General features: G+C 37.6%; 5 protein-coding genes, 1 long non-coding RNA gene and 2 pseudogenes across 8 annotated transcripts in view; 5 read left to right on the forward strand and 3 right to left on the reverse strand.

Moving 5' to 3' along the window:
* Positions 1-7,314: 7,314 nt before the first annotated feature.
* LOC113325529 lies at positions 7,315-7,414 on the forward strand (annotated as a pseudogene).
* Positions 7,415-23,382: 15,968 nt separating this feature from the next.
* LOC113325488 lies at positions 23,383-23,482 on the reverse strand (annotated as a pseudogene).
* A 5,651-nt stretch (positions 23,483-29,133) lies between these two features.
* On the forward strand, positions 29,134-30,086 carry LOC113321988 (transcription factor bHLH162-like). Its single transcript, XM_026569983.1, has 3 exons — positions 29,134-29,361; positions 29,446-29,862; positions 29,950-30,086. The coding sequence occupies exons 1-3, from the start codon at positions 29,185-29,187 to the stop codon at positions 30,007-30,009; spliced, it is 654 nt and encodes a 217-aa protein (XP_026425768.1). The 5' UTR covers positions 29,134-29,184; the 3' UTR covers positions 30,010-30,086.
* A 16-nt stretch (positions 30,087-30,102) lies between these two features.
* LOC113321987 (MLO-like protein 6) lies at positions 30,103-33,888 on the reverse strand. Of its 2 annotated transcripts, XM_026569980.1 has the most exons (14): positions 33,516-33,882; positions 33,370-33,427; positions 33,106-33,269; positions 32,802-32,918; positions 32,645-32,705; positions 32,407-32,495; positions 32,209-32,283; positions 32,020-32,114; positions 31,727-31,776; positions 31,587-31,627; positions 31,284-31,493; positions 31,118-31,185; positions 30,923-30,983; positions 30,103-30,802 (listed from the first exon to the last, which is right to left on the reverse strand). In XM_026569980.1, exons 1-14 carry the CDS (start codon positions 33,639-33,641, stop codon positions 30,305-30,307), a joined length of 1,713 nt encoding a protein of 570 aa, XP_026425765.1. In that variant the 5' UTR covers positions 33,642-33,882; the 3' UTR covers positions 30,103-30,304. The 2 variants fall into 2 exon arrangements, with proteins under 2 accessions (XP_026425765.1, XP_026425766.1); XM_026569981.1 differs by lacking the exons at positions 30,103-30,802; positions 30,923-30,983 and having other exon boundaries at positions 31,114-31,185; positions 33,516-33,888.
* Positions 33,889-42,649: 8,761 nt separating this feature from the next.
* Positions 42,650-44,244, forward strand: LOC113324611 (neurofilament medium polypeptide-like). Its single transcript, XM_026572915.1, has 4 exons — positions 42,650-42,771; positions 43,263-43,324; positions 43,668-43,894; positions 44,143-44,244. Exons 1-4 carry the CDS (start codon positions 42,650-42,652, stop codon positions 44,242-44,244), a joined length of 513 nt encoding a protein of 170 aa, XP_026428700.1.
* Positions 44,245-44,385: 141 nt separating this feature from the next.
* On the forward strand, positions 44,386-45,111 carry LOC113324613 (protein MAINTENANCE OF MERISTEMS-like). Its single transcript, XM_026572916.1, has one exon. The coding sequence runs from the start codon at positions 44,386-44,388 to the stop codon at positions 45,109-45,111; it is 726 nt and encodes a 241-aa protein (XP_026428701.1).
* Positions 45,112-54,752: 9,641 nt separating this feature from the next.
* Positions 54,753-56,575, reverse strand: LOC113324843 (tetraspanin-6-like). Its single transcript, XM_026573128.1, has 3 exons — positions 55,869-56,575; positions 55,297-55,613; positions 54,753-55,216 (listed from the first exon to the last, which is right to left on the reverse strand). The coding sequence occupies exons 1-3, from the start codon at positions 56,358-56,360 to the stop codon at positions 55,177-55,179; spliced, it is 849 nt and encodes a 282-aa protein (XP_026428913.1). The 5' UTR covers positions 56,361-56,575; the 3' UTR covers positions 54,753-55,176.
* Positions 56,576-68,736: 12,161 nt separating this feature from the next.
* LOC113321077 overlaps positions 68,737-71,735 on the forward strand; it is a 3,190-nt gene continuing 191 nt past the window's right edge. Inside the window, exons 1-7 of one of the 2 annotated variants that reach the window (XR_003346464.1) lie at positions 68,737-69,273; positions 69,417-69,455; positions 69,990-70,143; positions 70,395-70,533; positions 70,625-70,760; positions 71,054-71,102; positions 71,531-71,735. The exon at positions 71,531-71,735 is cut by the window's right edge and continues 191 nt beyond it. This is a non-coding gene — a long non-coding RNA (uncharacterized LOC113321077). The remainder of the gene's footprint in view (positions 69,274-69,416; positions 69,456-69,989; positions 70,144-70,394; positions 70,534-70,624; positions 70,761-71,053; positions 71,103-71,530) is intronic. The other variant, XR_003346463.1, reaches the window with a different exon arrangement.

A 71,735-nucleotide genomic window follows, 5' to 3' on the forward strand; every position in this document is an offset into this window, starting at 1 on the left:
TCATGATCTAAAAATATGTGTTTGTAGCTCAAAAGATGATTAAAAGAGTGAAAAGTAATAACACAGACTGTTTGCAACAGTGTATTTGTGTTGCAAAACAACTGTTACAATGGAACTGTTACAGAAAAACTGTTGCTTTGTCGCTGATTTAAGACTGCCCTGAAATAAGACTGCCCTGAACAGCTTAATGTCTTCAGATGTTAAACAGCGACACTTTTTTGCGACTGTCTATCGAGGGTCAATTTTCTTCAGCTGTTCTTCTTCTTCAACAGCAGCAGCAACAGAAACAGAGTTTGGTAAAGCTCTGATTTCTTCTTCTCTGGCTCTCCTTAGGTTCCCAAACTCTCGACAGACCCTTTTGGAACTCCAAGCAACATATATATGCTACAGCACGATCAAGTCTCCAAGAAATCTCTGATTTTCTTCATTTACTTTTCCCAAAAGTTACAGATATAATTTCCATATTTTTTTCACACGTCTCCCTGTTTAGTCCAAACTCTCCTTTGTTGATAGATTCGAATCCATAAGGAGATATTCAATATCCCATTCCCCACGTACTACCAAATTTAGCCGAACATAAAATCCGTGAACAACTACTCCCCTGTTTCACCGTGTTTATAAATGACAATCTTTTTCTTTACGTAAATAAGTTCATTGTTGATCCTGTGAAACAGGGTAATGCAAATCAAAATCCGAGAAGAAATCCGACTAAATCTCGCCCAAACTCAATCCACAAAGACCCGAGTATTACTCCTCATGTGTTTCATCAAATCTCGATTATCAAGCCCAATACAACTGAATTGAACACCCATACAGGCCCTGTTTCGCCTGTTTTAGGAAATCTTCCCATATCTCCCTTTATTTTTGATTTTAATCCACGTACCTTGCATGTATGATCAAACCAATCCCAAACCAACTTTGTCTGCTGAAAATCCACGAGAATATCACGTCCAAATCCAATTCAGGGAGTTCGTTGTTGATAATAATTTTCCATCCAAAATTCAGTGTGTTTAAACCATAAAGATGGTGTCCCCCTAACAATGGCTGGGGTAGGAATAGCTGGTTGGGTTCCCCTTAGTAATTTGGGTACCCCTTATCCATTGCTAGGGTTCCCTTTAGCGATTTTGTGGGGTATTTTTAATACTTTTTCTGGGTGCGTCTAACACTTCGTCCGGGTGCCAACAACATTTCTTCGGGGTGTATTTAGTGATTCCTCCGGAGAGTGCAAACATCACTTTTCGAGCCAATTTCGCCGCAAAAGTTTATTTTTCCGAAAATACCTACAAATAAATAAAACACCATAATAAGTACAAAAATGAGCCCTAACAACATATAGAATCGAGACAAATTGGACACAAAAATGTGTCTATCAAATACCCCCAAACCTATTATTTGCTAGTCCTCGAGCAAAAATAAAATAGAAATAAAATCCTAACTCACTGTCGCAGGCATCGTCGATTGCATTTAGCGTATGCAATAAGCCTTTAAACCCCTAGGTGTCCCTAGTGGCGGAGTGTTGTCTCCGGAGAGCTTACCAGAGGTATACCCACAAAAACTTTTTACTCCAGACCCTAGCTATCTACACAGAACCTTGGAAGGCACTAAAGAATCTCCTTGGTTGGCATACTTATTGACTACAGGAGGAAGTACCCTGATGCGAAATTCCAATTGTTGTACACGAGTTTGCACTCAAGCATACTAAAATTCATATGAAGTGACAGAGCTCTACTCAGATAGTCGCACTATGGACATCAATATCCGGAGTCAAAACTAATCACATGGATAGATCAAGAAGATGGATATAGAAAAACATAGATGGTTTTGATGTTTACTAGGTGAACGGTGTTTCTCATATATGTCTGAAGGCCTCCGCCAAAATGAACCTATCCTAATGGACTGAGATACTAGTCTGACTAATATCAACATATTGGCATATACAAGGGAACCAGTGATTGATAATCCTAACTCTAGGTCAACATAACTGGCATATACAAGGGTTCCAGTGGTCGACTTTATTGAATTTATTCCAGTTGGTCAGATGGTCTGGTCTTTTTTTTTTGTACATTTTTTTTTTTGCATCTCAATCACTCTAATTCACCCTAGCATTGGTAACAACTTGAATCGTGAGCCCCACCTAATCACCTAGAGAAACATAGTTTAAAAACAAAACAAAATAAAAACAGAAGTGAAAAGGACTCAACGAGATATGGTGAAACTATCATGTTATTTCTAACACCTGAGCTCTGTGCTTTTATGAATAGACTCTTTAGATGTTGCCATCTAGTCAGATTGGTTCCTCAACTCCTACAACCAAAATGCTTCCATCCACTTAGATTGGTTAGTGCAATCCTTAATAGGGATAAATTTCTAGGCTCTGGAGTTTATTTCTTGCAACGAAAAGGTAACAAAAAGTTCTACCCCACCCCCAAACTAAAATCTAATATTGTCCTCAATGTTTCTAATCAAATAACAGTACCAAAAATATAAGTAACAAGAGGAAATTGTAAAGAGAGAAGTCGGAAAGATAGTACCTGGGTGAAGTGTAACCAAAAACCTAAAAAATATTATACAACATACAAAATCGCCTCGATGGTCAATCAAGGTAAACAGGGTCCTCCAGAGGGACCTCCTCAACATCACCTATAAGAAAAGGCTCTAAAAAGGGCTTCAATCGATGACCGTTAACCTTCGAAGAACTACTACCATCTGGTGTCTCAATCTCAACAGCGCCATGAGGAAAAACAGTACGGACCACAAAAGGACCGGTCCACCGAGAGCGCAACTTCCCGGGGAATAGATGCAAACGAGTGTCATACAGAAGAACTTTTTGACCTGGAGAAAATGACTTTCGTAAAATATTCCTATCATGCACAAGTTTCATTTTGTTCTTATACTCCTTAGCACTATCGTATGCATCTCTACGAATCTCGTCCAACTCATTGAGCTGGAGCTTTCTTTGAGCTCCTGCCTTGTCAAGTGAAAAGTTTAAGTTCTTAATAGCCCAATAGGCTCGATGCTCTAACTCAACAGGCAGGTGACATGCCTTCCAAACACTAAACGATAAGGTGACATTCCAATGGGTGTCTTAAACGCAGTACGGTAAGCCCATAAGGCATCAGTAAGCCTCGACGACCAGTCTTTCCTATTTGGATTAACTGTTTTCTCTAGAATACGTTTAATTTCCCTATTGGAAACCTCTACCTGACCACTAGTCTGAGGGTGATATGGGGTTGCTACTTTATGGGTAATACCGTATTGTTTCATTAAAAGAGAAAACGGTCTATTACAAAAGTGTGAACCTCCATCACTAATTATAGCTCGCGGCGTACCAAAACGTGTAAGTATATTCTCTTTCAAAAACTGGACTACGACCCTGTGGTCATTCGTTTACACGGAACCGCCTCAACCCACTTAGACACATAGTCTACAGCGACAAGTATGTAAAGATAACCAAACGAAATAGGAAATGGACCCATAAAATCAATGCCCCACACATCAAAGACCTCAATCACTAAAATAGGGTTCAAAGGCATCATATTTCTACGGGAAATGGTTCCTAACTTCTGGCAACGCTCACAAGAAACACAATGACTATGGGAATCTTTAAACAACGAAGGCCAGTAAAATCCACACTGCAAAATCTTAGCAGCAGTCTTCTTAGCACTAAAATGACCCCCACATGCATGTTCATGACAAAAGATAATACTAGACTGGTCACTCTCAGATACACATCTCCTAATAATCTGGTCGGACAATACTTAAACAGATAAGGATCGTCCCAAAAGAAATGCTTAACCTCGGCTAAAAACCTAGAACGATCTTGCTTACCCCAATGTTGAGGGGTTCGACCAGTAACAAGATAATTCACTATATTTGCATACCAAGGTGATTGGGAAACAGAGAACAATTGTTCATCAGGAAAGCTATCCCTTATAGGAAGGGAATCACTAGGGGAACTAACAACTAGCCTAGACAAGTGTCTGTACTACATTTTCTGCACCCTTTTTGTCTCTAATGTCTGGGGAAAATTCCTGTAACAATAGGATCCATCTAATCAATCTAGGTTTGGTATCCTTCTTAGATAAAAGGTATTTCAAAGCAGCATGACTGTATAGATTATGATCTTAGAACCTAATAGGTAGGACCTAAACTTATCCAAGGCAAACACGATGGCTAAAAGTTCCTTCTCGGTAGTTGTGTAGTTCATTTGGGCATCATTCAGAGTTTTGCTAGCATAATAAATCACATGAAGTAATTTGTTTTCTCGTTGTCCTAAAACGCGCTATAGCATAATCTGAAGAATCACACATAATCTCAAAGGGTAGGTTCCAGTTAGGTGCCTGGACTATCGGGGCAGTAGTGAGTAAAGTTTTAAGCTTCTCAAAAGCCTCTAAACAAGCATCATCAAAGACAAACTTAACATCTTTTGCAAGCAAATTGCAAAGAGGTCTAGAAATCAAGCTAAAATCCTTAATGAATCGACGGTAAAAACCTGCATGCCCTAGGAATGACCTAATATCTTTTACGGTTTTTGGGACCTGTAAAGTCTTAATAAGGTCAACTTTGGCTTTGTCTACCTCTATACCCTTTGAAGAGACGATGTGCCCTAATACAATTCCTGATTTAACCATGAAATGGCATTTTTCCCAATTAAGCACTAAATTTTTTCCTTACACCTAGTCAACACTAATGTCAAATGATGCAAGCACTCATCGAAAGATGAACCAAACACTGAAAAATCATCCATAAAGACCTCTAAGAACCGTTCTACCATATCAAAATATGCTCATCATACAACGCTGAAAAGTTGCAGGGGCATTACATAGCCCGAAAGGCATGCGTCTATACGCAAAGGTACCAAAGGGACAGGTAAAAGTGGTTTTCTCTTGGTCTTCTGGGGCAATAACGATCTGATTATAACCGGAGTAGCCATCTAAGAAGCAATAGTGACTATGTCCAGCTAATCGCTCTAGCATTTGGTCGATAAAAGGAAGGGGAAAGTGATCCTTCCTTGTGACCTTGTTCAATTTCCTATAGTCAATACACACACGCCATCCCGTGGTCACTCGGGTTGGGATTAATTCATTATTATCATTCTGGACTACAGTGATACCTGATTTCTTGGGGACAACCTGAACAGGGCTGACCCACTTACTGTCTGAAATTGGGTAAATAATACCCGCATCTAACAACTTAAGCACCTCTTTTCGAACTACCTCTTTCATGTTAGGATTCAGTCGATGTTGCATCTCCCTAGAAGGTTTAGAGTCTTCCTCTAAATGAATCTGATGCATACACACAGTAGGACTTATACCCTTAATGTCTGCTATAGTCCACCCTAAAGCTTCCTTATTGTCTTGAAGTACATTTACTAGCCTACTTTCCAGATCACTATCCAAATTGGAAGCTACAATCACAGGTAAAGTCTCAGATGGGCCTAAAAACACATAATTTAGAGTAGTCTCAGAAATTGGTAACGGTTCGAACCTAGCTTTCCATCTATCAGTGTCTAACACAGGGGTAGAATCTAATAGAGCATTCACCTGTTCAATAGTGCTATCGTCGTCAAAATCTAAACCAAAATGGGATAGACAACTTTCTAATGGGTCTTCAGACAAGATGTTTGGTAATGACTCCTGAACTAAGGCTTCTATCATGTTCACCTCCTCAACACATGTGTCATCTAGCTCATGAGGTTGCTTACTGACATTAAAAATGTTCATCTCCATAGTCATATTGCCAAAAGATAAACTCATAACACCATTTCGACAGTTAATGATCGCATTAGACGTAGCTAAAAATGGGCGACCTAAAATCACAGGTATCTGGTTCTCTGGGTCAGGGACAGGTTGGGTATCTAGGACCACGAAATCCAATGGATAAATAAACTTGTCGACCTCAATAAGAACATCCTCGATAACACCTCGAGGGATTTTAACAGACCTATCAGCTAACTACAGTGTCATCTGAGTAGGTTTCATTTCACCAAGTCCTAGATGTAAGTATACATGGAATGGCAGTAAGTTCACACTGGCTCCTAAGTCAAGTAAAGCGTTTTCTACCCGGAAGTTACCTATTGTGCAAGCAATGGTAGGAGAACCTGGGTCTTTGTACTTTGGAGTTGTGGTGTTCTGAATGATTGAACTTACGTGACTAGCTAAAAAGGCTTTCTTATGGACGCTAAGTTTTCGCTTTCGCGTACACATATCCTTAAGGAACTTGGCATAAGCAGGAATTTGCCTAATTGCATCTAATAAGGGAAGGTTTATGGTAACTTGCTTAAAAACCTCCACTATGTCATTAAAGTTCGATTCCTTCTTTGTTGGTACTAATAGCTGAGGAAATGGGGCTCTAGGCTAAAATCAGACCTTTCAGGAACCGAATTCACATCATAGAAACTTTATCAGTCTCTCAGCTACTGGTCTGAGAGGTGAGATCCTGAGGGGTGAACTACAGTATGTTCACTATCGGGCATGGTTACCTTATTGTCTACAACTCTACCACTCTAAGGGTTCTAACACATTCAATTGATTCGATGGTTTTGCACCTAATTCATGAACTCCTCTAGGTTGGGTTGTGTTTGACTAGGAAACTTACCTTTTTCTCTCAAAGAATCACTTATCAGACCAACCTGGGTTTTTAACTCGGAAATAGCCTGACTATTTTCTTGTCCTATCCTGTTACTAGCTTGTAGACTCTGTTCTACGGATAACTGAATTTTGCAGTTTGCTGAGTTAACAAGGCGAGATTCCTCTAAACTTAGGATTTTCTTATCTGACTGATTCTGAAACTGAGCTAGTCCTGAAGGATTCTTAGTATAGCCAAAACCTGGGGGAGCATTAGAATTACAAACTGACCTTGACTTTGGCCCTTAGACCATGAAAGGTTCGGATGGTTTCTCCAACCAGGATTATAGGTTTCTGAATATGGGTCAATCTTTTGACGGTTATCAAATCTAGTGTTATTATAAAGAGCATTGGCTGCTCTTCAATATTCTGGCCTTCCCAAAAAGGCTCCACTCTACCACTAGTCTGGCCCACTTCTAAGGCTTCTAACCTTTTTGCTATAGCACAATTTTGGCATCTGATTCATAGCCTCCTTCTACCCTATTAACGTTTCCTCTACTTAAAAGAATTGTTTTTGGGGTGCCCTACTATTTTCCCATTGCTGGGTTTTTCGGCGATTTCATTAAAAAATTCCATCGCCGCATCAACAGTTTGGTTTTCAAATCCACCAGTGCATAGAGACTCAACCATGGTCGTTGTGGAATAATCTAAACCCTCATAAAGGATCTGAACTAGCCTAACCTTTTCTAAACCATGATGAGGACACTGGGATAATAAATCATTGAACCTTTCCAAATACCTATATAAAGATTCTCCCTCTTGTTGTGAAAATGTGCATATTTGCGTCCTAATAGACGATGTTTTGTGCCTAGGGAAAAACTTATTGAAAAAGGCAGATGTAAGTTGTTCATATGTCTCAATTGACTCGGAGTCCAAACTATACAGCCACGACTTGGCCTTATCTTTCAGGGAAAATGGGAATAACCTAAGTTTCAAAGCATCATCATCTAAGCCTCTAATTCTTAGAGTACTACAAATTTCCTCAAAATCCCTAACATGGTAATAAGGGTTTTCATTTTCTTTCCCTAAAAAGATTGGGAGCATCTGTAAGGTCCCAGGTTTCAGTTCATAGGGTGCCTCCGTTTCAGCTAACTTAATACACGAAGGACGGTAGTCCTAGTTGGATTCAACAAAGCTTTCAAAGTTGCCATTTCTGGCGCTATCGGAGCAACATGGATTCTCTCCTCAGTCAAAGAACGTTCAAAAACAGACTCTTCAAATGACGGACTTTCTAGATTAAGGTAATCGAGACGCTTCGAACTACTAGGTTTCTCTTTAACAAATCTACCTAGTGCGTCTCGTTTACGTTCAGGCATACAATAGAATTTTCTAAATTGGAAGGGTAAGCAAACACAGATCAAGGCCGACTCAACCAAATCAAACCTATTGATTTCTAGCAAACAAAAAGCATGATGGCTCCACTTAGATTGTTTCTAGACCAGCTTCTAATCCTTCGAACGGGAATTCGTTAAAATTTAAGAAAACCCCTCTGGAATCAATCCGAGTTAACGTAAGTTGAATAGAGGCGAGGGAAGCTCGGTGGAGCTTTGATACCCAAGGCCTCACCGGTATTACAAGACGGCGCAGTCATGCATTCAACTTACAGAAACCGTCAAGAACTTCGAAGTATGCTTAAAAGAGTAACCAATATTTTTCGAATGACTTTCCTGTCAAGCTCGTTACCCTATCGGTCTCGTTCTAGTCAAAATTTTAGGCTTAGGTTCGCTAGGTTACGTGTTCCCAAAGCGGGCAAGAGAACGGCGATGAAATCCGAACCCTTATCTTGTATGGCCAGGCCTTGCCCTTTACTAGAAAAATAAATTTCTTTATTCAGTCCTCAACATATATGCATACGAAGGAGTCCAGTAACTCGCTGGCAGGGGATTCGCGAGTGTTTAGAATCTTACCTCCCGTTCCAGACGGGGGATGAATCGGTTGTAGTCGACTCGGGCCACTGACTCCGATGTCTAGTGTACGAACCCAAGGTGCAGATACAATATCGTAATTGTCCTCCTTCTCTGCAAACAGTTTATATTTAAAGTACCCTTCCGTAGGGTAATAAAAAAAAATCTCCCAAAGTCCAAAAGTCCAAAAAAATAATGAAAAATTACAAAAATGATAAACCCTAATACAGTTTTTTTTTTAAATTAAATAAACAAACCCTAAACTAAAATTGTCTAAAAAAAATCAAAAAATAAAATTTTCTTCTTCTCTGTTCTTTTTGCTTTAATCTTTAGCTCCAAGTCTTTATGAAATCACCAAACTCCTTGGCTCAATTTTCTTTATGATCCAGAACATGTAGACACAAGATAAATACCCAAAAACATAAAAAAGACAAAAATAATAAAAAAAAATAAAAAATAAAAATCTAAAACCCTAAAAACAAGTCCGCGTCGGCGGCGCCAAAAATTGATGTGATTTGTAGGTAGTGGTAAAAGTGGTTCGATTCTCAGACTTGTGAAGGATATTAATTAGACTTAAATCCTAATATTAAAATAAAAAACTCACTAAAAATTATAGTAAACTCAATCAAAGATGATATCAATACTAAAAGAAACACTGAGGCTAAGATTCCACTATTTTCCAAGTTCAAAGTGATTATACCAATACTTATATTTATGCAACTTTCTTGTTTAATTTGATTCTAAAATATTGCAACAAGTAGATTTTCAAAAGTAATAATTGTAAATACCAAGTATGAAGCATCAAAAGTATTAAAACTAAGCATACTCCATTAAAATAGATCACAATCACTCAAATAAAAATCATATTCAATAATAGTTCAAGGCAAATAATCATATAATTATTGCAAATAAAAAGATAAAATAGAATGTACCACTTTTTGTTGGAAAAATAGCTTCCTCTATCGCCTCAGCAATGGGGTTTAGCTCCTCATATTAATCATGATCTCAAAATATGTGTTTGTTGCTCAAAAGATGATTAAAAGAGTGAAAAGTAATAACACAGACTGTTTGCAACAGTGTATTGGTGTTGCAAAACAGCTGTTACAATGGAACTGTTACAGAAAAACTGTTGCTTTGTCGCTGATTTAAGACTGCCCTGAACAGCTTAATGTCTTCAGCTGTTAAACAACGACACTTTTCTGCGACTGTCTATCGAGGGTCAATGTTCTTCAGCTGTTCTTCTCCTTCAACAGTAGCAGCAGCAGAAACAGAGTTTGGTAAAGCTCTGATTTCTTCTTCTCTGGCTCTCCTTAGGTTCTCAAACTCTCGACAGACCCTTTTGGAACTCCAAGCAACATATATGTATGCCACAGCACGATCAAGTCTCCATGAAATCTCTGATTTTCTTCCTTTACTTTTTCCAAAAGTTACGGATATAATTTCCATATTTTCTTCACACGTCTCCCTATTAAGTCCAAACTATCCTTTGTTGATAGATTCGAATCCATAAGGAGATCTTCACTGTCCCATTCCCCACGTACTACCAAATTTAGCCGAACATAAAATCCGTGAACAACTACTCCCCTGTTTCACCGTGTTTATAAATGACAATCTTTTTCTTTACGTAAATAAGTTCATTGTTGATCCTGTGAAACAGGGTAATGCAAATCAAAATCCGAGAAGAAATCCGACTAAATCTCGCCCAAACTCAATCCACAAAGACCCGAGTATTACTCCTTCTGTGTTTCATCAAATCTCAATTATCAAGCCCAATACAACTGAATTGAACACCCATACAGGCCCTGTTTCGCCTGTTTTAGGAAATCTTCCCATATCTCCCTTTATTTTCGATTTTAATCCACGTACCTTGCATGTATGATCAGACCAAGCCCAAACCAACTTGGCCTGCTGAAAATCCACGAGAATATCACGTCCAAATCCAATTCAGGGAGTTCGTTGTTGATAATAATTTTCCAGCCAAAATTCAGTGCGTTTAAACCATAAATATGGTGTCCCCCTAACAATGGCTGGGGTGGGAATAACTGGTTGGGTTCCCCTTAGTAATTTGGGTACCCCTTATCCATTGCTAGGGGTCTCTTTAGCGATTTTCTGGGGTATTTTTAATACTTTTCCTGGGTGCGTCTAACACTTCGTCCGGGTGCCAACAACATTTCTTCGGGGTGTATTTAGTGATTCCTCCGGAGAGTGCAAACATCACTTTTCGAGCCAATTTCGCCGCAAAAGTTTATTTTTCCAAAAATACCTACAAATAAATAAAACACCATAATAAGTACAAAAATGAGCCCTAACAATATATAAAATCGAGACAAATCGGACACAAAAATGTGTCTATCACATGCCAAACGTGCCACTATGCCGCAGTAGCATGCCGAATGTGTCAACGTGCCATAAATAGCACGCCTACGTGCTAACCCACCTCCTGTTCTTGACCAACGCCATAACGAATTCCAATTAGGGAATTATAATCAGAAACACGGATTTGCTTTAGTGGCATCATTCGAAACCCTAATTTCCAGTTGTTTCCCAAATTACGCCATTTTGGACCCACAACATGCCGCGAGCCATGTGGGACCTGACAAACCCTAAAAACGACGCCATACTATAATCACCCGTGGCCATCCTTGCGCCTGTGGCTATCCCCAAATTATGCCCTTCATAATTCCTTTAATGTGGCCATGGAAACGATTGCATGAAAACGCCACCGTGCCTCGGCCATGCCACAAGCGCTAATTAGGATTTTGATACGCCAAACCCTAATTTAGCTAAAGTTTCCATGCCAACCATGTCAAGTAATTCTCCTAAGGCCTTAAGTTTGATATAGCAACAGGGTTCAACGTTGTCGGCGCCATATATGGGTCTAACACCAATATGCCAAAATAGATGCCACGGCTACGCCAGGCGCCACTATGCCACTGGCATGCCGCTATGCCATCATACCATCGGCATATGACGCCACTTTTCTATTATCGTATGCCAATAAAATGTGCCATAATCAACAGCCAGCCTTTCTCACAGGCCACAATCTCAGTCGTCCGAATTTGCCACATGATTGACAGGCCTGTGGCAAGTTTTAGGCGACCAACCAAGACAAGCCTAATAGCATCACATATTATTTTTCCAGCGGCAAGTCTCTTGACTTTGACTTGCCACACATGGATATCTACTACTTAGTTGGCATACAATTAATCAGAATAGCTAAGTCTTGCATAAAAGACTCGTTCAACAATCTGCTACACATTTTCCACAAAAAGGCTCGAGACATCAAATATGTCACAAACTGGGGGATGCTCATCAAGGTATTGGTCTAACGGTTTACAGCGTGCGGCGTGCAACACGCCCATTATAAGAAATTTTTAGAAAGCAGGGAAGTTAGTGGCGACAAGAAGTAGTGGGTGTAAACTAACCAGTTTCATTCATAGTGGGAACGTGGTCTCTGGATTTTACACATGACCCCACTTCTCCATTTACTCAATCACTCCCACTTTCTACGAGATCAGGGTGCGTTAAATATGACTTGTATAAATAGGTTTTATACAATTTCAACAAAACAAAAAGTTTTGGTTCGAAAAACAACACAGTATCCAGAAAAATACCAAAGAACTGATAGCTTACATTCTGCAAGCCAGTTCCATATTCTGATACAAGTCATAAAATAGCCACACCTTCAGAATTAACCATTCTGGTCTCAACACCTTCTTCGCTTCCCTACCTAAAACCAACCTTCTCCTTTACTTTGTGACCGAAGAAAAACTGGAACGACCATTTCTTGGTTTAGGCCAGGATTGTACAGATTGATCTCTCGAATCTAAAGTACTCACACGCGTGCAGTACATTTGTTTAAGATTTAGGCTCGTTTCTCATTAATCTCTCGGTTGCAAATCTAATTTTCAAAAGAATTTTCGGTCTTAGAACTGATTCCACAAATCCAAATTCCTCTCAGAATCTGGAGAATGGCGACATCTCTCTTCCCAATGCTATACCAATGGTGCAACCACTAAAAAATCCCATGATTGATAGAGTTGGCACGAGTTCAGGAGATCCACACAAGGAACATGGACCTGATAAAGGAAGCGATAAACAACATACTCAGTTTTTTTTTTCAGATTGACGTCAGATTGGAGCGGCTCACCTGTCCTATAAATTCCAGCACTGGGGACTGACGCCCCAGATGATCGTCCTCAGATCAACAGTTTCACCACCAACCAGAGGCCGGTGGACCAGGAAGAAGCCTCTTTGGTATAAAGTTTATGTGAACTTGTATACCTTTCAAAGGATCAGCGAGCAGAGACGTTTGATGCAATCAATCAAATAGCCCTAGATGCGCGTTTGGCTCCTTCACATCCAGAGACTACAAGAATATCATAGATGTCTGTCAACAATGTTACATTTACTGAAGACGACATGATGGCAGAGGAAGGTCATAACGTAGCCCTACATGTCACTTCTTGAATCAAGGATTCATAATTCAAAATAGCTCTCATTGATACGGGAGCATCCTCAAATGTTATCACCCTTAGAACACTTAGGACAGCCAAGGTGCAACCAAGTAAAATTGTGCGGCATCCTACCATGATGACAGATTTAGAAGGAAACCATACCGGCACATATGGGTACATCAGTATGAATATGTCAGTGAGCGAACAAAACTTGTGGACCTTCTCAAGGAATATCAAGATGTATTTGCATGGACGTACGAGGAAATGCCTGGATTGGATGAAAAACTGGTCACTCATCATCTACATATAATACCTGGATCCAAACCAGTCAATTAATCTCCAAGGCAGTTCAGATATGATGTGGAAGAAAAAATCAAGACTGAGATTCAAAAGTTGCTAGCCGCCGGTTTCATCAAAACTATTCACCATCCTACCTGGTTGGCCAATGTGGTTCCTGTAAAAAAGAAGAGCGGTCAAATTAGGTGATGTGTCGATTTTAGAAATCTGAACAAATGCTGCCCCAAGGACGATTTTTCCTTTCCCAACATTGATATGTTATTAGATGCCACCAGTGGACATGGCATGTTCTCCTTCATGGACGGGTACAACGGCTACAATCAGATAAATATGTATGAGCATGACGCAACTAAGACAGCTTTTCGAACTCCTCTCGGAAATTTTTATTATACTGTGATGCCTTTCGGTTTGAAAAATGTTGGCGCTACTTACTAACGCGCCAAGACTGCATTTTTCCATGATATGATGCACAAGAAAGTTGAAGATTACGTGGATGACATAGTGGTAGAATAAAAAACCCGATTGTCCTACATAGAGGTTCTACGGAAAGTGTTTGAAAGATGTCGCGAGTACAAACTTAAAATGAACCCTTTGAATTGTGCTTTTAGCGTCTCCTCGGGAAAATTTCTAGGATTCCAGGTAACTGCTGAGGGAATCAAAGTTGATCCATCCAAGACCCAAACCATCCTTACGATGCCGCCTCCGCGAACTGTGAAAGAACTCCAGAGCTTCATGGGCAAGGTAAACTACATTCGGCGTTTTATACCTGGTTTACCCCAGATTATTGCTTCATTCACTCCTTTGCTGAAGAAAGGAGCAAGTTTAGTTTGTACCGCACTATAGCAAGAGGAGTTTCAGAAGATCCAACAAATATTGTCATCCCCAGCCGTCATGAGATCTCATGTACAAGGAAGACCATTGTGCCTCTACACTGCTTTCAGCGATGCTACCGTTGGAGCTCTCCTCTCCCAAGAAGATGATGAAGGAATTGAACATACTATATACTACTTCAGTCGAACTTTGAGGGATGCTGAACTCAGATATCCTAAGGCAGAAAAAGCGTGCTTAGCCCTAATTCACTTCATTCAGAAGTTTAGGCATTATCTGCTATCAAACAAAGTGGTGCTGATATCTAAGGCTGACCCTGTCAAATTTTTGCTTTCAAAACCGGCCTTGATAGAAAGGCCGGCCAAATGGCTCCTCCAAATGTCAGAGCTGGATATAACATGCGCCTCCCCAAGGGCTATCAAAGGACAAGCAGTCGCGGATTTACTAGCAGCCTTCTCGGGAGAAGAAACCACCGCACTACATGAAGACCTTCTTGGATAATTTCCGTAAATCTCTTTTGTCAAACAAGAAGCGTGGATACTATATTTCGATGGCTCCGCCACGCCTAGCAATAATATTGGAGGAGCGGGTGTAGTTCTGGTGTCTCCAACTACTGAAGTCTTTTCACATTCCTTCAAGCTGTACTTTCATTGCACCAATAATTCAGCGGAATATGAAGCTTTTCTCATAGGGTTGGCGCTGGCCAAACAAGCAGGCGCCACGCACCTAGAAGTAAGAGGTGACTCTAAATTACTGGTTAACCAGATGAATGGAGTGTACGCACTAAAAGAGATAACAGTGGCTCCGTATAGATCTGAGGCTCAAAAGTTATTGAATTACTTCGCTGATGAAACCATAACTCATGTCGGTCGAAGAAACAACAAACACGCTGATTTCCTAGCCACGTTGGCCTCGAAGCTGCAATTCGAAGGCTTAGAAGAGACTTTGACAGTGAGAATACGGACCGTACGTCGACGTGGCTCTTACATTCTAAGGATACAGAAGCCAACGATTGGAGGACACCGATTATCCAAGAGCTTAACAGTTCTCTTTCCCAAGGAAAGGTTAGTCTCAAAACCCTATAAAACTTCTTCATGCTTCACGAAGTGTTATATCATCGAAACCCAGATGGCTCCCTGTCAATATGTCTCGGCGATGAAGAAGCACAACTACAGCTTAACCATGTTCATGGTGAAATTCGTAGACAAACGTTGGTGGTAACTCTTTACCGTCGTCTTCAACGCCTTGGCTACTACTGGCCATATATGGAGACTTAATCTCGATCGCTCCAAGGGTCTTGCTCCAACTGTCAAGCCCCGCCACATTAATTAGAGGTCTTTCATATTGGCCACGCTGGGGACTAGAGAGAGCCATACGTCAGTTACCTCCGCGACGGTATGCTCCCTACCAATAAGAAGGATGCATCCAAGATGAAGCAAAGAGCCAAAATATTCTTATTTCATGAAGGAACCCTATACCGTAAAAGCTTTGGAGGTGATCTTCTACCATGCCTGGCAAAGGCAGAAATCCCAATTATGCTGAAGGAGACGCCTAAAGGTGAACACCAAGGGAAGAAGAAACTATTCATCCACATATGCGAGAAATACTACTGGCCGACTATGGAAGACGATGCAGCAGCGTTTGCTCAAAGGTGCCAAGAATGCCAAATTCACGGGAGCCTCATCCACGCGCCTTATTCTCCTCTGCACTCGGTGAGTAGTCCGTGGCCATTTTACTGCTGGGGACTTGACATCATTGGGAAGATCAACCAGCCATCGTCAAAGAAGCATGAATATATCATAACTGCAACGGAGTACTTTACTAAATGGGTTGAAGCCATTCCTCTGCGAGGGACTACTAGAGAGAAAATTGCAGCATTTATTAAGGAATACATCATTTATCGTTTTGGCGTGCCTAAGCACATTATCACTGATAACGACACTCCTTTCGCCAACAAGCAAGTACAAGAGTTACTCGAAGAATACAGAATTAAGCAATTCTTCTCTACTCATTACTATCCCCAAGGGAATGGGCAAGCAGAAAGCACCAAAAAGACTTTGGATTCTCATCCAAACAGTACATGATAATCCTCGGACATCGCACGAGCAATTACCCATAGCGTTATGGGCGTATCGGCCGGCACCTAGAAGCTCTACTGGCGTTTTTCCATATTCACTCGTCTATGGCGCAGATGCAATTCTTTCAGCAGAGATTAAACTTCCGTCGATTAGGATTGCGGCCGCAAGTGGAGTTCAATGGGAAGCATTGAGTGCCAGAATAACGGAGCTAGATACTCTAGACTCCAAGAGAACTAAGGCAGAAGAACATGCTCAGGCATGCAGAAATATGGTCTCCAGAGTATATGATAAATCCATAAAACCTCGAATCTTTCAAGTAGGAGATCTGGTGTTGAAGACTGCTAAGCACATTCAGCAAGACATGTCCGCACCAAAATTTTCTCCAAAATGGGAAGTACCTTATATGGTCACAAAACCTACAACAGTGGGTACTACAAGGTTTTCAAAGAATATGGAGGCAAGTTGGAATCTGTCATCAATGGAAAATGGCTCAAGGCAAACTACGTCTGACCATTGCTCCCACCTCTCGTCGTTTAGTAACACGACCGGCCAAGCATTTTTTACTTTCCTCCCTCATGTCCGAGTTATCAAAATTTTATTTAGTCAAGACGTATTAATGAAAATTCCATTTACTCTTTTCCAAAAACCAGTACAATTCAAAAAAAAACTAGACGTTCTCATGGATGCATGTTCAAAACAATAACTCAGAAAAGATCATCCAACAAGTTGTAGTTCCTTGAAAACATCATCTTCAACCTCTCTTGATACCTTTCGGTCCTACTCTTCAAGTCCTGGATTGCATGTTCTACATTTTGAGATACAGTAGTCAGAGCCTTCTCCTCTTACAAAATGGCCATTGTAGCAGGAACAACGTTTGCAAGGATGCCGGCTCGATTAACTTTGATAATCTCAAGACGGTGCCGCAACCAACTTACGTTAAACTCCAGGGATTCGCAGGTAGATACCATGTTCTCCCACTTCTCAATGGTTGATTCTAAGACGTCGCGAATGGGTGTGCCTTCCATTTCGACAATCATAGGCAGGAGGAAATTCACCGTGGTAACCAAGGCAGATGAACAATGCCGCACCACGTTCCTAGTCGCAATGTGGCCATATCTTTTCCAGATATTTTTGTATAAAGCCACGAACTCCTTCAGCACTAGGAATTCACCTACGCTTCGATAGCTAGAGGATAAACATTTCATGCGGTTATCGAATGAAAAGCCCGCATTGAGGTATTTGTAGCAAGAAAGACCCAAATCAGCATTTTCCAGGTCTGCAGCACTTGGCGTACTTGAGTTTGAAGGAAGAGGAGTGTCCAGATCGTCATCATCGACCACGGTCACGCATGTTCCAGCTGGGTACCTCTACACAAAAGAAAATCTCTCTTTGTTATCTATTGATGGCGATAAGTAAACATCCATTTGTCGATGAAAGCATACCTGTATGATTTTCTTGACTCGAAGGTCTGCATGAGGGAGGTGTCACGAGGTCCGAGTATTCCCCACACTAAAAAAAAACAACAAAACAACAGCAGTATTATGAAGAAAAGAAGAATTATCACTTCAAGATCAGGGGGTAATTGGAGTCATACCCTAGATAAGAGCCGCCTACGTTTGGTTGAAGAGTCTGGCTGGATAGAAGATGATTCACTTCGGTTCGACATAATGGAGCAATACGAATTCCACAAGAAAAGTCTTTTTCCGAACTGAGAAAGACAATCTAGCTTCACCTTCGTATATACATATATGATGGAAACCCTAAGAAGAAACAGATGTCGAACAACCCCAACGGGATTTATCCGATATCCAAGGATTCAACCCTGACCGGGTAACGTTTCTCATCGAAACCCTAAGGAAGACCAGAAGGAAACAACCAGATAGTCAAAGGACTGATGTGTTTCTCCAGCTTGAATCCCTGGCATAAACACATTCGGAGGATATGAGGCAGCCACTTTCCTAGTAATATTTGCTTACTCTATCTTGGGCTTTTATCGCTTGTCTGTCACCATCTCATGCTTACCCCGCAAAAATGCTACTGTTACATGCTAAGCATGGGACTTAATGTTGATGGTGGTTTTTAGTCCAGGGTTAAATTGTAAAACCTCGCATTTAATATGCCGTCACTCTGCAAAGAGACAGAGCCATGTAAAAGTGATGAGTGTTCAACCTCTTCGCTGGCGCATTTATTGAGCAACTCAATATATTCACATGAAATTTGTCCAGAATGGTGCATGTAGCAACAATACCAGATATTCTATAAATTTCGGAAACTTGCCTGTATTATTCGATTAATATAAGTTTCTTTGAATGTTTTCTGTGCTATGTTCCCTGGCTGAACCCTTAATATTGATATGGCATGACAATTTTTGTTCACTCGCAGCAGAGTAGCACGAATTTACCGAAAATATCAAGGTTAAGGTCTTTGCATAAAAGTATTCAATTGGAAAACATACTGCTCTCTGGCAATAAACTTAAAGAACTTTGTGCCAACACACAAAATTCAATCAATTTTGTGATAATTCACAAAATTCAAATATTAACCTCATTTGCAAAAATTAGAGTTTTGCGCCCTGCGCAGTATATTAGACCCCGTTGGTCGAAACTAAGCTTAGGTAAACTAGGAAATTAATCAGTCATGGATTAGTAGGTGCAAAATCCTACCCAAAATCTGAAAACAAGGAATAAAAGGAGCCGCGTAATAGGAGCAGCAATAAAAAAAGAAGTGGCCATGGCACCTATTGCATGAAAACGCCACCGTGTCGCGGCCATGCCACACGCGCTAATTAGGGTTTTGATATGCCAAACCCTAATTTATCTAAAGTTGCCACGCCAACCAAGTCAAGTAATTATCCTAAGGCCTTAAGTTTGATACAGCAACAGGGGCCAACGTTGCCGGAGCCATATTTGGGTCTAACACCAATATGCCAAAATAGATGTCACGGCTACGCCAGGTGCCACTATGTCACTGGCATGCCGCTATGCCATCATGCCATCGGCATATGACGCCACTTTGCTATTATTAGATGCCAATGAAATGTGGCCATAATCAACGACCACCTTTTCTCACAGGCCACAATCTCATTCGTCCAAATTCGCCAAAGAATTGACAGGCATGTGGCAAGTTTTAGGCGACCATCCAAGACAAGCCTAATAGAATCACATGATATTTTTCCTGCGGAAAGTCTTTTGACTTTGACTTGCTACACATGGCTATCTGCTACTTAGTTGGCATATAATTAATCAGAATAGCTAAGTCTTGCATACAAGACTCGTTCAACAATCTGCTACACATTTTCCACAAAATGCTCGAGACATCAAATATGCCACAAACTGTGGGATGCTCATCAGGGTATTGGTCTAGCGGTTTACAGCGTGCGGCGTGTAACACGCCCATTATAAGAAAGTTTCAGAAAGCAGGGCAGTTAGTGGAGGCAAGAAGTAGTGGGTGTAAACTAACCAGTTTCCTTCATAGTGGGAATGTGGTCTCTGGCATTTACACATGACCCCACTTCTCCATCACTCAATCACTCCCATTTTCTACGAGATCAGGGTGCGTTCAATATGACTTGTATAAATAGGTTTTATACAATTTCAACATAACAACAAGTTTTGGTTAGAACAACAACACGGTATCTAGAAAAATACCAAATAACTGATAGCATACATTCTGCAAGCCAGTTCCATATTTTGATACAAGTCATAAAATAGCCACACCTTCAAAATTAACCATTCTGGTCGCAACACCTTCTTCGCTTCCCTCCCTAAGACCAAACCTTCTCCTTTACTTTGTGACCGAAGCAAAATTGGAACGATCATTTCTTGGTTTTGGCCAGGATTGTACAGATTGATCTCTCGAATCTAAAGTACTCCCGTGCAGTGCATTTGTTTAAGGTTAGGCTCGTTTCTCATTAACACACCCAAATTTACCAAAACCAACAGAAACAGTTTTCACCCACAAACACTTTTCCCTATGAACTTCCTAGTTGTGATTTCAAAAGTGATAGACGCATTTATGTGTCTAATTTTTCCTTATTGTATATATTGTTAGTGCTCGATTTTGTACTTATTTGGTTATTTTATGTCTTTGTAGGTGTTTTTGGAGAAATAAGCTTTTACGGAGAAATTGGCTCAAAATGTGGCACTTGAACCTCCGTAGATAACGTACCAGAAGCACCCCAGAAGTATGCCAGAGACACCCCAGAAATACCCCGGAGGAACCCCGAAAAAGTGTTGAAAACATCCCAGAAAAATTACTAAAGGCACCCAAGGACAAGTGTTATGCGGATCCCAGCACCCTGGATAAGGGGTAACCTAATTACTAGGGGGAGGTCACCTTCACCTTTTGAATTTTAAATTTGGCGGAAAATTGTGGCAGACGTGACTCATATTAGAGTTCGCATTCTTGGGACGATTTAAGGAGATTCAACCTCGGATTTTCGTTGGGCTGGACATGTTAGAGCACAACAGGGTTGCTACAAGTGATTGGACCGAACGAATTGGGCTAGAGAAGCCGGGAGAAGCAAACAGAGGCGTCGGAAGTTTATCGGGTTCTGTTGATGATTGGGCTTAGTTTTAGTCGGAGTTTGACGTAGAGATGGATTGGGATTCAGTTGATACACCAAAACAGGATTGGTATGTGTCACAGATTCGGAAAAATAGGCAGCAATTCTCGGTAGAAGCAAAACAGAGAGGCGTAAAAAATAAAAAGAGAAAACTTTCCGTGGAAGAAAAGAAGGATTTACTCGCAAGATTTTCGATCCTGTTGGATATATATAGGATGGGTCAAGTCACAATTAGGGTTATGGAGTCATTGAAGCAGTCGCAGAGAAGTTTGTAACACTACAGAGCTGAGAAGATCAAGTTGCAGGAAAACCCGTGTTTCTGCTGCTGCTGCTGAAGAACAAGCATTTCAAATAAGAACAACGTCTCAAATTCGTAACGCTGCTACAGTAACTTCTTCGTAACAGTCAGTCCTTTGTTTTGCAACACCAATAAATCGTTTCAAACAGTCAGTGTTATAGTTTTTCATCTTTTAATCAACTTTTTAACCATAAACAAATATTTTGAGCAAGTGATTAATATGAGGAGCTAAACCCCATTGCTGAGGCGATAGAGGAAGCTATTTTTCCAACAAGAAGTGGTATATCCTATTTTATTTATTTATTTGCAATTATTATATGATTATTTGCCTTGGTTGAAAATTGTTTGAATGATTTTTGTTAAGCAATTGTTATTTCTTTTGATAGAGCATACTTGGACCTAGGTTTTTGATGTTCTATGCTTCGGATTTACACTTGTTATTTTGAGGATCTACCTGTTGCAATAGTTAGAATCAACTTGAACGAGAAAATTGCATAAATATAATTATTGGGATTAAATCACTTTGAACTTGGAAAATAGTGGAATCTTAGCCTCAGTGTTCTTTTAATATTGATATCATCTTTGGTTGAGTTGGTGACAATTTTTAGTTTGTTTTCAATTTTAGTTTTAGAATTTAAGTCTATATTTTATCCTTCGCAAGTCTGAGAATCGAACCACTTTTACCACTATCTATAATCACATCAATTTTTGGCGCCGCCGACGCGGATTTGGTTTTAGGGTTTTTAGACTTCGTTTTCTTTTATTTATTTTTATTGTTTAGGTTTTTATTATTTTTGTTCTTTTTTAGGTTTTTGGGTATTTATCTTTTGTCTACAGGTTTTGGATCATAAAGCGAATTGAGCCAAGGAGTTTGGTGATTTCGTAAAGACTGGAACTTAAAGCATAAAGACTTGGAGCGAAAGCTTAAAGCGAAAAGAACGGAGAAGAAGACAATTTCTTTTTAGATATTTTATTTATTTATTTATTTTATTAGGGTTTGTTATTTTTGTAATTTTTCTTTTCTTTTTTGGACACTTGGACATTAAAGTTTGGACGTTATTATTTTTAAACCCTAAGGAAGGGTTGGTTTAAATATAAACTGTGTGTGCAGAGAAGGACGGTGATTACGATATCGCCTCGGCCCCTCGGGTTCGTACATGACATAGGAGTCGTGGCCCGAGTCGACTTCAACGGTTCTTCGCCCATCTGGTACGGGAGGTAAGTTTTTCGAAACACCCGTGAATCCCCTGTCAGCGGGTTTACTGTATTCCTTCGTCTGCATATATGTTGAGGACCTGAAAACGGCTGCTTTAATTTCCTAGTAAAGGGCAAGGACTGGCCATACAAGATAAGGGTTCGGATTTCATCACCGTTCTCTTCTTGCCCGCCTTAGGAAAACGAAACCAAACGCGAACCTAAGCCTAAAATTTTGACTACAACGAGACCTATAGGGTAACGAGCTTAATAGGAAAGTCGTTCGAAGAATATTGGTTACTATTTTGAGCATACTTCGAAGTTCTTGAAGGTTTCTGTGAGTTGAATGCATGACTGCGCCACCTTGTAACCGGTGAGTCCTTGGGTATCAAAGCTCCACTAAGCTTCCCTCGCCTCGATTCAACTTACTTTGACTCGGATTGATTCCAGAGGGGTTTGCTCAGATTGTAACGAGTTCCTTTTCGAAAGAATAGAAGCTGGTCTAGAAACAATCTAAGTGGAGATCATGCTTTTTTTTGCTAGAAATTTAGGTTTGATTTGGTTGAGTCAGCCTTGTTTTGTTTGCATAGAATTCCCTACCTTATTCTGTTGCATGCCTGAACGAAAAGAGACGCCCTAGGTAGATTTGTTAAAGAGAAACCTAGTAGTTCTAAGCGTCTTGATTACCTCAATTTAGAAAGTCCGATTCGTGAAGATTCCGTTTTTGAAATCCGTTTGAGGAAAGAATCCCTGATAGTCCAATAGCGCCAGAAATGGCAACTTTGAAAGCCTTGTTGAATCCTACTAGGACTACTCGTCCCTCGTGTATCAGGTTACCTGAAACTGAAGCAAATTATGAACTTAAGCCTGGAACCTTACAGTTGCTCCCAATCTTTTTAGGGAAAGAAAATGAAAACCCCTATTTCCATGTTAGGGACTTTGAGGAAATTTGTAGTACCCTGAAAATTAGAAACCTTGATGATGATGCTTTAAAACTCAGGTTATTCCCCTTTTCCTTAAAAGATAAAGCCAAGTCGTGGTGTATAGTTTGGCTTCCGAATCAATTGAAACCTATGAACAACTTACATCTGCCTTTTTGAACAAGTTTTTCCCTAGGCACAAAACCTCGTCTATTAGGACGCAAATCTGCACGTTTACACAACAGGAGGGAGAATCTTTGTATAGGTATTTGGAAAGGTTCAATGATTTATTAGCCCAATGTCCTCATCATGGTTTAGAAAAGGTTAGGTTAGTTCAGATCCTTTATGAGGGTTTAGATTATCCCACCACAACTACAGTAGAATCCATGTGTACAGGTGGGTTTGAAAACCAAACAGTTGATGATGCGATGACATATTTGCATGAAATCGCCGAAAAGACCCAACAATGGGAAAGCAATAGGGTACCCCAGAAAAAATTCTTCTAGGCAGAGGAAACGTTAATAGGGTAGAAGGAAGCTTTGAATCAGATGCCAAAATTGCTGCTATAGCGAAAAGGTTAGAAGCTTTAGAAGTGGGTCACACTAGTGGTAGATTGGAGCCTTTTTGGGAAGGCCAGAATAATGAAGAGCAAGCCAATGCTCTCTATAATAACACTAGGTATGATAACCGTCAGAAGTTTGACCCATATTCAGAAACCTATAATCCTGGTTGGAGAAACCATCCGAACCTTTCATGGTCTAAGGGCCAGAGTCAAGGTCAGTTTAGTAATTCTAATGCTCCCCCAGGTTTTGGTTACACTAAGAACTCATCAGGCCCAGAAAACAAAACGACTAGCTTAGAGGAATCTATTAAGATGTTAGCAAAAACTCAGGATATGTTAGCACAAGCCAAATTAGTTTTCAACAGGAAACCAAGCAGAACTTTCAAACTAGTGCTCAGAGCCTTGCTAAGCTAGAACTTCAAGTCGGCCAAATAGCTAAGACCTTAAGTGAGAGAGATAACGGAAGGCTCCCTAGTCAGACTACCCCCAACCCTAGAGGAGTTCATGAAGTAGGTGCAAAACCATCGAATCAATTGAATGCTATTAGAACCCTTAGGAGTGGTAGAGTAGTAGACAATCAGGTAACCATGCCCGATAGTGAACATACTGTAGTTCACCCCTCAGGATCTCATCCCTCAGGACCACTAACTGAGGGGACTGATAAAATTTCCGATGATGCCAATTCGGTTCCTGAGAGGTCTGATTCTGTGCCTAGAGCCCCATTTCCCCAGCTATTAGCATCAACAAAGAAGGAATCGAACTTTAATGACATATTGGAGGTTTTTAAGCAAGTTACCATAAACCTTCCTTTATTAGATGCAATTAGGCAAATTCCTGCTTATGCCAAGTTCCTTAAGGATATGTGTACGCGAAAGCGAAAACTTAGCGTCCATAAGAAAGCCTTTTTAGCTAGTCATGTAAGTTCAATCATTCAGAACACTACCACTCCACAAGTACAAAGACCCAGGTTCCCCAACCATTGCTTGTACAATAGGTAAACACCGGGTAGAAAAAGCTTTACTTGACTTAGGAGCCAGTGTGAACTTACTGCCGTACCATGTGTACTTACAGCTAGGACTTGGTGAAATGAAACCTACTCAGATAACACTGCAGTTAGCTGATAGGTCTGTCAAAATTCCTCGAGGTGTTATCGAGGATGTTTATTGAGGTCGACAAGTTTATTTATCCAGTGGATTTCGTGGTCCTAGATACCCAACCTATCCCTGACCCAGAGAACCAGATACCTGTGATTTTAGGTCGCCCATTCTTAGCTACGTCTAATGCGATCATAAACTGTCGAAATGGTGTGATGAATTTATCCTTTGGTAATATGACTATCGAAATGAACATTTTTAATGTCAGTAAGCTACCTTATGAGCTAGATGACACATGTGTTGAAGAGGTGAACATGATAGGAACCTTAGTTCAGGAGTCATTACCAAATATCGCATCGGAAGATCCATTAGAGAGTTGTCTAGCCCACTTTAACATGGATTTCGACGAAGATAGCAATATTGAACAAGTGAATGCTATGTTGGATTCTATTCCTATGTTAGATACTGATAAATGGAAAGCTAGGTTCGAACCATTACAAGCTTTTGAGTCTACCTTAATCCCTTGTTCAGAAGAGCCTCCTAAGTTGGACCCTAAATCTGCATTCTTAGGGCCATCTAAGACTTTTCCTGTGATTATAGCATCCGATCAGGACAGCAGGCCAGAAATCATGCTTCAAGACAATAAGGAAACTCTAGGGTTGACCATACAAGATATGAAACATATAAGTCCTACAGCTAGTATACCTCAAAAGAATTTAGAGGATGAACCACCTGATTATAACTCAGAGAAAGCAATTGACCTTTTTCAGAAACCTGATGGTCTAGAAATTAGGAATATTGTGACTAGTCTATCTAGAGACACCCAAAATTCTAAGTTTGGGGGTAGTGATCGTCAATTATCCCCAGTAGAAGTCCCTAACTTGGGACTCGATCCTAGTGCTTATGAGGTATCACTTGAGTCTATTCAGACTCCACAACCAGATCCTCCTGATACTGTCCAGGAGGAAATCCAGCTATTAAAGTCCCGTTTTTCGGATGAATCTGTTTTTCAAGACACTCGTATGAAGCCCAATTGGGTGCCCCAAATAAATCCAGTTGTCTTGCAAGAAACTTTCAATGAGGTTGTGCTCCTTATGTTATTTTTTCTGATCCTGTGCAAGTTGTTTCATATTAGTGGCAGTTTTATTTGGTTTTGATGACCCACAGTTAGTTCGACTACTGATATATGATTTGAAAGATAACTAGCCATTTTATGAAACTTGATGTCTGGCTGAAGACTTTAAACTTAGCACTTCTTGGGAAGTAACCCAATCTCATGCAACAAGGTAATATCTTTCCTTAACTCTTTTGCTTCAATGGTAACAGTTTCTCCTTGTTCATGCTTTTAATTTCATCTTTAGAACATTGAGGACAATGTTAGATTTAAGTTTGGGGGTATGGGAGAAAATTTTTAGTTGCAGTATGAATAAATAAACTCCAGGGCTTAGAAATTTATGCCTATTGAGGATTGCACTAACTAATCTAAGTGGATGGAAGCATTTTGATCGTAGGAGTTGAGGAACCAATCTGATTAGATGGAAACATCTAGAAGAGTCTATTCATAAAAGCACAGAGCTCAGGTGTTAGAAATAACATGATAGTTTCACCATATCTCGTTGAGTCCTTTTCACTTCTATTTTTATTTTATTTTTAAACTATGTTACTCTAAGTGATTAGGTGGGTCTCACGATTCAAGTTGTTACCAATGCTAGGGTGAATTAGAGTGATTGAGATACCAAAAAAAAAAAAGTTGAGACCGGACCAATTAGACCAATCGGAATAAATATTAACACTTGGATAGCAATATGTGTGTGTTCTCCCTGTCTCCGTCGCCTAAACAAGCGTGGAATGCAGGACCCGTGGGAATTATCGTGTAATATGCTGACAAGAAGCATGCGCTTGGATCCAAAAGATCTATTCATGCCGTTAAAAAAAAAAAAAATTCGAGAAAAAAGGTTATTATTCTATGTATTCAACCACTGGTTCCCTTGTATATGCCAGTTTGTTGATCTAGATTTAGGTTATCGGCCGCTGGTTCCCTTGTATATGCCAGCAGTGTTGATATTAGTCAGACCGGTATCTCAGTCCATTAGGATAGGTTCATTTTAGCAGTGGCCTTCAGACAGATATGTGAAACATCGATCATTTGGTCAACATCAACACTATCTATGTTTTTCTATATCCATCTCTTAATCTTTCCATGTGATTAGTTTGACTCCGAATATGACGTCCATAGTGCAACTATCTGAGTAGAGCTCTGTCACTTTATATGAATTTTAGTATGCTTGAGTGCAAACTCGTGTACAACAATTGGAATTTCGCATCAGGGTACTTCTTCTTGTAGTCAATAAGTATGCCAACCAAGGAGATTCTTTAGTGCCTTCCAAGATTCGTTGTAGATAGCTAGGGTCTGGAGTATTAAGGTTTTGTGGGTATATCTCTAGTAAGCCCTCCCAAGACTATAACTCGGCCACTAGGGACACCTAGGGGTTTAAAGGCTTATTGCATACGCTAAATGCAATCGACGATGCCTGCGACAGTGAGTTAGGATTTTATTTTGTAGTTTTGATTTGCTCGGGACTAGCAAATAATAAGTTTGGGGGTATTTGATAGACGCATTTATGTGTCTAATTTGTCCCAATTGTATATATTGTTAGTGCTCGATTTTGTACTTATTTGGTTATTTTATGTCTTTGTAGGTGTTTTTGGAGAAATAAGCTTTTGCGGCGAAATTGGCTCAAAATGTGGCATTTGAACCTCCGTAGATAACGTACCAGAAGCACCCCAGAAGTATGCCAGAGACACCCAAGAAATACCCCGGAGGAACCCCGAAAAAGTGTTGAAAACATCCCAGAAAAATTACTAAAGGCACCCAAGGAACAAGTGTTATGCGGACCCCAGCACCCTGGATAAGGGGTAACCTAATTACTAGGGGGAGGTCACCTTCACCTTTTGAATTTTGAATTTGGCGGCAAATTGTGGCAGACTCATATTAGAGTTCGCATTCTTGGGACGATTTAAGGAGATTCAACCTCGGATTTTCGTTGGGCTGGACATGTTAGAGCACAACAGGGTTGCTAAAAGTGATTGGACCGAACGAATTGGGCTAGAGAAGCCGGGAGAAGCAAACAGAGGCGTCAGAAGTTTATTGGGTTCTGTTGATGATTGGGCTTAGTTTTAGTCGGAGTTTGACGTAGAGATGGATTGGGATTCAGTTGATACACCAAACAGGATTGGTATGTGTCACAGATTCGAAAAAATAGGCAGCAATTCTCGGTAGAAGCAAAACAGAGAGGCGTAAAAAATAAAAAGAGAAAACTTTCCGTGGAAGAAAATAAGGATTTACTCGCAAGATTTTCGATCATGTTGGCTATATATAGGATGGGTCAAGTCACGATTAGGGTTATGGAGTCATTTGAGCAGTCGCAGAGAAGTTTGTAACACTACAGAGCTGAGAAGATCAAGTTGCAGGAAAACCCGTGTTTCTGCTGCTGCTGCTGGAGAACAAGCATTGCAAATAAGAACAACGTCTCAAATTCTTAACGCTGCTACAATAACTTCTTCGTAACAATCAGTCCTTTGTTTTGCAACACCAATAAATCGTTTCAAACAGTCAGTGTTATACTTTTTCATCTTTTAATCAACTTTTGAACCATAAACAAATATTTTGAGCAAGTGATTAATATGAGGAGCTAAACCCCATTGCTGAGGCGATAGAGGAAGCTATTTTTCTAACAAGAAGTGGTATATCCTATTTTATTTATTTATTTGCAATTATTATATGATTATTTGCCTTGGTTGAAAATTGTTTGAATGTTTTTTGTTAAGCAATTGTTATTTTTTTTGATAGAGCATACTTGGACCTAGGTTTTTGATGTTCTAGCTTCGGATTTACACTTGTTATTTTGAGAATCTACCTGTTGCAATAGTTAGAATCAACTTGAACGAAAAAATTGCATAAATATAATTATTGGGATTAAATCACTTTGAACTTGGAAAATAGTGGAATCTTAGCCTCAGTGTTCTTTTAATATTGATATCATCTTTGGTTGAGTTTGTTACAATTTTTAGTTTGTTTTCTATTTTAGTTTTAGAATTGAAGTCTATATTTTATTCTTCGCAAGTCTGAGATACAAACCACTTTTACCACTATATATAATCACGTCAAAAAGCCAACCAAGGAATCGTCCCCTAAATATCTTTGTTTTCTCTCTTCAATTATATGGACCTACGTACCCTTCTTAATTTAGTCTTTAAAACCAAACACTACTCTCTTTCTCTTCATCATCATGCACTCTCCTTAGTCTCCTTGCTTGCTACTCAGCTTGCAGTTTGAAACATACTAGAAATTTGTCTTGTGAAATGAAAAATTCAAGTAAATATGCTTCTTCTTCTACTACTTGTGCAGCAGCAGCAGCAGTTGATAGGAAAACCATTGAAAAGAATAGAAGAAGTCATATGAAAGCTGTTTGCTTCAAACTTGTCTCTCTTATCCCTCCCACTACTAGTACTCATGACAACAACCATTCCTCCAAGAAGGTACTGTACACAGACTTACAGTTGCATACACAAAATCTTTCTCTTAATCTCTTTGGTCCAATCTAAACTTAATTTCTTGCGCAGGATATAGCTCAGATGGATCTGATAGATCAAGCAGCTAATTACATACAAGAACTGACAAAGAGAATAGATAAACTCAAGAGAAAGAAAGATTTATTAACAGCAACCACATTGCCGAATACTGATCACTGTGGTGATCAAGATATTATAACTACCAATGCTGCTGCTGTTGTTGCTGCTAGTTTTACTTGTTCATTAAATACGTCTACTGAGATTTGTGGTAACGATTTATTGGATTTGCCGATACTCCAAGTAAGGATCTTTGATAGTACTACTTTGGAAGTAGTTTTGATAACTGGGATGAACAAACAATTCTTGTATTATCAACTAATTACTGTCCTTGAAGAAGAAGGGTCTGAAATCGTCAATGCTAGTTTTGCTACTGTTGATGACAAGATTTTCTATACAGTTGATTCTCAGGTGACTTCATATCACGCCGATAACATTTTCCGGTTAGTAGTTGCCGTTGTATACTAACTTTGTTTGTTTGTTGAATGTATGTCACAGGTTAGAGCTGGGGCTGACACTTCAAGGATATGTGACAGATTGAAGAAACTAGTTTCTTAAGCGAACTTTGGCATGAACCAAATGTAGCAGACCTTTTTGCATAAATTGAAAGCGAATTGGGAACAAACTTAAACTGGAATTCTGGGTATTAGATGATCGGAAACACGAAAAAATCTGTGTTATTTAACTGATTTGGTAGTAGATAGCGCTCTTTTCATATATAAAATAGGGTGAGGCGCCCCAAACTATGATACATATTGCAGACGAGCCTAGCTGATTTATGTCGCCGCTAAATGAAAATCAATTCAATTTAATTTGTAACTATGCAAATGTAGCAGGTACAATCCTAGTATGATCACACACTTGGTCTTTTAGCGAATGAGAAATGTTTCGTAGAAGCGGAACCGATACTAATCTCATGTTGATCAGTAGATTCCCGTTCACCACTTCGTTCATTGCCACTTCTAACGGGCGGTAGATTTGGCATCGGTATTAATTCAGACGGTGAGACTCGTCTTTCCTCATTTGGACCAAGGCGAGCTCTAAATGCATCATTATGACTAGAATCGTCATGCATTGGTGAAGGTGATTCGCTATCCCAATGGTCGTTTGCAGCACCCATGTAATTTCGATGCATGGGAGACATCTGAGGGCTATTGGCTTCACTGCTGCGATGGTTTTTGTTATGCAAAAGATGTACTGGTGACATGCCATAGTGCGGAGTCGACGGCATACTCGACGTTGGCGTCCCTTTTCGGCTTTCTTTTATTTGTTTTTTTGCTTGATGATGCCATTTTTTCAATGCTACTGCCACAGTTGGGTTGAATATTGCTGTCTTCATGTTGGAACCCATCTGTATTCATTTACATAAATCATGAACCAGTTAGTAGAATCAAGGAGCATTGTCTTAAAATTGTGCAACAATGCAAGGCATTAGCGCCCGGGGTTATAGATGGAAGAAATTTCTGCTAACCTGAGTAACCAAGGCATAGAGAGGTAGAGTGACATAGCTACATAGGATTTGTACAAAGATTCTGAAATTCATCAAACCAACATAATACAAAGTTAGAAAGTATGGAAACGAGCTTTAACATTCAATAATGTTTCCAAGCTCAACAAAAAGTCACAATGCTGGAAATGGAGATTACTAGATTAGACTGACACTCACCCCATTGAAATCCTGATAGCCACATCTGCGGCTTTCTGGTGATAGCAAGAATTGAGCCCAAATTCATACTGAAAATTTTCAACATGAAAAACAAATTTAGACCTTTGAAATCAAAAGATGTTATTACTCAAGGAGATTGGGAAATAAGTTTTGAATAAGTTCTTACAGTAGTATATATGAAGAAAGCCACTTGAAATGCATTTTGAAAGAGAACAAAATGAATCAAGTAGAGAATGAGACGTGGACTTCTGAACCAAAACAAATCATCAGCTGGTTTTACTGTGGGCACTCCTTGTACCACATCTCCTCTATCTTGTACATGTAAACCCATTTGTGTTATAATCACTTGTAATTTCGTCCCCACGGCCAGTACAATCTGATGAACCAAGTATCAAAAACCCAATAAATTATACTGAAAACTTCACTTTTAAATTTGAAATTAAGACAAATTTTGATTAATCCTGCTTACAATCAATGGAATAAAGGGCAGCCACAAGTAAGAGCGCCATCCTGCAGTAATCAACATGTAAATGTTTTAGACGATTAGAACTGGCGTACGCCCCGAGTAAAAGGAATAGAAATTTTCTTGGTGTTTTCACTGCTACTTACCATTGGTACTGGCCATTAAGAAAAGTAGGGAAAAGAACCAGAGCACTGGACTGTAAACATAAACACAACAAATTATGATCAGTACTAAAAGATATAACGGTCGTCAAGCCAGCGGTGTCGTTATCGCTATGACGTCCAAGAAATGTCAATGTAGATGCTGATATATGTATTACTAGCTGTAGAGGCTGCTAATGCCACTGTACAAAATATGGTTTATAGCATCCCTTGCAGGGTTTAAGAGAGGCGGCTTTCTTTCTCTAAAAAATTACTAGCAAAGAGATATGATCACGTACCTAATCCCAACAACAACTTTGAAGTCCTCATCAAGAGACCTCCTCATGTATTTCTGAAAATCAAATTGGATCGCACTCTGTGGAGCCAAATGTGCCTGAAATTGATATTAACTATTAGTATTAGATATTTGCGACCGTATACAATTTTATAACCGGTGAAAAATGTTATCAAATAAAGATTTAGCTCACCATGATAAAACCATGTCTGAGTGTCAAATAATCCACCTTAGGAACTGATCTAACGAACTGCCTAAAGAAACATGTCTGCATCAACATTCCATTCGAAGAAACATTAAGCTCTCGTGCAACTTTGCAAGTGTATATATATGCAAGACCAACACTTAAAATATGAGATGCAAGGTTTTGGCAAACAAATTTAATACTTACAATCCAGAGGAGAATGGTGGATCTACTCCAAATGCTCATATGCCTTCTCCCAAATGTTGTATCCCTTGCATACCTAAATCTATCAGGATCTGCCCCAAAAATAAAAAAGTCAGTTTTCACATATGTGTAGTTCTAGATTCAGGATTGAGCTAAATTAAGGATCAATCCGTGGTTAAAATACGAAAAATTAAGTGCATATAGTTCAGAGTTCAGGACTTGGAATAATTTAATAACTAACCATGAGTGAACTGATATTCGGCAGATTTAGTTTCCTTTTCCCAGTTATTCCATTTCCTCATCTGATATTGGACCCATACAACAATCAAACTCAATCACCAAAATTTTACAAGAATTGGTACTGTTACCAACTTTCACCATGAACAAAATTTAATTACCTTAGCCCTGCCGAGAGCCATGGTAAATATACAATAAAGCACGTGACAAACTGCCAAGACAAAAATGAATATGTGGAGTTGATGGATGGCAGTCTTTGATACAAGTGGTACTTTACCCTGCAAAATATGAAACCAAACATTAGATATTTCTTTATGTCATTGTACGAGGTGCAATAACTGTAAGCATTAAATTTAAATCTAATTTTAGATTGAATCAATAATTTTTCATAAAAAGGAAAAAAGAAAATTGGTTGAGTGAAAATCAAATTGAGCGAAGGAAAAAAAATAAAAATGATCAACGTGCCTGTTTCCCACAATATTTCTCTTCATAAGTATAACCCTTTTTTTTTTCTTCTTTGATTGGGCAAGGATGCCATGTATTTCCAACTTTTTTTGGTATACAAAGCTGGATTATATAGTCTTGCGTAAATGTTAGGAGCAGTGATATAAACCCCAGTAACATAAGCTCTGCAACAACAAGAAGAAAAAATTAAGTTATTCCAATTATTCTTTCATGGATGGATATGTAACTTCATGAGGAGGAGACTAGAGTTTATCAAATTTGCACCTGTTTTGACCACCATAAGTGCTTCATACAGAGCTTTCTTATGTTTCTTGTGGAACCACTACAAAATGGAAGGGAAAAAAAAGTGGTTTAAATTCATGGGTAAATGTTGCGTTTTGTTAATGGAATTTGAAGGAAGGACTAATTACCTCTCCAATGAGTTCGAGAACATGCTCGATAATAATGGAAACTAACACAATTCCGAAACAAACAACTGCAACAGCCCATGTCGGGGTTTCCTCTAAACTACGATCGTAAGTAGTCTCTCCTGCCATTGTATATTGATGGATGCTGCAAGGTGACTATATTTTTGGTTTGTTCATGCAACAAATTAACTCTATATTTATCGCTCAATTCGCGCAAAATGAATTGAGTCTTTTGAGAAACTTGGAATTTACAAGAATTTTTTCAAGTAGAGAAGAAAGAATTGAGAGGAATGAGAAGATGAAGAATGTGGAGAAGATGATACGAAATGGAGTAAGAAGTTTATTGGGTTTATATGGAAACTGACAGTTAATAGTCAAATATGTTATTTTTGAGATTGGCTAAGGCCAATATGATAAAAAAAAAAATCATTCTCTAACGATATAAGTGGTGGAGATAGACTTTGACTTTTCAACTAATCATAGAGGAGGATGGGTAAGAGAAGGTGCTGACCAGTTGACTAGACTAGATGAGCTTTTTTTCTTTTTTTTTTTTTGTTTGTAATGATCTGTCCCTGGTTAAACAAATAAATCCTTAGTTAATTACATAAATAGAAAAGATTAACAAGGCACCTGCACAAGCAGACACGTACAAATAAAGAAATAGTCCTAGTCTTTGATGCTTCGGAAAATAATAAATAAGTCTGTTTAGTGTGAATTTATAATTGTTTAGCAATTATCTGCTAAGCAATGAAATTTCAACAATACTAATACTTAAATAGATTTCAAAATATTTGAATGAAATAAATAATAGTAATAATTGTTTTAGTTAAAAATGACTCTCCTACGGGTAATATGTCTATCTCGACTAACACCATGTTTGTTTACTCCTGACTCATCTGAGTCGTCTGGATCTGAATCATCTGGATCTGAGTGAAATCACCTGACTCATCTGGATCTGAGTCGATATGTTTGTTTTGAGTCAGATCTGACTCATCTGACTCGGAAATAAGTGAGTCAGTGGTTTGGTCTCATGAGTCAGGGGTATTTTGTTACCTAACTCAAATGAGTCCGAGTCAGGGTTTATGTCTGAATCAGAGGTCGAGTCAGATCTGACTCAAAATGGAAAACAAACGGTCTGACTGCTGACTCGGTCCGAGTCAGGGGTTGACTCAGATTCAGACGCCGAGTCAGCTGCAAACAAACAAGTTCTAAGTCAACAATAACCGATACTACTTGCACTATTCTTGATCTTGGTTCCTCTAACCATGTGCGTGATTGGATTTTTCTATCCAACTTAATGTTCTGCCCATTACATTTGCACCGGGAGAGTTAACAATAAATATTAAACATTTTATACAAGAGATAAGGCAACTCTCATGGTGGCTATTCTTCTCCTGCTTCAAAAAAAGAAAAAAAGAAAAACAAAAATATGGTGGCTATTCTCATCTGAGCACCATTTGGATTAATGCTCGATATGTACTTCAATGATCTGTTCCAACCGATCAGTTGGCATGGAATTCAGAAATAGAATTCTTCCATCATGAAATTTCAATCATTATTACAAGTTGTAAAAAAAAATAGTTCTAGACCGACCGATTTCAAAATACCTAAAAAAACATTAGACTCTAAATTGGAAAAAATGAACTCATGTTTAAAAATTCAATGATAACGTCGATTGTGACATTAATTTTATCATGGCATGTTTAGAGCTCTAAATTGACAATCACATGAGCAATGATAATAGCCTCAAATTTTCTTAGTTCCGGTATGTGTATTTTGTGAGAATTTGTTATACACTAAGAGTCTAAGAGAGATTTTTGACAAAATGTATCGCATAGTGCTTATCAACAAATCTTTATATTTAGTCCAAGGATATAAGCCATGAACAAAAGAAAATATAATAATGTTTGAAAATTCACTTGTTCAACTTATGTTTGCATTTGTAAGAGTCCAATATCGTTTGACAAAAAAGCTTTTGTTAAATTGGTTCATATTTTGTTTGGTATACGGAATGAAGCGATGACGGACCTACAACTGGACTAAAAGGGACTTTAGCCCTGATAGGCTTTCCAGTCCACAATTTTTTTTACTCGATCAAGATTTCTAATCCGGGCCTTAAAAGAAAATTTATATTTCTTGGGTCGGTCCCTGGAATGAAGCAAGTTACACGCACTGGTGAATTGCTTTGCAGTTGCGGAAGCCGAATATATTGTTCAAAAGAAACCAAAAACCAAAGCTCATGTCCAATGTATGTGGATAAGTATCAACCAATGAAAGGGATGTATTATGTCGGAGGGGGTCCAAAACTCTCAGCAAGTGGATGCAAACTAGCCTTTTGTCGATTCATATTGACATCCATTTTTGTTCCTTTCACAACGGCCTATAAAGTTCTTGAGTTGCCAAAAAGGACTTTCAAAAAGTCAAGCCCTGCACGAAAAGATTATTTAGGTAGTATACTAGTTCAAGTGTCCAACATTTCACGGACCCTGTAGTTTATGGGAGAATTTTGAGGGAAGCATTCCCACTGAATGAATCCTCTTTGTAAAATGACAAGACAAGGGGCAAGTTGAATTGTTGATCCACAATAAAATTGTTTTTCTCATCTGGATATATTTTTCGAACGCTTTTTTTTCTTTTTATTTTTCTCTGAGAAAGATGAAGATCAAAAATCAAAAAATGAAAAAATCTTTTTACCTAAAGTAGAGATGTTATTTTCTAAATGAAGAATCATAAAAGAAAAAGAATAATACTAATAGGAAATAAGCCTTTTTATTCCTTTTAAAAAAAAAAAATATAACCTTGCTAATTTGAGCCCTATAAGTTTTATTTGGACGCGCAATTGGAGATATGGAAACTAATTGGGGATATGAATTACTTCCCCCAACCAAAAGTGTCTGCTAAGGGATGTTTTTTGGGACGAAAATACTAAAACACCCTTAGATTAATTAAGAAACATTATGAAAAGACTATTATACCCTCCCACTAAATTAAAAACTTAAAATCAAAACCAAAAAACCAAAATCAGTAATCCCCATTTGATTTGTGTCGGCATACTCGATACTTAGGGTTAGGTTTTGAATTTTTTTTCTTCCATCTTCCTCTCCTCTTCATCATCGTTCTTCATATACTCTACGATTAATAGTTGAACCAACAATTTCTTCTCGATTAAAACCAACCCAAAAGAATGCTTTCACGAAACAAATCAGATGCCTAATCGAAATCAAAATCGATTGCTCAACAGAAATTAAAGAAAAGGCTTGCTTTGATTGCTCAAGAGTAAGAAAACGAAGAACAAGTTTTATCGGATGATCAACTACTCAGAAATATGGCTTCTGTGAGAAGGTAAGTCATTTAAAACTGTTTAATTAGTGTTTCAATCGATTTGTAGCAATGGTTTTAGGTCGAAATCGCGAAACCCTAAGTGAAACAGTTGAGTTTCAGAAATTCCGGCACTCATTTTAGTATGAAGACCACACCGGAAACTAGTACCGGCAGTCAATCTAGGATGAAGACCACACCGGTATCCCGTTCCGGCGTTCAATTTAGGTTGAAGACCGCACCGGAACTTAGTTTCGGCATTGAATTTAGGATGAACACGATTTATGAACCTAGTACCGGCATTTACTTGAACTTTTACGAGTACGCCGGTAGCAAGCTTCTAATCAACAGAAAACCCTATGATTTTGTTAGTTGTTCCGGCATACATTGGATGTTAGATTCCATGCCGGTACTAGAGTTTTTGCCCCACGATGTTGACCAACGGCATGTTGTATTTGTTTGTTTTGTAGGTGCAATCCATCATAAGAACACCACCACATGTATGAGCTTTGTGAAAGCAAAGGATGCGCAATGAATATTTGAAGGGGTTTGTTGTCCGATCCTCTTTTGATGATACGCGTGTAGTTGTGATCCCAAAATATCTTCTCAAATTCTTGCATAACGGTCCTCCCTTCCCATTCCACCCTTCTAATGGTTGCTTGTGCGCTGTAGATTATACTTAGAGAAGAAACGTTATGATCATCCTTTTCCTTGAAGCCTCTGAGAATCACTCTTGGTTTGATACATACTTTGGTCATTATCTTTACATCCTCGAATTCATGAGGTTTCAGCTTCGCAACTAGAGAGTGACAAACAAAATCTTTCGGATCCCGGTGGTTATGACGGCCAAACCACACCGCACAATCCCATTTCTTTTCTTTGTCTCTTAAATAGAATACAATCTTGAAGGAGAAATTATCCTTCCTCGTATGAGTCTTGTATACCCTATTGGTCTTCTTTGGATATACATAAACCTTTCTCTTATGGCTATTCTTCTCCTTGTATTGCCACTTCTCTCGCAAACCATCTCAAAACAATTATCTGAACGTTGGGTATTCCTCACCAACACACACATGTTCTTAAGAGCCGTCTCTTTTGACCAAGAAATCGCTTCCTGTGGAGATTTTATTCCCTACATAAGGACAACAATGGAATATTATAAGGTTCATTACAAGCAATCCCCACATAAAGTTCTAAAAACTAGGTGAAAAGTATTGTTTGGTAACATACCGGAGGCATTTTATAGTATTCGGATGTATCCGAACCAAGCGGTTTGGAATTTGTTGGATCAATGTATGTCACAATCTAAAGAATGAATGAAAAGAAAATTTAATTAGTTCAAAAAAAAAATTAAAGTACTATGCCAGGTACTATTTCCGACATGCTCGACGGCAGTTCGGCAAAAACGACCTAAGCCGGAATTTAGTGCCGACAATCTCGAAAAATGTTCCGGCTTTCCGGAAATGCACTTGAAAAATAACACCTAATTTTAAACAGTACCGGCATTGTATTTTCTTGAACATCGATGCCGTAATTGGTAATACCAGAATTCTCTTTACACAAGGTCCGACGCCGGAAACCGGAGCCGGCATTCCAGATACTTGTAAAACAATGTCGGCACCAAAGTGACTAACTTTTGGATGTTTTTCTAGTGGTACCGGAATTCTAGATATGAATGATTCCAAGCCGGTATCTCGTGCCGGTTTGGTCCGTAATTTTTTTACCACGCCGGTAATAGGTTCCGGCGTGCTCGATAATTTGTATAAGACGTCGGTATTTAAGTTCAAAACTCTCTAACTTCTGGATGTTTTATTGGTGGTACCGGCATGGAAAGTTAGAAGGGAACCATGCCGGTTTGGATATTCCATGGAATATTCGGTGGTAGGTAAAAGTTAACTTCGTGTCGGCATGGTTTTTTTGGTTGAAGACCACGCCGGAAATTGTTTCAGAATTGGGGAAATCTATTGCCGGCATGGAAATAGTATGAATACTATGCCGGTTCTGGTGGTGCCGACATGGTATTCATTCTACGGGTATGCCGGCACCAAGCTTTTTCAGATAAAAAATGGCGGTTTAAAAAAAAACAACAAATTTTCGACCCTTAGAAGCATTACCTATGTGTTGGGGTTGCTTGTATGTTGAACATGTTTACTTTCTTGGGTTGGTTCTTCAAAAAACACTTGATGCTCACAAAAATCATGATCCAAGGGTGTTGGTTCATCATATAATTCCAATTGTGAGTTGTTATCATTAACCGAAGATTGAATATATGATCGTTGTTGTAGTTGAGCTAATGATTCAGCAGCTGCAATTCTCTCCTCTCACAAAAAAAATTTCCACCCAAAAATATTTTTCCCTCCTTCTACTCTCACCCCCCTCACACAAATTCAAATAAAAATGCACACTAAATTATCCCCCAAATACTTAAGATTTTACTAATATATTATTAACCACTAAACCTGATTAGTGAGGGATAGATTAGGAATTAAAAAAATAATTACATAAGGGGTGACCCAGATTTGATATTTGGATCCCTATTTTGTCATGTAGCTATATCCCCCAATTAGTTTTGATATCCCGCAATCGCGCGTTCTTTATTTGAGGCATACCACTAAAAGATAAAAAGGAATATGTTGAAGTAAAATAAAAAAAAAACTTTTATCCAACTATTTTAGTTAATGGCTAATCTGTCACTGATTAATTAGTGTTAGTTTCATTGATTAACAAATGGTTAATCTTGTTAACTCAGAATAAGCTAATGTTAATGATCACCAAACATGAAATATCTATATATTTTTTTTGTAAAATCATCAACCAAGAATTGTCAATGTTCATGTTCTCGTAGGCCAATTCTTGTTGATATTCATCATTCATGAAGAAAACCCAGAATTTGTCGATATTAATTATTACATGGACCGATTTGTAGCTTCAAAAACAAATTGAAAATTTAAATTTTTCTGATTCCCATAATCGGTCGGTATAAATCTTCACATCGACCGATTATCTGTTGGTGTTGAAAAACATCAAACATAATTTAAATCCACACTCGAATGAGTCTGATTTCATACTCATTTTTCAAATAGAGTATGTAATCATATTATATTTGAGAAGACATATTCATTTTTAGTTCGAGTATAAAATCGTACTCGTTTTGAAATTGGGTGTATAATTATACTCATACTGATCTGGTATAAAATTGTTTTCATTTTGAGTATAAAATTTATATTCGAACTGTCGAGTGTACATCACTCGGTTTTATAATGAGTATGATTTGATACTCATTCTATGATCGAGTATTAACAGGAAAAATTTGGGTTAACTAAAATCCGCCTTAATAAGAAAATAAAGGCTATATATATAATCAGATTATGTGAACATTTACATAATTTTATCCTAGCAACAACAAAAAAAACTTAGAGAAAACTGGGTATTTCTTCCATACCAGAATCGAGCGATATGGGAATGAACATCAACCGATTATGGTTAAATGTTCTTCAATCAGAAAACACATACAGAATAAATCGGTTGAGGTGGTCATGATAATCGACCAATTATCATAGGAATTGGTCAATATGAACACGAACGTCGACCTATTATGGTTAAACACATAAACCTTTTTTTTTCTTTTTCATTTGTGAATGGATAAGGCAAGCACAATTATAATTAAGAGTAATGGGTTACAATCGAAGATGTTTAGCTTGATGATGAGACTTTCTATAAATCGACGGATATCATTAGAATCGATTGATGAAGTTGTTTTAATTTTAGTTTACAAGGGAAATGATTTGAATAAGTTTTAGCTTTGAAATGATTTGGATATGTTTAAAATGTATAAGGATAAGCTTACAATTGAATTATAATAGTGAGGGTAACTTAGTACTTTAACCTAGTTTAGAAATCCCTTATCCCCTTAGTCTATAGGTGGGATTCGAAATCCATAGGCCTCGATAAAACACATAGGCCTCAAACAGGGAGGTAATATAACTCCACTAGTCTAATTAGAGTAAAACAAAGTTTATTTTACTGTGGGCATGACGCTTTAGTTAGAAAGCTTCATGCCTTAGATATGGATAAATTAAGCAAACCCAAAATGAAAGGAGGAATATATATTAGTAAAAGTAGTGATCATAACAAAGCCTTATTAAAAAGTGCTCTTGAATTTACATAAACAACCTGATTTCATCTGGGCCAGCCTCTTTAAATAAAAAATCTTAAACAACAACTAGTTTTTCAGGATACAATAGCAACCCATCACCAACTAGTCCACAATCCAAGTAATTAACATTTCTCATACCTACAATTAAACACCATATCTTTCGTTGTATCAAGAATGGTTTGGAAACTATTATCCAAGCAAACTAGATCCTGCGGTTTAGAGATATCGATCTTGCATAATGCTAACCTATTCTGACAGTGATAGATATCACAGATCATCTATCTCATAATTGGATACTTGATAAGCTAAACAACCACCTCTCCTCGCTATCCCGGAAAATAATAAATTTCACCTATCTTGAGGCAATCCTTTTGATTAGATTATTTGTCTGCATATGAAATTTGAAAGAAACACTACATTATTTGGATACAAATGCTTAAATCGAGCAACATATCAAATTTTATCGGAACCCCGTTTTAATCCGAAATTTCATGTGGATATCGTGTCCTCCCAAAATACATTTTTTTTATTCGTGGAAAGCAATTCTATCAAACCCTCGCTATTCTAAACCGTATCCACCTCACCAACTCCAACATATGGCCCCAATGAAATATTGATACAAAAACGGTTGTTCATATACTCCTACACTTCCACATCATCGCTACAACTTGGGAGTTCCTTCTCACTCGCATATGAAACCAATCAACTATCAACAACCCCATGACTTCTCTAAACAAATGCTCAACCTCAACCATTACCTCATTTTGACATGGATATTCTCACAATATCTCATAATTTCGGCGCCAATTTTTAAAAGACCAACGACAAGGAATTTGAAGCTAAATTGTTGATAATGTGTTCCTCTTAAAAATCTCTACATTTGTACTGAAAAATTCATACATTTCGAGATGTTAAATTCCACCATCTATTGATTTTAATTTTAACCGTTAATTCTCAACGATGAATTTTCAAGGTAGTAGCTGGCGGTGTTATGTTTCTCAGAATGTGCTATTTTTTTTGTTTTTTTGGAATGTAGTCATTTGTAAGAGAACAAATCAACTTCAAACTCATTGTAAGAGAAATAAATGAAACTCATTATGGTTTGCATTCTACAAAAAAAATATTATTCCTTAAATTATGAGAGAATAACCATGTCAACAGATGTATATCTTTTTCGGGAAAAATAAGATAATTGAAATCAAATATTGTACCAATAGTTAGATTTTTTTTTATCCTTGTATTTGATAGCTACTAAAAGAAGAGGAAAAAAGAGTGAAAAATAAATAAAAATATTACCAGTTCTTTGGAGCTTTATAACGTGGCTAGTTTGGGGCCTAGTACCATTATTTGAGGCCTACAGATTTCCACATCCACCCAATGTAGAAGGATATGGGATGTCTAAATTTGCTGAAATTACCAATTTACCCTCTAAAAATATTAATACTACCAATTTACCCTCATTAACTCTTAATAATAAAACTTAAAAACAAAATCAGATTTTCATTTCCAACCCTTCATAAACCGATTCTTCTCTTCTTCCTCACCCTCTTTTTTCATTTTTTTGAAACCAAAACGTCGTCGATTTTCGACAATCCAAAAACGATTAATCGTTTTCTTCTTCTATAAAATGACGAATTAAACAAGAGTGAAGCATCCTACTAACATGAAATTTCATAGTGAGAATAATCCCGGAATTGTTGAAGCGATTAGAAACAAAACGAAGAAAAAGGTTGAGGAAGACGAACCATCTTTGATCCCACAAGAGGAGGAAATGGGTCGAATCAGGTACTTTTCTATTAACCCAATCCTCTAAACTAGGTTTTAGTAACATGCAATCGCTCAAAAAACTAAAATTTTGAAATCAAAATTTTCCTGGTTTATCAGAATCAGACGATGTTAATGTACTTGTGACCGGATTGTGTTTAGAAAACGGTTGACGTTCATGTACACATACCCCGATGTTCTGAATATGTTGTCTGGTTCGAAAAATTTGGACCAGAATCGGGCAATGTTAATGTCCACATAACCCGATTCAGTAACTGGAGAGATAATCGTTTTTCTGTAAAAAAAAATTCGTTAGAATCAGATTACATATGTGTCCATAAAAACTGATTGTGTATCCTTTGAATTGTTATTTTCTTAGCCCTTAATCGGATTACATGAGTACTTATAAAAACCTATTAATGATGTGTAATGCTAGAATCGTATTTTACATGTGTGTCGAGTAAACCGATTCTGGTAAGCCCAATTTTTCTGTATCTTTTTTTTTTTGTTAGAATCGGATTACATGAGCATTTAAATAAACCGATTGTTTATGTGTTATGTTTGGAATCGGGCTGTATATGTGTATCGAGTAAACCAATTGTATACCTTGAATTCTAAATTATGCATTCAATTCCATTGTTGTTTGTCGCTTATCTCCGTATTCTACAGGCCAAACAAGGGAAATCAATAAAACCAAGCCGAAAAGAAATATAAGAGGAAAAATGACTTTGATTCTCCTCAGAGTTTGAGACCTCGTCGAGAGAGCCGTCAAATTTTAAATGCTTCCCACCAAAGGGGATCGGGGAGTAAAGCTAAAGGGATCCGCATCAATGACCCACCACCTCAAGCGGAGCAACCAAGACAAGAAGAATCTGATTCTGATACACCTACTGAAGAAGGAGGTGGTGATAGAGAAGTTGATGAAGAAGAAAGTGGTGAGGAGGATGTTAATGAAGAAAAAAGTGGTGGCAATGAAGGTGATGGAGAAGAAAGTGAGGATGAAGGTTATGGAGAAGAAAGTGAGAATGAAGGTGATAGAGAAGAAAGTGAGAATGAGTTGATGAAGAGATATGAGAAGTGCAAGAACAAGTCCAAGGAGGAGAAGTTCAACAACAAGTCCAAGGAGGAGACGCTCAAGAACAAGGTAAGATCGATGCTCCAAAGAAGAAAAAAGGAAGCCACATGCCTGACCCGCTGAAGATGTTTCCTCGCGGCCCTACTGATACCGTTTATGGGTTAGCCGATGATGGAGGAACTTTTTTATGGGGGTACGAAGATAGTTGGGCCACTGTCGTCTGCCATACCATAGTAACTACCTAAACCTTATAACATAAAACTTATTATCAATGTAGTGTTTTGATTATTGTCCATCGGATTTGTTTTGTTTTATAGGATCACAAGGATGTTTTTCATCGTATGAAACCAGGAACGTCAGTGAGTATGATGAAGAATTGGCCATTGGAAGGACTGGAATCAACCGTTGGAGAAGTTTAAGAAGTAGTCAAGCTAGTCAAATCTACGGGGTTGATGCCTACGGTCGACAATTTGGATCTTGGTTACGAAAAACCTCTTTGCTCCGCCTTTGCCGAGAGATACTATGGGGAAACGGGTACTTTGCATCTTCCGTTTAGCGAAATGACGATAACTCCAAATGATGCAAAGTTCATTACCGGGTTAAGCATATATGGTAAAGACGTAAATTACAAAGAATACGTGCAAGAGCTTTACTGGGACAAGATTTACGTGTTCACCAAGAATGTACTCCAATGGGATGAGGAGATTAACAAGTCACAGATGCTAGTAGGAAAAGCAAAGCAGAGGATATTTCATCTCTCGAAGTTGAGGGACCTCTTCATGCGAACAAAGAAGCTTTGTGTTGAGGGAAAAGAGGTGACCAAGGAACGTATCTTCGCCACGGCCAATGCGTATGTCCTCGACATCATGGGATCTGTTATCTTTCCCGATGTTTCCGGTGCCCGTGTGAACGCCAACTTTATTCAGTTGTTGGAACCATTTAACAAGATTCACGAATACTTTTGGGGAACTGCCATCCTTGCACTCTCGTTGAACGAGTTGAGAAAGGCTTCTAGGGCTGAATGGAACCAAATCGGAGGGAATATGGATTTTCTGCAGGCGTGGATATATTTGCACTTCCCAATATTTGCTGAAAGGGCTTTTCTGAACAAGGAATGGGACGGTCACTTTTATGGTGACATGTACACCTACAACAGTAAGGAAAAGTTTCAAGATGTGGTTTATCTGAAGTTGAGACGCCAGTTGGAAAACTTGACGAAGAAAGATGTCGTCTTTGACCCTTACAAGAAGGATTTGGACAAAAGAAAAGGAAAGATGGTTGGGTGAGAAGAGCAAGATCATTATTTTGGTCCTTTGTTTCATCCAAAAGGATATGTAATGTACAACCCGACGAGAGTCGCAAGACAATGCGAATACGTACAAAAAATCCCAAAGAAGCACAAGAAGTTTAATATCAATGAGAAAAAAACAGAATCATTGGATAATGATATTGATATTATTCACGAACCTTTACAATCATGTGAATATTGGGAAGACAGAAGGTTCAACGGATATTCTATGGATGGTCGATTAAGAACAGATGATGAGGCAATTCCGGGTTACATGCCGTGGTACCTTAATTTTTCGCGAGTGATACGAGTAGATGAGAGTCCCCAGATACATGAAAAAGATACAACTCTCAAATACCTGGTGTGTATTGTTACTCAATTATGGTTTTGCTAATTTTTTTAACATTATTTGTTGAACGTTTGTTGTTTAAAATGGAAACAGAGAAGACGAGTCGAGCACTTGATAACCCAAGAAAAGCTAGATATCAGGAAAGGGAAAAATGTTAAGGCTAATGAAAAGGTGATTGATGAATTGAACAGTCTCGAAGATGTAGAAGCAGGTGCAAAGTTTGGGGAACCGGTGGAGGAGGAAGAGCCAAAGAAAAAGAGGAAGAGAGTTGCCACAAAAAGGAATTCTGAAGGTGCATCGAGTAGGGCCCAACCTGCTAAACGAGGACGAGGTGGTCGTGGACGTGGACGTGGTCGTGGTGTGAGTGTTGATGAATGAATGGTTTCAAACTTATGTCTTTAACTATGGATAATTATGGAGTCAAAACTTATGTCTTAAACTTATTGTCGAATTATGTTTGGTTATATTCCTACTTTATGAATGACTGAATCTGGTTTCTTTTGAAAATTGTTTGTATTTGTCTAAGACGCGACAAAAGAACCACCTACAATGTGTGTGTGTGCAAAAAATGCATGATTCTGGAAGGTTTTTCTATCATAATCGGTTTACATTTACCTGTATAAAATACGATTCTAACGGTTCTCCAGGGGAACAATTTCGGAATCGGGTTTGAAGGTGCACCACAGAGACCAATTCTGAAAATTTCGTTCACCTGGTTTTTAAATTTTTAGAATCGGTTTGTAAGGATACTTTTAATGTCCGATTCTAAGAAAACAAAAAAATCCAGAGTTTTGATAACCTTAAGAATCGGTTTATGTGGGCATCCCATGTAATCCAATTCTTGTGAGGAAAAGTGACATTCTTTCTGAATCTTATTTTGACAAGAATCGGATTACAAGTGAAATATTAAAAAGATTGTTCAAGGGAATATTTTGACAAACTTTAAGAATCGGTTTATGTGAGCATCCCACGTAATCCCACGTAATCTGATTCTACTAAGGAAAATTGGAACCTTCTCTGTAACTTTTTTTTTCCGAGAATTGGATTACATGTGCAACTGTAAAATCCGATTATTGAGAGGAATATTTTATATGATTTTGTTAGGAATCGATCTATGTGGACATATCTAAAATCTGATTGTGTGAATTGAATTTGAAAAAAATAGTCGTTGAATCTTTATATATATATAAGGACAACCTCTTTGAGCCACTCCCACATCAAACACTTAGCCTAGAAATTGGAATGGGGTCCGGAAGTAGATAAGCATGTCATGAATTGGGAATCGTATGAAGATTTGTGTCTCGTTAAATCGTTTGCTAATATGTTCCATGAATGTCAGAATGATATTTATTCAATATTTTTGAAGAGTTCTTTTACAGGCATATCGCGAATCCCAACAACCGCAAATGGAGAGACTTGGCATTTCGATTCAACTACATAAAAACTGCAATGCGAGAGTATGTTAAAGTTAGAAATATGGTATATCAACATCATCCACAAGCTCCTCTTAGAGCGTCCACAGTGGGAGAGTAAATCCAAATATTTGGTCTTTTGAACAGACGTAGTGGAACGTACTATCGATCAAATTTTGATCAACGACTAAAACCCAGAGTATATTTGGTCTGGGACCAAGACTAAACCCAAATATAGTCGAGCGTTGGTATACTTCACGCCCCACCACCAGGCGGACGTATAGTGCACGTCCCACATCAGGCGGAAGTATATTCCACGCCCCACATCAGACGTTGGTATAGTTTACGCTCCACATGGGGCGTACGTAAAGTCTACGCCCCATTTTTTTTTATTATTATTTTGTATGGGGCGGGCATTATACCCCCGCCCCATTCTTTGTTTTCAAAACCATTTTAGTGGGGCGGGCTTTATACCTCCGCCCCACTTCTTTAATTTTTTTTTTTTTTTAGGATCTACCCAATCAGGCGTTGGTATAGTCTACGCCCTCACACCAGGCGAACGTATAATGTACGTCTGACCAAATTTAGTCTTTCCACCGTAGCGTCACACACCATACTAAACCCAAAATTTGATCTTTTTTTCCCTCTTTGGTCTTTGGTTATGCTCGCACCACTGCAGTTGCTCTTAGGGAAAAAGTGAGTAATCCGATAATATTTATACTTATGTCATCGTTAAAAGTTGGCATACTAACATTTACGAATTCATTGAATTTCAGATGGAATGTTCCAATGGGCTATGGAGAATTCGTAATGGGAAAACTAAGTTCATTCACCGAAAAGAATATACGACGTTGTACTGACGTGCTCGGAGGTTCATTGACGAACACTTGATGTGTCAAATTCTAGAATACCCATACTGAATCCTATATATGTAATGCGCTTCCTAAAGTATGTAATGAATATTTTGTTTTTGAAAGTAAAGTATAATTAGATTATGTGGGTATACGTTTATGTGAGTTTTGAAAAAACCCGATTCTGGGTTTACTTCGTCATCTAAAAAAACTCAAACCAGAATCGGTTTACAACTGCACTAACATCAACTGATTCTGGATCGAGTTTAAGAAAAAAAATCAAGTTTTGATGATGAATTAATGGTAGTTGATTCCAGGGTAAACTTGATTAAACATCATTTAATCACCCAAACTAGTACTAATTAATCAGGGGTAGTTTTATCATTTTGTAAAATAGTTGGACAAGGGATTATCCATTTTATTTCAAAATATATTTTTTTTGTCTCATAGTCGTAGGCCCAAATAATCACATTAGGCCCCAAATTAGCCGGGACTTATATATAAGAGACCAAACCAATAAACAAAAACAACCCATGCTTCAAGAGAAAAAAAACAAAGAAAAAACAAAACCCAAGTAGAAGTTAAATATTGGTGTCCCATACCCTTCACGGTATTTCTTTAGACTGTAGATGCCGTCAATCCTCCGGCACCCAGTCCTACATGGTAAGGATAAGTATCTTTAGGAGCTAGGGTCTTGCCACAAAACAGAGACATTTCGATTGACTGCATTTATCTCCATTTCCTAAATACCTTTGAGACTATTCATGCTCTACCTTAAAGTCTCAAAATCTTGAGTCGCACCACTGAACTAGTCTAGTCTCTCTCTAGCTCTTCCACGAATTGGGGGTTCCATAATAAAGACTGAAATATCACTCTCATTGCAGATGACTAAGTCTACAACCATGGTTCATTTACTTCAAGTGAATTGCATGCCCTTGACCGAACTTCGATTGGAATTTTGTTTCCAGTCCAAGGAAGTCACTAAAACAGGGGTAGAATTCTGACATGCTTAATTTGATCCTAAAGGATGAAATTCAAGCGGGTGGATAACAAGATTACGCATAATGAAATTGCGCTAATGTTTTGTGAGGGCGAACAATGGAAAAAAAAAACTTTCTTAGAGAAAACCAGCTTGATATTAATCTTGATTTGGGCGCCACAAAAACTAAATAGTGTTAAAATGTCAAGATAGTGTCAATTTAAGCATCAAAAGCTCATATCTATGCTTATATGAACCAAAAAATGCTTCTTCTTCTTAAAGTAATAACGAGCTTCTGGAACATGTCTTTCCGGAAACATACATGGAAAGAAAACCCTTCTGTTTACAGTGGTGTCCCAGTTGAAGATCATGTCCAGATAGATATGACCAAGACAATGAATTTCATCGAGGACCAGCATCCTTTTTGCTTCATTCATTCATTGGTGTTGGCGAAAATACTACTGTTCTGGTTTTTACCATAATTTGAAAATTAAGAGCGACATGTACTCCACAAGCAGGTACAACTAATAGAAAAGCCTTAGAGTCTCTTCTATACCTTTCTGCAAATGCAAACAAATGTATCTGGAATGCAGCCAGCTGAGTCTGAATTCGTCAAGAAAGCAAATGCAAGTTTGATTTACACATTCGATATCAGCAAACCCAAGTCTGAATTTAGGATGCTCTTGCCTAGTCCTTTCTATAGGTTATCTTGAGTGAGAACGAGCCATACGGCATCAACCAGGTAAGGAAGTAACTTTCATTGGGACATTATGGACCTTGATGGCTTGATCACCTTGACTTGAAAGCACTTTTCAGTAGATAGGGCTTGGTAGCGACCAAGAACACTCTTTTCTAGTCTTACTTATAGAAATTATTGTATTCTACCTCTTAAAGTATTCAAGCACTCCAATTTCAGCATCAAGAATAGTCAGCCTCTTGAGAATACCGTTTCTCATAACTACCAGCAATAAAAAGTTTTTGCTTAATTACGAGAGAAACGCGGAAGACATGCCATATCATTGTTCTTGTTTTCCAGGACTCCAGTGGCTTAGTTCCATCCTATCATCCCATGTTGTAGTGACTGGGTCACATTTAAAAACTGTACGTTACCCCCCACCCCCTTTATTCTAATGGACCCGATTCTGTACGTGTTTGCATCTTGAATGGTTACAGTTGAAAATTGCAACTTTAACTTTTGGAATACCTCTTGCCGGAATTTATTGAAAAGGGTAATAAGGCGGTCAACACAACCAGTCTTTTTTTAGACATGGAATAGATTAGAGAGTGGTTTTCTGGGATGAAAATATAGTACATGGAAATGTCCCAGTGGAAGACCATGTCTTCAAATATGCCCAAAAACTCTAGATAGACTTGTCCAACTTGTGAGGATCGTTTTCAATTCATTAATTCCTTGTTGGGAGAAAAATCGTATGCTTCTGCTGCTTTTTACCGTTAGTACGCAAAATTGAGAGCGACAAGCTGTTACCGTTGGTTGTAAAAGTCCTAAAGTTTCTTCTATACCTTTCTCCAAAATATGTAGAAATGTATTTATGATGCACCCAGCTGAACTTTAGTGTTTTCTATCCTCTACTACATTGAAGTAGTCAAGCAATAGCGCCGTGAATCGACTAACTCCTCTAATTTCAGCTTCGACAAGTCGGGATCTAGGAAAAACGGGTTCCTTCAGTTTACGTAATTCTTCGTCCCTCATAAATGTCAGCAATGAAATTTTTGGCCTACGAAAGTAACATCAAAGACATGTCATACTATTGCTCTTGTTTCCGAAATATCTAATGACTGACTACGATTCCAACGATGTTACTTCTATCCTATCATCCAGACTGGGTCGCATTTACCCCTTTAATCAAATGGACCCGACTCTGTGACTCTGCCTGTAATTTAATGGTTGCAGCTCAAACTTTACGATCAAGGGATATTAAGTACGAATTATACTGTTTTAGTAAATCGTTGCAGCTAAAACAATGACCAAACTTAAAGCCATCGCGCATATATAGAACTAATTGTTGGATTAACTTCAACATAGAAGTCACTAACAAGCTGGTTAGGACAAGATTAGGAAATTGATGTAATCCTAAGGGAATTAGAAGTCATCTAGTTCTAAGAAAAGGAAAGACATATAATAAGGTAATAGGAATAGGAAAATGAATTCATAGTTTTATATATATATAATCACCAAAGTTGTGGTTGATCATATGAGCAAGATTAGAGCTTGTGTTTAGTTTTGAGAGATTTTCTAAACATCAATAAAGAGAGTTGTCTTTATATAATCTAAGTTTCATCTTGCAGTTGCCATTAATTGGTATCAGAGCTAGTTTCTGAGCCATGGAAAACGAAACCACCATTGTGGGTGCAAAACAGTTCACGCCATCATCAATACAAGTTCCAATCCTCAACGCCACAAACTACACAGTATGGGCCATGAGAATGAAGGTACTGATGAAAATCTACAAAGTTTGGAAAATAATTGATCCTGGTACATTGGACCCAGACAAAAATAATGTTGCCACTCGATTACTCTTTCAAGCAATACCAGAATGTCTTGTTCTACAAGTTGGTGAACAAGAAACTTCAAAGAAAATTTGGGATGCAATAAAGGCACGTAATCTCGGAGCTGATCGAGTTAAAGAAGCCCGTCTGCAAACCTTAATGTCTGAATTTGAAAGAGTGAAGATGAAAGACACTGATACTATTGATAGCTTTGCAGGAAAGCTATCAGAGATACCCTCAAAAGCTGCGTCACTTGGACAATCCATTGATGAAGATAAACTGGTAAAGAAGTTTCTCAATAGTTTACCAAGATCCAAGTATATTCATATCATAGCTTCTCTCGAACAAGTCTTAGATTTAAAGAAGACTAGCTATGAAGATATAATTGGAAGATTAAAAGCATATGAAGAGAGAATCCTTGATGAAGAAAACAATGGAGAAACTCAAGGAAAACTCTTGTACACAAACTCTTACCAACAAAACTCTAAGACAAGAGGAAGAGGTCGTGGAAAAGGTGGTAGAGTAAACAGAGGCCGAGGAAGGGGAGGAAGGTTTAACTCACAAGATAGAACAACAAGTCAGAATGATCAAAACCAAGGGAAAGAAAAAAGGATAGATCAGACATTATTTGTTACAGATGTGATAAACCAGGACACTTCTCCTTTGTATGCCCTGAAAGAATACAAAAGATGGAAGAAGCAAACAAGAATGAAACAAGAGAAGCAGATACAACTCTTTTCATGCACGAAGTTGTATTCTTAAACGAAGGGAAACTAATACCAAAGAACTATGAATCAAAGGATGGAGAAGAAGGAATCTGGTATTTAGATAATGGAGCCAGCAATCACATGACTGGTAAGAGACACTACTTTTCTGAACTCAATGAGAAAATCAAAGGACAAGTGAAGTTTGGGGATGGATATTCTGTAGAAATTGAAGGGAAAGGATTAATTCTATTTTAGAGCAAGATCGGAGAACAGAAGCTTGTCACAAACATCTACTTCATCCCAAACTTACAAAGCAACATTCTAAGTTTAGGACAAGCTACAGAAGTTGGATGTGATGTTAGAATGCGACAAGATTATCTAACAGTTCATGACCCAAGTGGAAGACTTTTAGTTAGAGTCTCACGCTCACAGAATAGACTCTATAAGATAAGTCTCATGATTGGAAGGCCATTGTGTCTGAATATGAGACTGGAAGATCAGACATGGAAGTGGCACGCAAGGTTTGGACACATAAGCTTTAGAACTTTAAAGGCAATGTCTCAGAACAAGATGGTTCGAGGGCTACCACAGATAAACGATGAATCAAGGATCTGTGAATCATGTTTAGTTGGGAAACAAACGCGTCAAGGTTTTCCAAAAGCAACAACATTCAAAGCCTCAAAGCCATTAGAGCTTCTTCATGCTGATTTATGTGGTTCTATTACACCACAAACCCTTGCAAATAACAAATACATATTTGTTATTATAGATGACTTCTCAAGATATATGTGGTCTATTCTTATGAAAGAAAAGAGTGAAGCATTTGACAGATTCAAAGCTTTCAGAAATCTGATAGAAGAAGAGAATAATGAAAACACTGAGAATAACGAAGAAGAAGAAAATAAGAAGAAGAGGAGATCGATGAAATAACTCAATCTATTCCACTGCGAAAATCAACAAGACAGATACATAAGCCACAGTATTTTGAGGATTATGTTCTTCAAGCCGTGGAAGAATGTGAGATAATGTTACTTTCTGTTAATGACGAACCAATGAGCTTTAAGGAAGCAAATGTCTCGTCTAAATGGACACAAGCATGTAGAGAAGAAATTATTTCAATCAACAGAAACAAGACTTGGTTTCTAGTTGATAAGCCAGGTGGGGTAAAAGTGATTGGTCTTAAGTGGATCTTCAAAATAAAACGGAATGCTGATGGTACTTTCAATAAATACAAAGCAAGGCTTGTAGCTAAAGGATATGTACAAGAATCAAGCATAGATTTTGATGAAGTTTTTGCACCAGTTGCTAGAATTGAAACAATACGCTTATTAATTGCAGAGGCAGCATCAAACTCATGGGAAATTCACCACTTAGACGTTAAGACAACATTCTTACATGGTGAATTGCGAGAAGATGTGTATTTTGAACAACCAGAAAGTTTTGAAGTAAAGGGACAAGAACATAGAGTTTACAAGTTGACAAAAGCTCTCTATGGTCTAAGACAAGCTCCTCGAGCCTGGAATACAAAGTTAGATCAAATCTTAAGAGAAATCAGATTTGTTAAGTGCTCTAAAGAAACATCAGTATACAGAAGAGAATAAAATGGAACGCTTCTTGTGATTGCAGTCTATGTAGATGATATATTTTTGACTGGCAACTCCCTTAAGGTGATCAATGAGTTCAAGAGAGAAATGTCATCAAAGTTTGAGATGTCGGACCTCGAAAAACTCACTTATTACCTTGGCATAGAAGTTCATCAAGGAGTAGATGGGATTCAGATTAAACAAGAAGCTTATGCAAGGAGAATTCTGAAAGAAGCAGGACTTGAAACTTGTAATCCAACTAAGATACCAATGGAGTTTGGACTTAAAGTTTCAAAGGAACAAGAAGAAGATGAGATTGATCCAACGATTTATAGAAGAAATGTTGGATGCCTTAGATACTTACTACACACAAGACCAGATTTGGCTTTTTATGTGGGAGTAGCAAGCCGTTATATGTAGAGTCAACGCAAGTCTCATGGTGATGTAATAAAGCAGATATTGAGATATCTAAGAGGAACAATCAGCTGTGGATTGAAGTATGGTCGAGGAGGATCAAAAGGAATTGTTGGGTATAGTGACAGCAGTCATAATATTGACCAAGATGATGGAAAAGGTACAACTGGTCATATATTTTATCTAGGTGAAGCACCTATTACATGGTGTTCACAGAAGCAAGACACTGTAGCCCTCTCATCCTGTGAAGCTGAGTTTATGGCCGCAACAGAAGCAGCTAAACAATCAATATGGCTTCAAGAATTATTGGGTGAAATCAAAGGAAGAGAACCTGAAAAAGTTATCATCAAGATTGATAATAAGTCTGCAATTGCACTCACTAAAAATCCAGTGTTTCATGGGAAGACGAACCACATTCACAAAAGGTATCATTTCATACGAGAATGCATCGAGAAGGAGGTCATTAACGTAGAACACATACCAGGAACTGAGCAGAAGGCAAATATATTAACAAAGGCATTGGCTCGGATCAGGTTTGAAGAGATGAGGAAATTAATAGGAGTACAAGATTTTTCACAAGCACAGTTGAAGCTTAAGGGGGAGAATGTTGGATTAACTTCAACAGAGAAGTCACTAACAAGCTGGTTAGGACAAGATTAGGAAATTGATGTAATCCTAAGGGAATTAGAAGTCATCTAATTCGAAGAAAGGAAAGACATGTAATAAGGTAATAGGACTAGGAAAGAAATTCATAATTCTATATATATATGATCACCAAAGTTGTGGTTGATCATATGAGCAAGATTAGAGCTTGTGTTTAGTTTTGAGAGATTTTCTAAACATCAATAAAGAGAATTGTCTTTATATAAGCTAAGTTTCATCTTGCAGTTGCCATTAGTAATGTACATATTCTGAAGATCATTGAGACATTGACCCAGACACTGAATTAAACTTCTGAAAAGAGTACTACATAAATGAGATTAATGCTAGGTGCACAATGAGTACAGACATCCAATAAATTGTATATTACAATCACTTGGTATCTTGCGGCTGCGCCGCCCTTTGTCGGCTTCTGTCATCATAAGGCTCCTCTTTGGGATTTTCCTAACATACTCAAGCAGAAAACTTATTTACAGCTCCAAGTACTTCCATAATAACCGTCTTCTGTTAAACAGACAGTGCCATTACTGGCACTACATACTCCCACTTATAGGGTTCCATGTACACTTAGATTGGACACGCCAAAGACGGTAGACGGACCTAATAAAGCTGGTCTCTTCTCTCATTCCACCATCTCCACCTGAAAAAAACCATGTACTCGAATTAAGAACCGTTTTGTTGTCTAATTTGCACAAAATTGCGTAATTGAGCAGTTCTTACCAGTAGTAGTCCCATCTTGGCCGAGCTTTGCTCATACGATTCCTTCCATAAGGATAGTCAGTTTCACATCTCCGGCTATTACGGAACGCGCAACACCCAATTGAATAAATACAGATGAGAAATACAATTACAACAATGTTGAGTACAGAGAGCTTGCGCCAACTATTCTTCACATCCTCAAGTACGCCGGCCTTGCAAGAATCACATTCATAACATAAGAATGCTGGTGAGTTGCTCCACCTATAGCAGTCTGGATCTTGCGGTACCAATGTTGCTGCTGCGTAGTCACATGATGTTGGAGGCTTGCAGCAGCCAGACTGCATATGCAAAACCATATCCATATACCATTAGCACTAAAATCTAGCTTCCTAATGAATTTCACAAGAAACTGATAGATATGCAATCTTTTATTAACTCCACAAGAAATTGGGACTAATTGAACAAACATGTTGACCTACCGTTACATGACGTGCAATTCTGCGAAAATCTATCTATCAAATCTAACAAACAATGAAATTCCAACACTAAACACAACAAATTGAGAAAGAAAAAGTGTAGAGTAGATATTATACCTGAACAGGTGACATATCCTTGGACATATAATCAAGAGGAGTCCAAGTAGAAATCTTAGAACAAGTTTTAGAACCCAAAATACAAGTCCTAATAGCTCTCCAATTATTATGATCTTGAACTCTAGTTCTTAACCACGAAGAATAATCCTGTAATCTATACTCTTTATACATCCTTCCAGTTACAACATTCCCACCACCTTCACTGGTAACAACAAATCCAAATATGGTCAATGAAAGTAATGTCCCAATAAGAACTAACATAACCACTAGGTAAACCCAGAGTGCCCAAGCTACATTAAAACAAGCACCAATGAAACCTGACAAGGAAACTATAAGAACTATGAATCCAACAACTAGTAATGGTGTTTGTAAGAAACTTTCACATGTTGTACTACTTCTTGCCATCCATAACCCACCACCTATGATTGGTATTGAAGCTAAGAGTGTGAAGAGATTTAAGAAACCTATCACTGTGTTACTGAATCTATACATGTTTGCAGAATGATTGATTGTCTCTCTGAGTGCTATACACAAACAACTTCTATGCTATGTAGATGATACTGATAACACAGAGACTTAATACTGACCAGAAACTTAGTAGTGGGTTAATTGGTATGTGTTTTTGTTAGCTGCTTTTCTTCATTGTTAAGCTTTATCTACTTTTTTTTCCTCTGTCTATAAAAAATGCTTGAGTGGGGTAGTGCTTTAGGCCTTCTACTTGCCTTTCTTTGTTTTGCTTTTCTTTCTTCTCAAAAGGTGCAAACACTCAGAAATAAAGTGAGAAAATGTGATCAGCCTATCTCAATGTTTCCTGCAGGTTACACACGGTTTGGTAAAGTAAAAGGCTTTCTAATGTTTGCACAACTAAGTAATAATTTACTTTGTCATTTGGATCCACACCATTTTCTTACGCTCTGCACACTTGTGGTGAAAGCACTTCCTAAACTCCATGTATAGTTAAGTAGATTATGAGAGCTAGAACATCTGTCTAACACTTGTTCATATATGATTCCGTGGTCATAAATATCTACTTTAAATCGAACGAGTAATTAGAAATGTACGTGTCGACTAAAATTACAAGGCATACATATATGGTTCAATCGGATGACTTGGATAAACGGTATATATTCGAAACAATTATTTGGATTCTTAATTCCTTCTTTATCTTTTCTAAATTGTCACTAGAAAAAGTTGATTATTTTCTTTTGTGTACGACTTGGTCTTGAATTCTTGATACTCCACTCGGTTGTTTATTGATCTTACTTTTGGTATATTTTTCTTAAGATCAGATTAGATAACCATTTTCATCATATACTTGATCAACTTTTGAAAAAGTTATCTTTATATTGGATGAGCCTTATTAGCTTAGCTTTAAATCCTTGTACAATGCATGCTTTATAGTTACTATATTATTATTAGTAAGTTGGTAATATTGCTTTATAATCTCCTACAATATTAATATTTTTAATGGTATAACCCTTATTTAATCATGTGGTAGCTAGAATTATGATGTTGCAACCGCTTAAAATAAGTTGTTGCTAACAATACCAGCTAGGACGCAGCTGGTATGGACCATATGCCATATGTAATTACTGGAAATCCAGTAGCACACCCAAATAAGAAAAAAAAAACAGATCTAAGACATGATAAAGATTACGGATAAGAAATTCTTTATTGTTTAACCACCAAAGCTCTCCTCTCCCAAAAATCCGACCCCCTATACATTTCCCAAGGACCCCTATTAATAGACCAATCGATCCTAATGGTGTACAACTCATTTTATTTCGTCTGCATCTCGTGGAGATGCTTTATACTTCACCCAGCTCATTTTCCATAAAGTTTTCCCCTTTTTTTCGCTGACAATTTTGGATGTTTGTCGGGATACCTGTCTCTTTTCTTGCTCCATAATTTACTGACTTCGCCAATTATCTTTTCTGCCAAGTAACCTTATTTCGCCAACCTTTACTTCGTGATTGGTATCTTGCCGGGTACTCCAATTGATCCTTCGCAACTTAGACTCTTCAAGTGAGTTACTTCGCCTTAATATGATATTTCGTGCATGGTTTTTCATTTCGTTAATCATTCAATAATGACGATCATGACTTGATTTGACAAGTCACTGACGAGGATTTTCGGGGAATAGTGTAAGATCTTTCGACAGGATTCCCCTGAATGACTCGTGTCTTCTCCTACGTCCACGTGGCGAAACGTATCTTTGGTATCTACACCATATACTGAATTATTTCGGTTCTCTCTCGTTACCATTTTACATACTGTAGAAGCTCATATTTTATAAGGGTGTTGCCATATTTCACATGAGACTACGACTTACAAATAATTTAACAAAAAGCAGACGAACCATTGAGGCTGATACAGAGATCAATTCCTTTAATCAGTGGAATCGAAGCTAAGTAATCAACAATATTAAACAACACATATTATCAATGGAAACAACTGGTACTAGGTAGTTTAGTATCGTCGTGGTTCATGACTTCATAATGTGACCACATAAAGTTACAACTTACGTCTTACGATGACATTTTGGACTAATGGGCCGTTGAGAGAAGAGTGTGAATGACAAGATACAGTAACTGGGTTTGGTTTTGAATCCTATTCTGAGGCATACCAAATTATCAACCAAACCTATAGTTTTTGTCTAGGTTCCGCTGATAACTTTTCAGCTGAATATGCCTCAAAATAGGTTTCTTCGTTTTAGACATAAGAGTTGCTGACCGTTCAAACTGTTACCAAATGCCAATGAACAACAGAAACAATGCATAGGACTGATTCGGAAGATGGGGAAGCATGGACATACCGAAGGAACCAGTCGTCAGCATTGTTTTACCTAGCTACTTCTCACCTGCACTATGGGCGACTGAATCGCGTAAAATAAACTCTTCTTTAGCTTCCGGTAAGCATTTGTCCACATTGACATTGCACCGGAGGAAACACCAGCATCAAAAGAAGATGCAGATATATCAAAATCATGAACACCTTCTCTTAACACTAGATCCAGCTTCTGCGGCATGCTTTCGTATTTATACTGAACCCTGATTTTGGGCATACCAAAATCTTCTTAGGCTTACAAAGCACTAGTCCTAACTTGGGTGACCTTATAAGGGGTACCCTATGGGGTGGTTCAATTACCTATATGCCCTTAAATCCTTTAAATTACTACTAATCTATCCCTAACCCTAATACAAAACCTATAATCAACTACACCTAAAATCAGTTTCATTCACCTTCTTCTTCTTCCTCTCCACAGCCGAACTCATTCACCCTTCCCTTTCTTTTTTTTTTTCATCGCGGAAATTTAATTGTCGATTCGTGAAACTTTAATCGACGATTAAACTCATCTATATAATGGGTCGTCGTAAGGAAGTATCTCGTTCAAATCGATAGATTGAACAACCTATTGATGAAGAAGAAGATTTAGAGAGTGAAGAACAAACTCAAAATCAACCACAAAATCAACCGGAAGAAGAGATTGAAGAAGAACCAACTACGGAAATGAGAATAAGAAGGTTACTTCTACAAACCCATCTCATATTTCATGTTTTTGATTGTTTTGGTCGATTTAATTCGTCAAAATCATGTGTTCTGCGACGGTTACAGGGTATGGTTCGGCGTAAAACAAATGTTAGATGTGCGCCGAGCTGTTCTTGGAACTGAACCCTGAAAGTGCATATGAACGGCTCGGTGTAGATCTGAAATCCGTTTTGAGCCGAACTTAGTGACACAGAGACTTATATTTAGAATCGGCTTATTCGATGGTGTTAGTTTTGTGCCGAATATGTTTTGTGAATTTCAGAAATTTTGCATGTGCGTAGGATCGGCTTGTAAGGTAGTATTAGTTTTGTGCCGAATAAATGTGTTTGAATTTCAGAATTTTTGCATGTGCTTAGGATCGGCTTGTATGGTTGTATTAGTTTTGTGCCGAATAAATGTTGTTTGAATTTCAGAATTTTTGCATATGCTTAGGATCGGCTTGTATGGTTGTATTAGTTTTGCGCCGAATAAATGTTTCAATTCATAAGTCTAGATTCGGCTTATTCGATAGTATTAGGATTGCGCCGAATATCATTGTTACAATTTCATAAATTTTACAAGTGTATAGGATCGGCTTATTTATATGATATCATGTTGCGCCGAATACATGTTTGAGTTCATAATCATAGATTCGGCTTATTCGACGGTATCGGTTGTGAGCCGAATATATAAGATCGGCTTATAATTGTTTTGTGGTATGAGCCGATCCACTCTCTGTGTAAGCTAATGAAAAATTTCAAGACATGATTCATACTTGCGCCGAATTAGTCTTATAACTTTCATACTCGTGTCAGGACCAATGCCGCGGGTAGGGAGATGTTGAGAAAAATGAAGGCCAAACTTGGTTGCAAAACACCAATGACCGTGGAAGAACAAAAATACCTCATCAACAAGTGGGATGCAATCATCAACAAAGGACAAGGACCCGAGGAACCCGAACAAAGGCCTACCACTAAGAAGAGGGGTCGTGGTTAAATGCCCTTTTATGTTTCCAACTTCCTTTTAATGTTTTTCTTAAGTTTTAAGTACACTTTTATGGTGTTGCAAACACCTTTGCTTTTAGGTGCTCAACTTTGTTTTTAATGGTGCTGGGATTGGGTTATGGACACCTTCAATATCATGTTTTAATGAATAGCTTAACAGTTATGCGCGAATGTATAGAATTCGGCTTATCCTCTAATGTTCGTTACGCGCCGAATCATTTGTCCTTCAGGTTCGGCTTTTTTTATAATTTGAGTTATAAGCCGAGCCTTAAAAATCATTATTGGTGTAATCCAGTATATAGTTCGGCTTAAATATCACCAATATGGTGAGCCGAATCTGTAAAAATTTTCAAAATTTTTTAAAAAACAGCTGTTACTTATATAGGTTCGGCTTATGTTCTAAAATTTCTATAAGACGAACCTTTACTTTTTTTTTTCACGAAAATCTAGGAACGACTCTTTTTTTGAAAGATATAGCCGTTGTAAAACTATATTTTATATATACCTACATGTTTTTTCATATTCTTAACCACATATGCTCAACAAATGGCACCCCCAACTCCTAAGTTTACTCTAGAAGAAGATTTATCTCTTTTCACTAATTATGTAGCATACTATCCAAAGAAGGGTGAAGAACGACGAGTAAATGGTCTGATGAGTATATACTACTTGGTTAGAATTCATGAAGCCTTCAGCACGGAAACAGGTAATCCTCACAACCGGGATAGTGCGTCCTTGTTTTGCCGAATTATAAGTATTAAGAAAAAAGTCACAGACTTCATAGCTTTAGTTCGGATTGTGAGTCGATATCGACTCAAATGTGAAACAAACTCTGAGATTGAAGTTCGAGCTCTAGAGGAATGGCGACGATGGAAGGGAAAGAATTTCAAATACAAAGATCACTACCATATTCTTAGAAGGTTTCTCATTACCCGTTTAGGATATTAGAAATTAATTGCAAGCCTACTATGTAGCAGGGATGTAATCCACAATTTCTATGAATTTGAAAAGTCTATTTTGAATGATATAATAATTCTTGTGTTAATGAATCATGAAAGGTTCGGCTTTCTTCATAAATATACTACAAGACGAACCTAGTAAAGTAATTCTGGTTTTTTAAAGTTTCAAGGTTCGGCTTGCAGTGAAATAATATTATAAGCCGAACCTGACAAAAAAACTCTGGTATTTTTTTGTTGTCAGGTTCGGCTTTCAGTGAATTGTTCTTATAAACCGAACCTGACACAAAATAAACGGATAAATCCATGAAACATTTTTTATGGAGATCCTAAACGAATCTCATCCTCTTCACTGACCTCTTTCTCATCATCTTCACTGACCTCATTCTCATCATCTTCACTGACCTCTTTCTTAACATCTTCATCCTCATCACTTGAAAACGTAATTACTTGTCCACTTGGAGGCTGCACATGCAAAGATTTCCAAAGATCCATTTCTGTCGCATAATTTGCACACCAAAATCCATCGCAAAATTATTTTCAAATCTAGGCCAAAAGGCTGCACTCATCAAGGGTGGTAATGGGAAACCGGGTCTAAGTTTGAGGCCGATAAAATGACAATTATGAACAAATCCAAGAACAAGTCTTCTATCCTTTACACCATCATTGCAAGGTTTTGTTGGAGGAGCGTAAGTAAAGCTACTACCCGTCCATGCGAAACAATGTATGACGCAATTGAATGTCTCCGCTATTAAAAACCCACAAATGGGCATTGCCATCCAATGTTCTTCGGTAATGATAAAATCCCCATGCAAACGACGTTCGAATGCAACGTACTCCGCTGCCACCCCTGCATCTTTTCTTGGACCTGTTCTCATCATTGTCTTATAGAATTCTTTGTTTTTACGTAGGGTTTGTAACAATCGTTGTCGAATATAGTTCACTTCATTTTCAGGGGGCACCGAATTATTCCCTTCCATAAAAGGACCAAGTTGTTCCACCGTGACGTAATAAACACAATTTCCATCGCCTTGCACGTCGTTCATTGCTATAATATGCTCATGAATTATTGGCGATAGATCTTCCAAGCAGTTATCGTATATAAAATTGATAGGCCTCATATACCTACCGGACTTATCTCTTTTGGGTCCTCTCATCCTACCAATTTCATGTACGGTACTTTTCTCCTTTATCTTAGTTTGTGAAGGATACATCTTAGCCTTCCCCTTGACATCCTCTTTACTATCCTTAGCTTGTGACGAACAATCATTATCATTCACCTCTTTTTTACTTGTTTCCGATTTTTGAATACTCGGGCGACCTCGTTTTTTTGGAACTTTGACTTCTTCCTCCTTCATCAACTTCTCAATTTCTTTCTTTGCCTTTTCAAACCTTGCATCATGGTACTCAACGCCGGATGGATTCCTTTTATTAGCCAATAGTTCCTTGTTGGCTTGTCTAGTATGCCCCACAATGTTCATCAACGGCATCTCATATTTATTAGTCTTGTACGTGCAATCCAATATAATAACTTGTGGGAAGCATAGATCCAATTGGGCGCATTCCGGGTGGGAAAGGAAAAGGTGTGTGACTTGACCGAAGTCATCCAACTTCTTTTGGAAAGCGTAGTTATTCTTCACCCCTAACCACATTACTTGTTTCATCACCATCCTACCTTGCAAATTGAGTTTTATAATCTTTTGTCTTGCATTATAGATAGTTTGCATAGTCGACTTGTTATTCTTGTTGTCCGCCTTCAATTTGCTAAGAATCCTAGAAGGTGGCAAACGTGCTCGTATCATTTTATCCACTTCTAACATCTCGTCGGGTTTGAGTCGCGCTACTTTCGCATGTCCATGAAGGTCTTTGGGACGTGGGTGGTTATGACGACAATCCATATCTTTATTCATTATCCAATATTGATATTCTTTGTTCATGGACTTATTCTTGAGGTTGAAAACAATCTTGAAAGGGAAATTTATTTTCTTCATCTTCGTCCTATTCTTTCTCCCGGTCTTCCCAACGTATACAGTACCCTTTTTAACCTTGCTAGCGCCGGTTCCACTACGCTCACAAATCATTTCAAACTGATCCCATCGGCTTTGTTGTCCTTTAACTAGTACACAATTTATCTTCATCGCGTGTTCCTCAAGCCAATCCAGAACTTCTGGTTTAGTTTTCCATATCTATGTTCATTCCAAAACAAGTAATTTGTAAGAAAAACTTTGGAATATTCCGACAACATTAAGGTAAACAAAAGGTTCTTACATACCAAATCATTTTGGAAGTGATCCTTGGTATCCTCGTGAATTATGTCTACTGGATCAGGTTGATTTTCCATGGGTCCAAGCACGATCTACAAAGAATGTCACAAGGTTAAACACTAGAAAGGGAATATAATAACAAGGTTCGGCGCATTCGATAATCACATTATGTGCCGAACTATAAACATTTACAGGTTTCGGCTTATACGATATCCTCAATATGTGCCGAACCACGAACAATATTTTAACCCAAAAATTAACAAATTCATGTTCGGCTCAGACGATAATCATATTATGTGCCGAACCTTGAACATAAGAGGTTTCGGCTGATACGATATTCTCCATATGTGCCGAACTAGTAACAATATTTCAACCCAGAAATTAAAAAATTATGTTCGGCACATACGATTTTGGATATATAAGCCGAATTAGTAATGATTCTATTCCGAGCTATTCAGGATGTTGTTCGGCTTACTATGAAACTTTCATATAAGCCGAACTAGTGTTTAGCAAAAGGGTTGGAATTGGAAATTATAGGTTCGGCGCATGCAGTAAACAGATTCAGTAAGCCGAACCGTTCATCAATTGGTAGATTAGGCTCATAGATGTGAGCCGAACCTCAACCTGTTTCGGCGAACCATGATTCAAAAAACCTAACTTTTGATAATTGAGAGCTACATAAGTGAGATTAAGTATAGGATATAAGTGTACCTGTGTATTAGAAGCATTGGGTTCCTCATCAATGTCTCCATCATCAGGATTTGGCTCATAAAAATCATCATCTTGAGTTTGTGTTTGAGCTTGAGTTTGAGTGGGTGTAAAATCATTCTCATAATCTAAGAAATCAGCCATTTCTGGATCATTGTTGTAGTTGATATGTATTTTCCTAGGTTTTTTAGATGAATGATGACCCTCCTCATCCTCCATTGAATCAAGAATTAGAATTTTCTCACTTTCTCCTTCTCTTTCTCTCCTTCTTAACCAAACCAAAACTTTGATTTTTTTTTCCTCAGATTTTTCATCTAAACAACTCTTATAATTCTGAAAATTATTTTAATCACTAAACAAAATATTTAATCACTAATCAAGATTATTAACACTAATACGTAAAGGGCAGATTTGCCATTAAAAAAATTTGGGTTAAGGGGTTATCTGATTTTGCTATTTCACAACCTTTTTTGTCTTCATTCAGTATGCCTTGGAAGATTTTGGTATGCCCAAAATTATAGTTCTTTATACTGATCTCTACTAGGGGGAAATAAACATCCAGCTTCTGCGGCATGCTTTCGTATTTATACTGATCTCAACTAGGGCCAGGGGGAAATAAACTATTGAAAGTATTTGATTGGTATTGAAGCCCAATAAAAGTTGGGCTTTTAGGTTACCAAAACTTGGAATCTAAATTTGAACCTTTTTTTTTTTTTTTTTTTTTTTTTGGCACTACTCCATTTTTGAGGGGACTATTATGTGATAAAAATGTCTACCCTATACTTATAAGGGTTGTCCTAAAGTGTGGAAATGACTAACCTACCCTTAACCTAATTAAAATTAAAACTAATCTAATATATATATAACCTAATCATCAAAATGAGTTGAAAATAGAAGTTGCGAAGAGAAGTTCGGTTAGAAATTATGTGAAACAGTTTGTCGAACTAGCCGAACTCAGCTGTAATGGAGTTATGTGTGCCGATTAGTTATTATTTCTAAAATTTATGCTTCATGTGAGCCGGGTGCTATGCATTTCTCGTTTCCTTAGACATGCTTTTCTTTGTGGACTTAATCAAAAGTTCATCTGATTGTAGTTGGTTGCTGCGAGATCGAGATGGAGATGTAGTTGTAGAAGAGTCGGTCGCAACACCTAAAAAATCATTAAGCTATTGCATCAGGTAATTTTTTTCTTGTGAGCCTTGCAAGCTATCACATCCGAGTTTCATTACATAAATTTTATCTGTTCAATTTTCTGTAGAAAGTTCGTAGGAATTCATAATTCAAAGAATCAGAACAATTCTGGCGTGCCAGTGTGAGGCCTTAGAGTTTCCGGTGGAATGTTTCTTGATTTCTTATGCCAGTTGAATCAATGAACCGTGGGATTAAAGCTGTATCTCAATTAGTATATATGGATTGGACACACAGTTAAAAATGGTTGCACCAAATAGAAAATCACTGATGGGGGTTATGGGGACAACTAATGACCTTTCAAACGAGGTAAAGAAAATTATTTTTTATTTGCAGCATTCGGTTATTACTTTCGATTTGGTAGAACATAAGAAATAACTATACATCACTTAATATATAAATGTATAATTAGCACAATAGAACTGCTCACGTGCTATATGGTCAAACTGACATTTTCTTATCACCCATTTTATCTTAACTAATCACCATTAAACAAACCAAGTTGATTGTAGATGGCATGGGATATGGTCCAGAACCAAGTTGTGTGATTACATTTATGGCCTAAAGATTTACTTTCATGCATTAATTGTCAAGTTTCCAACTTACATTTATCTTAACTACTGGAGTATGGTCATGGTTGTTTTATCTTATGCCAACTTACTTTGTGGTAGTAATCTTCTACCTTACTGAAACATAACACCAAGGCCTGTTTTCATGAATGTACTGTAATACGAGACAATAATTTCAGGCCCATTTTTGTTCCTTCCCTCTTTGTGGCAGCGAAAGAGAAACCAGGTGCTTCTGTTTCATTAGCTTAAAGACGAAGACCGAATAAAATTTGTAAGCAACGCAAAGTTATATCATTTTGATTTTTGTCTAGTTATTTTTCTTAATTTCATCAACTTGTAAACTGACATGTAATTTTTATATAGGATAAGATGATTCAGTTCCAACAAAAAAACATCATTGAAGGAGAGCAAAGAGATGAAACTGATATTTAGAATGAGGTTCTTGGAATAAGATTTAGAAGAAAAAAATATGTGCATTATGCGCCTTATGGAGATTTGGTTGAAAACCTAGAAAACATAATCCGGAAGATGCAAGCAGACTAAGGATTATTCCAACAAGATATATCGATTCAAATGGTGAACCAAATGGACCTGGATGAAGGGATTCAAGTTATGAATATAGTATTTCAAACTTTTAGTGTTTAGAACGATACACAAGAGAGTTCATTTCTAGATGAATTTGAATTTATGCAGGTTTTATTGTTTTTAGGTTTCGTCTACAGTTTATAAGAAGCTTGTAGAGATGTGTAATTTTGTCTTTGAAACTCTCTTCTAAGAAAAACAAGTAGTCTTTAATAAAGTCTTTACGGACCAAAAAAAACCTCTTTAATGAAGAAGAAAGTTGTCTGAGATATTCATTTTTTAAGATAAAATTAATTGTCATTGATTATTATATTTAGAGGCGATTTTTTAGAGGAAAAATATTTTTCTTTAAAAAAAAACATTTTCAAAGGGAGTTGTCATTGATAGCATATTTAGGGACAAAACACGTTGTTATCGGAGGAAAAAAAATTGTCTTTCAAAGTTCGTTTTAAAGGCAAAATAAATTATCTTTGATAAAAAAATTAGAGACAAAAAAAATCTTTCGGAGAGGAGGAACTTTGTCTCCGAAAATTCTTTCGGAGGCAAAAATTAGGTCACTAGTAAAATATTCAGAGACGAACAAGTTAGTCTTCAAAATTTGATGTTTAGGGGCTATTGATTTTGTCTCTGATTAAATTAATTAGAGACAAATTTATTTGTTTCAAATAATTACTATTAAAGACAAATTAAATTGACACAAAACTTTCGATTTTGAGACAATTTTTTTGGTCTTAAATACTTATCATTAAAGACAAATTAAATTGACACAAAACTTTAGTTTTTGAGACAATTTTATTGGTCTTAAATGGTTATCATTATGGACAAATTAGTTTGTCCTGGAATTTACATTTTGCGACAAAAATCTTGCTCGCAAAAAATGTCTTTTGGTGTCGAATTGTTTCGCCATTAAAATAACATTTACAGACAATTTTATTTCGTTGGTGAAAGGGACTTTTGTTGACAATAAATTTTTAGTTGTTAATTAATTTTTCTCGTGACCGTTGGTAATTTTATCACGATATACTTTCCCAGACGGGGTATTTGAGACAATTCCGCGACAAAAAAAATTGATCTCAAAAAATATTTCGAGACAAAAAAAAGGTATTTCCTGACAAATTTTTTTGACACTAAACCCCCATTTTCTTGTATTTTTACGGAGGCATCAATCAAAACTATTCGCAATTGTTGGGATAGTGTATTTCAAAGGATTGTGGGGTAAACGTCAATGGGAATTCGAGAAGAAGTAGGAAACTTCATACTAAATTTTCTCACCTCAAAAATGATGCAATTTGTACGAGATTAACCAGCAAGATCATCCCGGATGTTCCATTGAAGAACGAGTGAGTATCTTAATAACTTTTTAATCATTTTGAACGACTCAATTTTAATTAATCATATTGACTTATTATATATTTGTACTTTCAGAAAAATATGGCTCGTGGCGAAATTTTTGAAGTCAACAATAAAGTATTTAGTCATGATGAATGCTAGGAACTCTTCAAGGAAAGTGTGTCTGGATTCAACGTTGACCAAGTGTTATGCAATACTCTAGTGTATAGACATGATCATAATAGTATGGTCATAGTATTAAGGAATTAGATTACGAAGTAAAATGTTTATCTTTTGAACTTCGTAGATATGACATAGACATAATCTTGTATATAGTTTTATGATTATGTATATGGGTGTATGGTGAAGATTTCATCCTAGAAAATAATTTTTTACATTTGTTTAAAGGAAGTACATTCATGAAATTGTTTCATGAATCGAAAGGGAAATCAATAAGTTTATTGGTCTGGATATTCATTGCATATTCTTTGATGACCAATATGTGTGAGTTGGTAGAACCAATCTTAACTCGGTTTATGTATCATGGTATAACCGATCACAATACCTAGACTTATGATTTGGTATGACCGGTCCTAGTAATTGGTGTAGCCGATCCTAAATAATCACCATGAGATGGTATGATCGATCCTTGTAACACTAGTGGAAAATAATTTTTTTAAGTCTGATTGGGCTTTATAAAACGTCTTCCTAAGGCTCTCCTAATAGAATGGTCTTTCAATGGTAGTCTATAAGAAAAAATTAGGAAAACTGAATCGAGTACTCGCGGAAGTCGTAATATCATAGGGTAGTTTAGTTAATAGATACGGCTTCGGGAAGGAATACAATTAAAACTGCTAGAGAAAATAGTTTCTATAGTTCTAGATTTGATTTCCTTTTCTCAGACCTGATTCTTATCTCTCGATCTACTTCCTCTTCTCTAACCTAACTATTGCGCCTCTCTATTTCTTCTTCATCTTCTTCTCTTCTATTATGAGCGAAGACAGATTTTCCCCCAAAATTAGTTTATTTATTTCATTGAATTTTTTTTTCAATCGCATGAAGTTAAAGAGAATTGTTGATTTTTCTTCTTCTTCAGAGTTTATACGACTGAATACTACCAAACCCTAACCCTCAATCACTCAATCACACACAATTTTACCTGTTTCATTACCTTCTCAACCAAAAATTGTTCAAACTTAGCCGTATTGCGAACCCTAATTTTTGTTTACCTTCTGAAATCTTATTTTCATTTTACTTTTCATCTGCAGAATTTGAAGGTAATGATCTTCAAACCAGTTTTCCAATTATTCTTTATTATTATCAAGTCCTTCATTAATTGTTCTGTAATTTTTCTTCAACATTCTAACCCTAGATTTCTTTTAAATCTCACTGATAATTGAAAGGTTTTTGATGTTTGCAGATGTTTATTAGTAATTGATGGTGCCCTGACTCTTACAAGGTAAAACCCCTCTATTTTCGTTGAATAGCTCTTATAAGTATCAGATCTGTAATTAACCAACTTGTTCTGTTTATGCTTTCCTTCATTCAGTGATTTTTTTTTTGGTACTATGGTAAGAAAGAAAACTCTATAAATACAAGGTTTCATGTCTTCAGTGTTTCAGTTTGTTTATAAAGTTCAGGGATTTTTTATTTTTTTTTGATGTTTAAATCTCAAGCTCCCGTTCTTGGTTTAATTTCATGCTTAAATGGTTACTCTTCTTTTTAACCGTTTGTTAATGGCTAGCTATTATTCATAAATTAGTATTATTAAGACTTGCTAGAGTGACTAGTAATGCAGAAGCATTGCTTTATTTGGCAGAAAACCGATTTGGAACTTGGTATCTTGATTGTAATGAGCAAGTACTGAGTGAAATTGTTTTGTTTGGTGTGGTTTCTAATCTTCATTTTGATTGATTTCATGGGTGCAGATATTCCTAATCTTCATTTTTATTATCCGTTGGTTTTAATTGATCATTTTTAATTTTCTTTGTAGGTGAACTCACTGGTGCAGATATTCCTGAATGAACAAACTATTGATGTGGTGTGAAATGCAGCTTATTATCACTTGGAAATACCTCATTTTACAAGTATCCAGTTAGCTTGACAGTTATAATTCTATTGGTCATGTGCTTATTTGAGTTCTTAAGGTAATTTTATGCTTAAGTTTACAAATTTGTAACCTTGAAGTTCGGCATTTTAACTGAATCAGGAGTAGTTTTCGAGTTGATCTCTTGATAAGAAATTAGTGATATAGGATACAAGAGCTGATTCTTGATAACTTTCCATTTATTCTTTATTATTGTCAAGTTCTTCACTAGGTTCTTTAATTGTTCTTCGACATTTTAACCCTAGAGTTTGTTTATATCTCACTGATACTTAATGATTTTGATGCTTGCAGATGCTTATTAGCAATTGATTTTTCCCACCAGTAACAATGGAAGTAGGATCATGTTCCATTAACAACATTAACAGTTGCGTCAATAAATGATTTCATATTTAACTATGGCAAAGGAGGTGCTTGTTTTACATGGAATGAGGTACCAGATCGTTTTGCTTGAAAAGGCGTAGTTAGAGGTTCATTATGTTGCTTTCTGGCACGATTAATTATTTTTCTTTGCGTGTTTCCAGATTCCTTCCTCATTGGCTTCTGTCGATGCCTTTCAAAGGTACACCCATCTTTCCAGCGATCCCCTTTGCAAAGCTAGCAACATGTCTTGTACGCGTGTTCGTTGATATATAAACTATATGCTTCTCAAGTGACATGGTATTACGATTGCAGTAGTAACTCTATTTATGGACCTTAACTAATTTCTTGTACGCGTGTCTGTAATTTGAAACATTATGTGATAACATCATTACTCTGTTGCATCTCTGTTGGGTTTGTGTTTCATTATAATAATTTTATTCATTAAGCTATCATTAACCAGTGTGAGATAACTCTTTAGGCAGCCAACTGCCCTTTTCTCAGCTTGTGCTCTTACTTGTCTGTCGTAGGTCGTTCTACACATTTTTTCTCCTGGTATTTGACTCTCATAGATTGTGTTCTTTTCTTCGCAGAATGGCTCTCTTCATCGGCGCAATCTCAATAATCACTGACTTCTGAAAGGTAATGGTTTTGTTAAAGATATCAAGTTACTTTTAAATAAATGTCGGTCAATATTTCAAATTCCAATTTTGTTTGTTGTTGTGGCATGTGGTGCCTGCCCCAACTTGTTTGGGAATAAAAACTTGGTTATTGTTATCTGGAAAGGGTTGATACTTGCTGAGATAATCTACTATTTTGCCGCCACTACATTAGTTGAAGTGGATGATACAGTCACTCTATTTTGCAGTCATTGCAATAGTTTAGTTTGCAGTCATTAGTTGAAGCCGATGAGACAATCACACTATTTTGCAGTCATTACAATAGTTTATTTGCATTTAATTATTTCTTTGTTAGTCACTACAAGTCCTTGTTCAATCTTTATTAGTTTGCATCTAGTTGTCTCTTTGTTAATCTTCACTGGATATTTATGACTTGTTTTGTGCTTTCAGGGATCTGGAAATGCAATAGCAAGCTAATTGACCTATTAGTTTCTTACATGAAACCAAGTGCAGAAGCTTCCTATTTCAAGTGTTGTAGATTCCTCCTCTTCAAAGACACCACCTGACAAGAACTGGAACTATATATGGAGAAGCATTATGGTTACATGAAATTTCACTCATGTTGCCTTCGTAGTTTTTCTATAATGATTTGCTT

The sequence above is a fragment of the Papaver somniferum genome, chromosome 11 (genome assembly GCF_003573695.1).
Source record: "Papaver somniferum cultivar HN1 chromosome 11, ASM357369v1, whole genome shotgun sequence".
In the NCBI taxonomy this organism is placed as follows: Eukaryota; Viridiplantae; Streptophyta; class Magnoliopsida; order Ranunculales; family Papaveraceae; genus Papaver; species Papaver somniferum.

Bases quoted from the DNA above. Each gene is read 5' to 3' on its own strand.
- LOC113321988 (XM_026569983.1), top strand. From the start codon at position 29,185: ATGAAAAATTCAAGTAAATATGCTTCTTCTTCTACTACTTGTGCAGCA. The intron at 29,362-29,445 runs GTACTGTACACA...TTTCTTGCGCAG, and splicing joins ACAACCATTCCTCCAAGAAG to GATATAGCTCAGATGGATCT. The intron at 29,863-29,949 runs GTGACTTCATAT...TGTATGTCACAG, and splicing joins TCTATACAGTTGATTCTCAG to GTTAGAGCTGGGGCTGACAC.
- LOC113321987 (XM_026569980.1), bottom strand. From the start codon at position 33,641: ATGGCAGGAGAGACTACTTACGATCGTAGTTTAGAGGAAACCCCGACA. The intron at 33,270-33,369 runs GTGCAAATTTGA...TTGTTGTTGCAG, and splicing joins ACTTATGGTGGTCAAAACAG to AGCTTATGTTACTGGGGTTT. The intron at 32,919-33,105 runs GCACGTTGATCA...CATATTTTGCAG, and splicing joins AGAAATATTGTGGGAAACAG to GGTAAAGTACCACTTGTATC.
- LOC113324611 (XM_026572915.1), top strand. From the start codon at position 42,650: ATGAAATTTCATAGTGAGAATAATCCCGGAATTGTTGAAGCGATTAGA. The intron at 42,772-43,262 runs GTACTTTTCTAT...TTTTTTTGTTAG, and splicing joins GAGGAAATGGGTCGAATCAG to AATCGGATTACATGAGCATT. The intron at 43,895-44,142 runs GTAAGATCGATG...TTTGTTTTATAG, and splicing joins AGGAGACGCTCAAGAACAAG to GATCACAAGGATGTTTTTCA.
- LOC113324613 (XM_026572916.1), top strand. From the start codon at position 44,386: ATGACGATAACTCCAAATGATGCAAAGTTCATTACCGGGTTAAGCATA.
- LOC113324843 (XM_026573128.1), bottom strand. From the start codon at position 56,360: ATGTATAGATTCAGTAACACAGTGATAGGTTTCTTAAATCTCTTCACA. The intron at 55,614-55,868 runs GTATAATATCTA...TTGCATATGCAG, and splicing joins AGGATATGTCACCTGTTCAG to TCTGGCTGCTGCAAGCCTCC. The intron at 55,217-55,296 runs GTAAGAACTGCT...GGTTTTTTTCAG, and splicing joins CCAAGATGGGACTACTACTG to GTGGAGATGGTGGAATGAGA.